At 43.5% G+C, this 72,089-nt stretch overlaps 1 long non-coding RNA gene across 1 annotated transcript; it reads right to left on the bottom strand.

The window, feature by feature from the left end:
- Positions 1 to 31,571: 31,571 nt before the first annotated feature.
- On the bottom strand, positions 31,572 to 44,076 carry LOC126427043 (uncharacterized). The gene is made up of 3 exons (XR_007576507.1): positions 43,993 to 44,076; positions 41,029 to 41,091; positions 31,572 to 31,653 (listed from the first exon to the last, which is right to left on the bottom strand). It is a non-coding gene; the product is annotated as an uncharacterized LOC126427043 (long non-coding RNA).
- Between the last annotated feature and the right edge of the window lie 28,013 nt (positions 44,077 to 72,089).

The raw sequence follows: 72,089 nt of genomic DNA, 5'->3' as shown, positions 1-72,089 counted from the left end.
GGCTCATACCCCTGTAATAGACATAGATGTAAGACCTGTCCTATGCATCCTCCCACCACCACCTACCTCCAGTCCAGTCACAAATATCACCTATCCCATTAAAGGCAGGGCTACCTGTGAAACAAGTCAAGCAGTCTACAAGCTAAGGTGCAACCACTGTCTTGTATTCTATGTGGGCATGACAACCAGCAAGCTGTCTGTCCACATGAATGACCACCGAATAAACTGTGGCCAACAAACAAATGGGCCACCCTGTTCCTGAGCGTGCTGCCAAACAGGACATACTTTATTTCAATGACTGCTTCACAGCCTGTGCCATATGGATCCTTCCCACCAATACCAGTTTTTCTGAATTGCACAGGTGGGAACTTTCCCTGTAATATCTCCTATGTTCCCATAACATCCTGGGCTCAACCTTAGTAAGTCATTGTCCTCTCCCATCCAGTCCATTCTCTGTTCCCATTCCAGCATTACACAGCCCTCATTTCTCCATCACACCATCATTGTACTTTTCCTCTTTTCTGCATTCCCCCTCCCGATCTCTCCACTGCCCTTCATCTAACCTCCCAACTGCACATGGCTGCCCTACCCTCTTTCCACCTCAATCCTGTGTGCTCCCCAACAGGATGTCACCCTCTACCTCCGCCATCCTTAGCCCACTATTCCTCCCCTTCCCCGCACCAACCTCCTCCTCACCCACACCCAGTCACCATTCCCATCATGCACTGGTGCTGCTACTCACAGTGTGACCTCAGTTGCCTGACACTGCAGTCATGTGTGTGTGAGTTGCATTTGCACAAGTATATATGTGTATGATTGTCATTTAATTCTGAGAAAGGCCTTACTGGACGAAAGCTATATTTGTGACAGTCTTTTTGTTGTTCCTATCTGTGACTCAGCATCTTGCTATATGATGAGTAGCAACTTTCACAATATTGTTAGAAGATTAAAAGAATCATCCACATAGGGGCTTGACCTAACAACCTTCAGACGACATGAATGTTGGTTGTCTACCATTTTTGACATGTCCGAAACAACAGACATGACACAGAATCTGCACCTCTTATAAATTATATGTAAATTAAAGGTGGAGAGGGTATAAAGGGAAGGAAAGGGAATTGATCACAGCTATCGGCTGCATTGGGACATTACGGAGTGAACATGTGTACCTGGATCTCATGCTTACTAGGCAGGTTCAATAACCACTGCAACATCCAGGACACAGTGTTATCACAACTGCATGGATTATCTTGGATTGCCTCACAGCTGATCCACACTCTCATCTAGCACCACCTACCCACAGCTCCTGTCCATGTCCAAAAGAGCAGACACCACACTTTCATATAATTTTATAGGCCTAGCTAGGCAATGAATCCAGCTACTTCAATGTGGATGCACAAGTATGTCCTACCTCCTGTGGGAATCTCAGATGAGTAAATATGGAGGAAATGGGACAGGGGCTGAGGGTAGGTGGCACTCGATGTGAGTGTGGATCGGCTGTGAGGCGAGCCAAGATAGTCCATGCAGTTGTGGTAACACTGTGCCCCCAGATGGTGCAGTGTTTATCGCACCTGCCCTGTGAGTAGGAAATCCCATGTTCGAATCACAGTCTGGTACATACTTTCACTTGTCACCACCGATTCTGCATAATGTCCCAATGTAGCTGACAGCAATTATCCCTCCCCTTTCCTTTCATTTCCACCCCCCTTGACCTTCAATTTACATAAAACCTTCAGATTACTGTTTTGTATTCTTTTCACTGTGCCAACCACTCCCTATAAACTATACTAATATAAATGGCCCATGCCTCACCCGACCTGCACCAAATTACTATTCCTTCTACATGCTTGGACATCTGGAGTTCCCACTTCTGTCATTCTCATTTCTGGCCAAGCCCTGCATGTATCATAAATTTGTGCAAAAGCAGAGATGAAGAAGTACATTTACTTCTCAGTCATGTTGTCCTATAATCTGCCAAGTAGGGGAGTTGAGACTTTCTTTCGTTTCAAAGACGTCTGAACATTTTCCAATACAAACAACAATGGCGAGTACATAAGTTCAGAAGTTGGGTTTATGGTTCCAAAAAGCAAGGAGTTCTATTTCCCCTGCAGAAATCATGTACAATAAAACTACCCATTCATCTGTAATCTATTTGACATTCCCATGCCTCACAACTAACAATGGATTAGCAGTATGAATTGTGTGTTTCCTCAAGTATCCACCTGCTGTATAAAAAATGCAGCACCTAAAGCTGAATGTGTTTCTCCTTGTGAATACTACACCCTCCTCCTCTGGAATTTGAGGCTCCACCAAGTGCACACAGAATTTAGACAAGAGATATATCCTGAGAAAAGAAAGACTTAACAGACCTTAAGACATAGCAGTAGCTTACCTCCTCCATCTTAACTCCCAGAGGATTCAATTCGGGATTGCTGAACATCTGTAACAAAGAAATAATGTAAGAGATTCATTACTATTGTTCAACATGCAGTACATGCACACGCTAAATTCACAACATTAGGAATCTCTCATATGAATTATTGTATAAAGTGCTTTTCTTTAAGAGGATGAGGAGAATACACTAATGGCATGCACCAAATTAAAACATGACTCAAGATCACACACTTCTCTTAAAGTATAAGCTCAGTGTTTTTATTTATTCATTCATGAGGAAAAAACTATTTAGCATGTAACATATATGAAAAAAAAAATATATTCTCAGAATTTAATAAGAACGTGATTATTCCAGGTCCAAAGAAAGCAGGAGCTGACGTGTGAATATCCTGAACCATCAGTTTAAGAAGTCGTTATTGCAAAATACTGTCATGAATGACTTACACACAAATGAAGTGACTGACAGAAGCCAACTTTGGCAACATTAATTTTGGTTTCTGGAGAAATGTAGGAACACATGAAGAAATACTGACCTCACAACTTAACTCAGCAGGTAAGAAAGGCTAGCCTCTGTTTATAGGGCATTTAGATGTAAGCTGAGCTTTTGACAATGCTGACTGGAACACACTCTTTGAAATTTTGAAGGTAGCACAGAAAAAACACAGGGAACAAAATTTATTTGCAACTTGTTCAGAAACCATTTTGGTGTTCTAAGCGTTAAAGGACATGAAAGGAAGACAGTAGCTGAGAAGTAAGTGTGATCAAGTTGTAGCCTATCCCCATGTTTTTATACCTGAACATTGAGCAAGCAGTAAAAGAAACCAAGGAAAAATTTAGTACGTGAATTAAAGTTCAGGGAGAAGAAATAAAAACTACAGTTTGTCGATTTTATTTATTTATTTACACATCAGGTTCCATAGGAGCAAATCTCCAAGGTCATGGAATATGTCATTACATGAAATTACAACATACAAGTAATAACAGAGGCATACCGACAATCCTTCTTTCCACGAACAATACAAGACTGGAATAGAAGGGAGAACCGATAGAGGTACTCAAGGTATCCTCCGCCACACACCGTCAGGTGCCTTGCGGAGTATGGATGTAGATGAAGATGTTAGGAACCCAAGAAAAAAAGTCAATCCATAAGTTTAAGTAAACGCAATCAACAATACAATAGGAATCAGCTTACTTTTTCAAGGAACTCCTCAACAGAATAGAAGGAGTGACCCATGAGGAAACTCCAGTTTTGATTTGAAAGTGCGTGGATCACTGCTAAGATTTTTGAACTTGAGTGGTAACTTCCTGAAAACGGATGCAGCAGTATACTGCACACCTTTCTCCACATGAGTGAAGGAAGTCTGATCCAAATGCAGATTTCATTTCTGCCGAGTATTAACTGAGTGAAAGTTGTTTATTCTTGCGAATAAGCTAATACTGCTAACAAGAAATGATAGTACGGCCAATGTCAAAATACCCTGACTCACGAACAGGGGTCGACAAGAGGTCTGTGAACTTAGACCACTTATTGCCTAAACTGCCTGTTTCTAAGCCAAAAATATGCTTATAGAATCTGAAGTGTTACCCCAAAATATAATACCATATGACATAAGCAAATGAAAATAAGCAAAGAACACTAATTTTCGTGTTGAACAATCACTTACTTCAGATACCTTTCGAATAGTAAAAATGGCAGCATTAAGTCTTTGAACAAGATCCTGAACGTGGGCTTTCCACAACAGTTTATTATCTGTCTGAACACCTATAAATGTGAACTGTTCAGTTTGACTAATCATAAGCCCATTCTGTGAAATTAAAACATCAGGTTTTGTTGAATTGTGTGTTAAAAACGCTAAAAACTGAGTTTTATTGCGATTTAGCATTTGTTTATTTTCTACAAGCCATGAGCTTATGTCATGAACTGCACTACTTGAAACCAAGCCAATGTTGAACACAACATCTTTTACTACCAAGCTAGTGTCATCAGCAAACAGAAATATTTCAGAGTTACCCATAACACTAGAGGGCTTATCATTTATATAAATAAGGAACAGGAGTGGCTCAACACTGATCTCAGGGGCACCCCCCACCTGACCTGTACCCCAGTCAGACCCTATGTCACAGCCATTCTCAACATTGTGAATAATGTCCTTTTGATGTCTGTTGCTCATGCAAGAGGTGAACCAATTGTGAGCTACTCCCTGTATTCCATAATGGTCCAACTTCTGGAGCAATATTTTGTGAACAACAGAATAAAATGCCTTCGTTAAATCAAAAAATATGCCCACCATTCAAAACCTTTTGTTTAACCCATCCAGTGCCTCAAAGAGAAAGGAGAATATAGCATTTTCAATTGTTAAACAACTTCTAAAGCTGAACTGTACATTTGATAGCAAATTGTGCAATATAAAATGATCAATTATCCTTACATACACAGCCTGTTTAATAACCTTAGCAAACACTAATGGCATATAAATAGATCTAATATTGTCTACATTATACCTTTCACCCTTTTTACAAAGAGGCTTTACTACTGACTATTTTAATCGTTCAGGAAACTGACCATTCCTAAAGGAAAAATTACAAATATGGCTAAATACAGGGCTAACATTTGCAGCACAGTACTTTAATATTCTGTTAGGCACTCCACCATGTCAATGAGAGTCCTTAGTCTTCAGTGATTTAATTATTGACTCAATCTCTCCCTTGTCTGTATCACAGAGGAGATTTTCAGACATTAATCTCAGAAAGGCATTCGCCAAGGAAGTTATGTGATTCCCCGTAGAAACTAAATTTTTATGTAATTCACCTGCAGTGCTTCAAAAATTATTGTTAAATGCTGTACATATATCTGATTTGTCAATAACAGAAATATTTTTAGAATGATCTGACTTTGTATCATCGACCTTGTGCTGCTGACCACACACTTCCTTCACAACTGACAATTTTATCTGTGAATCAGCTATTCTATTTGCATACCATATACTCTGTCTTCCTAATAACATTTTTAAGCACCTTAAAATATTGTTTGTAATGGGCTACTGTAGCTTGACTGTGAATACTTCTAACATTTTGATATAATCCCTTATCCCACTAGTCAACCACCCAGGCTGCCTATGACTGCTAGTACCTTGTTCAGAATGTTTTAATGGGAAGCAACTCTCAAAGAGCATGAGAAATGTGTTAAGAACAGCATTATATTTATCATCTATGTTATCGACACCATAAAGATACTGCCATTTGTTCCTTGATAAGGTTTAAAAAACTCTCTACTGCTATTGGATTAACTTTCCTACATAGTTTGTCATTATATGTGACATTCGTTTGAGTACAAAAGCCTTTTAGTGTTAAAATTTGTGCATCATGGTCTGAAAGGCCATTCACACTTTTGTTAACAGAATGCCCATCTAGTAATGAAGAATGAATAAAAATATTGTCTATGGCTGTGCTACTGTTCCCCTGAAGCCTAGCTGGAAAAAAGGCAGTCTGCACAATACCATATGAATTTAGGAGATCTACCAACATCCTTTTACTTGCACCATCATATACAAAATTTATATTGAAGTCACCACACATAACTAATTTCTGGTACTTCCTGCAAAGTGAATCAAGAACCCTCTCTGGCTTGAGCAGAAATGCTCTCAAATCAGAGTTAGGGGACCTATAAACAACAACAATTAGAAGTTTAATTTCACTCAATTCAACTGCCCCTGCGCAACATTCAAATATCTGGTCAGATCAGATTCCTTTACTTGGAAATATGTCCTCTGAAGGTGAGCCCTTAGTTAGTGGGATTTCCTTTAAGTAGGTATACCTATCAACTGACTTCAGTCTAAAAAAAGGTGAAGCTCTCACACCAACTACTACAGGAATTTTTCCACAAGTGATCCCACTGCCATCGGCTACACTGTCACACTGGATAACACTGTAATCCTATCAAAGACAGAAAAAGACTTGAAAGTAAAATTGAACGGAACTGACACTGTCTTGAAAGGAGCTTATACAATGAGTATCTACAAAATCGAAAGCAGGGCAATGAAATGAAGTCAAATTAAATAATGAGATGCAGACAGAATTAGAGATATACAGTCATTAATTGCAGAAGATGAGTTTTGATGTTTGTATAGAAAACTGACTGATGATGGGCAAAATAGGAAGGCTATAAAATACAGACCTGCAATAGCATGAAAATACAGTTCCAAAAAAGTAACTTTTGTTAAGAGTGAATAAGCACTTATCTGATAGGCAGTCTTTTCTGATGTGTAGCCTTCTACAGATGTGAAACATGGAAGATAAGTAATAAAATGGATGATAATAGTGATTGATGATGAGAGATGAGAAGCACTTGAAATATGCTACTACAGAAGAAAGCTGAAGATTGCAATTTTAGATCAGATTACTAGTGATGACTGAATTAAATTTGGCACAACCTGACTACAAGAAGAAGTCAGTTGACAGGACTCATCAAAAGCAATGCGAAATTGTCAGTTTGATAATGGCATAAGTGTGGGTGAGGGGCAAAATTTGTCAAGGGAGAAGACAACTTCACTAGAGTAATCCAATTAAAATGAATGTTAGTAGCAAATTATTGTTTACATCATGCACTATTGGTCAGCTGAAAGCTATGCTCGCCAAGAGAAGTGAATTAACAACCTTTGTCTGTCAATATGTGTTACAGCCTTTTGAGGAATTGTATCTTGTGCACCTGTTTCATTGATAGTGTTCTAAGTAACTACAAGTCTCTGCAGTTCATAAGAGATATGTAGCTGCACTTACTGGAAAGAGAGCCCACTGGCCACAATGCAATCCATTTAGTACCACCACAACAAATGTACTATCCATTCTACAAAGGTAATTACAGATACACTTAACAGAAAACTTTGAAATTGTTAGAGTGATCATTTGTGAAATATAAAATGGGCTACATCTTGCCAACCTTAACGCTTCTGGTCTTTTATCTGTGATGAAAATTAAATTACGAAGCCCACAAGGAAAACCAAAAATCCTGAAGACATGATGTGCTATGCAACACAGGCCATTGCTGCCATAAGGTCCCTTGAAATTCAGCATGCAATGCTGTCAGTCCAGCGGTCTGAGCACTTGTTAAACAACTGTATTAATGAAAATATGAACTGTGCCAGAGTTACATGTTTGCTTACATTTGGTACAGTAGGACAAATGTTCTACTGCTAATGGTGGGGAAATGGTTTGCAGTACTGTTATCTTGTGTACATTTGGATTAAGTTAAACATGTGTTGTCCCATTAAAAAACCCTTTGAACACACTTTCTAATGCAAGTGAATAATACATGTAATTCCATTTCTTAAAGTCAGTGTAATAATTCAGCAGCTATAAACATTAAAAATTACTTAAGTCAAAAAATTCGCCACATTCTCTGCTATATCTCAGCTAACACCACAGCTCGCTAAATTTGCCCATTCTGGGTAGACTTGGGGTTGGCTTCTCTTTGTCATCTCACCCTGCATACAAGCAAAGTTGAAATCTTATTTTTGAAGTACAATACATCCTTTATTTTGTCAGTATTCACTGTTTCTCAGTGTTATGTTGAAAATTAAAATATGCCCATGAATTACATTACATTTATTGATATTGCAGATCATATTTATTCACATTATTAAAAAAGATACCATTCACAGTAGTCCCATTAAATCTAGTTACATAAAGAAAAATGTAACTTGGCAAACACTTTAAATTTCTCTTCTGAGACATTATGCAGACAATTCTTAAGCACTTCACTATAGTGTGAAAAGAAGTCACTGGAGTCTAAATTAGACCATGGGAGATAAACTACCTTCAGTGCCACCACACCAGACATTTAACAATGTACACATATCCTGCAAGGAAGTAAAACTGTTTTTCACTAAATTGTGGATTTGTATTCCTTCAGAAGTCTTATAATATCAGCATTAACAAAGTTCATTATCCCATGGCTGAAACAAGAACCCAGAGAAATGAACACAGACTTAGTAAATGGATCTGTGGCCAAAGTAGTGGTTAGTCTAATCTGAAGATGCAATCCAGAGTGTTCCAGTGTTTACTTCTCCCCTGTCTGAAGTACCAAGTGATCAAAAAGTCAGTATAAATTTGAAAACTTAATAAACCACAGAATAATGTAGATAGAGAGGTAAAAATTGACACACATGCATGGAATGACATGGGGTTTTATTAGAACCAAGAAAAAAAAAAGTATTGCTAGACGTGTGAAAGATCTCTTGCGCGCGTCGTTTGGTGATGATTGTGTGCTCAGCCGCCACTTTCGTCATGCTTGGCCTCCCAGGTCCCCAGATCTCAGTCCATGCTATTATTGCCTTTGGGGTTACCTGAAGTCTCAAGTGCATCGTGATTGACTGACATCTCTAGGGATGCTGAAAGACAACATCCGATGCCAATGCCCCACCATAACTCCGGACATGTTGTTCACAACATTATTCCTAGACTACAGCTATTGTTGAGGAATGATGGTGGACATATTGACCATTTCCTGTAAAGATCATCATCTTTGCTTTGTCTTATTTTGTTATGCTAATTATTGCTATTCTGATCAGATGAAGTGCCATCTGTCGGTCTTTTTTTGAACGTTTGTATTTTTTTGGTTCTAATAAAACCCTATTTCATTCCAAGCATGGGTGTCAATTTGTACCTCTCTATCTACATTATTCCTTGATTTATTCAGTTCTCAAATTTATACTGAATTTTTGATCACCCGGTATATCATTCATCATGCTTCTCAAAATCTTACTGGTGGGATCAACATAAATTCTTCACCCCCTCCCCACAATAATGAAGCAATGTTCACTTTTAACTTGGAAAAGAGGTAATCATTTTATCTGCCAACATCATATGTCATAATATTTTTGCTCAACACATCACTGCAAAAAGAATGGTTTGGGGAGTTCATTAATGTGGTGCATCAATTAAACTACATTTTCTGAAGTATGTGCATAGAAATAATAAAATGACCAAATATGGCAGTCTAGGCTACCCCATTGGTTGAGCACTAAGAGTTAATGTTATATTTGTGGTCTAGAAGTTATCAACTTTATACTTTTATGTATTTAACTGTAGCCTTCAGTCCCTACAGTCAGAGGATAAATATGTTTATGTTGTGGGCACCTCTGAGTATGTTTAGTTGAATTATTGTGTAACTCATTGAAGAACATACATAGTGAGGTGATAAAAGTCATGGAACAGTGATATTCACTTGCAAAGATGGTGGTATTATCACATACACAACACGTAAACTGAAGGTGCTTGGCAGAGTTGTCATTTGTTATCGGGTGATTCATGTGAAGAGGTTTCCATAGTGATTATGACCCCACAATGAGAATTAACAGATTTTGAATGCGGAATGGTAGTTGGAGCTAGATGCTTAGGACATTCCATTTTGGAAATCATTAGGGAATTACATATTCCAAGACATATGGTGTAAAGGGTGTGATGAAAACACCAAATTTCTTACATTATCTCTCACTATGCCCATTGACCTTCACTTAACAAATGAGAGCAGCAACATTTGTGTACGGTTGGTGCTAGCAGTCAAACAACACTGCATGAAATAACCACATAAATCAATGCGAAATGTACAGCAGACATATCTGTTAGGACAGAGCAGCAAAATTTGGTATTAATGGACCATGGCAGCAGACAACCAATGTGAGTGCCTTTGCCAACAGCATGCAGTGGCTCCCTGGGCTTGTGAGCAAATTGGTTGGACCCTAGGTGACTAGAAAACCGTAGCCTGGTCACCAGACCACAATTGTTCACGAGTGGTTTGATGAACATTATGGACAATCTAAGAAATTTTTTTTTTTTTTTTTTTTTTTTTTTGTGGTTTTAGGGCGCACAACTTCAACGGTCATTAGCGCCCAGACTACGTGAGGAATGCACCGCGAGTCACACGTTTAAAACAGCAACGAAACGGAAAACACGATAAATGACAGACTGACAGGCATACGATTAAAAAAGGAAAACAGCAGAATCAAATGTCCTTTGAGAGGGTTGTCAAATTGATAAAATGAAGAACGCGAGCAGCTGCTCGTGGGTCATCCGCTAAAATGGCTTCTACAGTACATGGCAGGCCAAGATCAAGACGCAGGGTGTTAAAATCCGGACAGACCGTTAAAATATGGCAGACCGTCAGCAATTGCCCACAGGGGCAGAACGGCGCCGGCGCAGCCGTCAGCAGATGGCGATGGCTGAACCGGCAGTGGCCAATTCGTAACCGGGCCAAAACGACCTCCTCCCGCCGAGAAGGGCTTGAGGAGGACATCCAAGCCACGGGAAGAGGTTTCAGGGCCCGAAGTTTGTTGTCTGTGAGTGCAGCCCAATCGGCATGCCACTGCGATAAAAGGGGCCGACAAATTACCCTGCTACAATCGAACGAAGGGACACAACAAGATGCTGTCCGAGGCTGGAGGACCGCAGCCTTGGCCGCGGCATCTGCAGCTTCATTCCCAGGGATACCGACATGGCCAGGAACCCACATAAAGCTAACCGGAGAACCGACGTCCACCAGCTGCTGAAGAGAGCGTTGGATCCGGTGCACGAAAGGATGAACCGGGTACGGATCACTGAGGCTCTGGATAGCGCTCAGGGAATCGAAGCAGATGACATATGCAGAATGTCGGTGGCGGCAGATGTAAAGGACAGCCTGGTAGAGGGCAAAGAGCTCAGCTGTGAAGACCGAACAAAGGCCATGGAGCCGGTATTTGAAACTTTGTGCCCCGACAATAAAGGAACACCCAACCCCGTCATTGGTCTTAGAGCCATCTGTGTAAATGAAGGTCATATTAATGAACTTCGAACGAAGTTCGATAAAACGGGAGTGGTAGACTGAACCGAGGGTAACCTCCTTCGGGAGCAAGCAGAGGTCAAGGTGGACGCGAACCTGAGCCTGGAGCCAAGGTGGCGTGTGGCTCTCGCCCACTCGAAAGGTTGCAGGGAGTGAAAAATTAAGGTGTTGAAGGAGGCGATGAAAGCGAACTCCAGGGGGTAGTAGGGCAGAGACATACAACCCGTATTGACTGTAAGAGAGTCATCAAAAAAGGAACGATAAGACGGGTGGTCGGGCATTGCCAGTAGCCGACAGGCATACTGACAAAGCAGTATATCGCGCCGGTAGGTGAGTGGCAACTCACCAGCGTCAGCATGAAGACTCTCGACGGGACTAGTATCAAACGCTCCGATCGCAAGTCGTAAACCCCGATGTTGTATGGAGTTGAGGCGGCGTAAGATGGATGGCCGTGCAGAGGAGTATACGAAGCTCCCATAATCCAGCTTGGAGCGGACGATCGACTGATATAGACGAAGCAGGACGGTTCGATCCGCTCCCCACGACATACCACTGAGAACACGGAGGACATTTAGAGAACGGGTACAACAGGCAGCCAAATATGACACATGCGGAGACCAACTAAGTTTCCTGTCAAATGTAAGACCTAAAAATTTTGTTGTCTCCACGAATGGGAGAGCAACGGGACCGAGTCTTAAGGACGGTGGGAGAAACTCTTTGTAGCGCCAGAAGTTAATACAGACCGTCTTCTCGGCAGAAAACCGGAAGCCATTGGCGACACTCCAGGAGTAAAGACGGTCACGAGAACGCTGAAGATAGCGCTCCAGGAAACACGTACGCTGCGTGCTGCAATAGATGGTAAAATCGTCTATGAAAAGGGAGCCTGATACATCAGCTGGGAGGCAATCCATTATTGGATTGATCGCCATGGCGAAGAGAGCGACGCTCAAAACTGAGCCCTGTGGCACCCCATTCTCCTGGTGAAAGGTGTCTGACAGGACAGAACCCACACGTACCCTGAACTGTCGATCCATTAAAAAGGAACGAATAAAAAGAGGGAGGCGACCGCGAAGGCCCCATGTATGCATGGTGTGGAGAATGCCCGCCCTCCAACAGGTGTCGTAAGCCTTCGCCAAAGCAAAGAACACAGCCGCGGTCGGGCGCTTCCGCAAGAAGTTATTCATAATGAAGGTCGACAAGGTAACCAGATGGTCGACAGCAGAGCGGCGCCTACGAAATCCACATTGTACATTGGTAAGTAGGCGTCGAGACTCGAGCAGCCAAACCAGCCGAGAGTTAACCATTCGCTCCATCACTTTACAGACACAGCTGGTAAGCGATATGGGTCGATAACTGGAAGGCAAGTGCTTGTCCTTCCCCGGCTTAGGAAGCGGGACAACAATAGACTCGCGCCAGCATGCGGGAACATGTCCCTGAATCCAGATGCGATTGTAAGTACGAAGAAGAAAACCTTTACCCGCAGGAGAAAGGTTCTTCAGCATCTGAATATGAATAGAATCAGGCCCTGGAGCGGAGGACCGTGATCGGCCTAGTGCGTTGTCGAGTTCCCGCATGGTGAATGGGGCATTATATCTTTCACGATTCGAGGAGCGGAAGTTAGGTGGGCTAGGCTCCTCTGCCTGTTTGCGGGGGAGGAAGGCAGGGTGGTAATGAGCGGAGCTCGAAACCTCGGCAAAAAAGCGGCTGAAGGCATTGGAGACATCCTCAGGGGCCACAAGGACGTCATTCGCGACCGTCAAGCCAGAAACTGGTGAGTGGACCTTAGTGCCAGATAGCCGGCGCAGGCTAACCCAGACAACAGAAGAAGGAGTAAAACTGTTGAAGGTGCTTGTGAAAGCAGCCCAGCTGGCTTTCTTGCTGTCTTTAATAACACGACGACACTGAGCACGTAATCGTTTATAATTGATACAATTCGCCACTGTAGGGTGGCGTTTAAAGGTGCGTAAAGCACGTCGACGAGCACGTAAAGCACCTCTACATGCTGCGGTCCACCAGGGGCCCGGTACGCGACGTGGAGAAGAAGTAGGGTGAGGGATGGAATATTCAGCAGCAGCGAGAATGACTTCCGTGAGGTGTGCGACCTGACGATCGCAGCTTGTGAAGGTTTGATCCTGAAAGGTCGCCCTGGAAGAGAAGAGCCCCCAGTCTGCCTTGGAGATGGTCCAACTAGAGGAGCACAGAGAGGGGGTATGTTGCAGGAGATGGATAACACACGGGAAGTGGTCACTCGAATATGTATCAGAAAGTGCATACCACTCAAACCGGCGTGCAAGTTGGGGAGTACATATAGAGAGGTCTAAATGGGAGTAGGTGTGAGATGTGTCCGAAAGAAAGGTAGGGGCACCAGTATTGAGGCAGACAAGATTGAGCTGGTTGAAAAGGTCTGCTAACAGGGAGCCCCTCGGGCAGGATGCTGGAGAGCCCCAAAGGGGATGGTGGGCATTGAAGTCTCCAGTTAACAAAAATGGTGCAGGTAGCTGAGCAATAAGTTGCATCATGTCTGCCCTGGTAACGGCAGATGACGATGGAGTGTAAACGGTACAAATGGAAAATGTAAAATTGGGGAGAGTAATGCGGATGGCTACTGCCTGCAGGCCGGTGTGCAACGTGATGGGATCGTGGTAAATATCATCCCGGACCAGCAACATAACCCCTCCATGGGCCGGGATACCTACCACAGGGGGTAGGTCAAAACGCACAGAGGTGTAGTGTGCCAAGGCAATTTGATCGCATGGGCGTAGCTTCGTTTCCTGGAGGGCTACGACGAGCGGACAGTGCAAGCGGAGCAGCAACGTCAAGTCCTCTCGGTTGGAGCGAATGCTGCGAATATTCCAGTGAATAAGTGCCATCGTAAGAAGAAAAGGAAGACGAAAGAAGGGGTCACCTCGAAGGCCGCTGAGGGCCTGGCTTCGAGCAAGCACTGCCGCCGCTATCAGTAGGCGGACAGTCATCGTCCATTGGGTCTATAGGTTCATCGGCCATCTTGGGAAGATGGCTGGGAGGGGGAGCTTCCTCCGCCGGTGAACGGCCAGATGGTCGGCGACCAGCGGTGCGGCCAGGCGAAACGGATGACGGCCTGGGGCGGCAACCGCTGGGTGGCGCAGGAGAAGAAATGCGCCGTGGCGGAGAAGGAGAACTGTGCTTCCGATGCGCCTTCTTGGAAGGACGTTTGGTGGAAGTACCAGTCGAAGGCTGGGAGGTCGAGGTACATAGGAAGTCTGCACGGGACGGTTCCTTCTTGAAGGCCCGTGCATCTGACTTCTGGGTCTTCGTCTTGGCAGAAGCTGATGAAGGTGCTTGCGTCTGAGGGGTGACGGGAGGAAGAGGAGACGTCGACCGGGCGATCTTAGCACTGGGCGAACGGACGACCGTGGTGCTGAAGGTCAGATCGCATGTCTGGGTTGCCACCTCCCTGGTAGTCCGAGGAGAGGCGAGGACAGTACTGTATTTCCCCGCTGGGAGCAGCGTGGGCTTCCTACTAGCCAATAGCTTGCGAGCAGCCGAGGTGGACACTTTCTCTTTGACCCGAATTTCTTGGATACAGCGTTCTTCCTTATAGACAGGACAGTCGCGGGAGGATGCGGCATGGTTACCCTGACAGTTCACACAATGAGGAGACGGAGGTGGACAGTCACCCTCATGGGCATCCCTGCCACAAGTGACACATTTAGCCGCATTGGAACAAGACTGTCGAGTGTGATTGAAACGCTGACACTGGTAGCAGCGCGTAGGTGTCGGGACATAGGGGCGAACAGAAATAACCTCGTAGCCCGCCTTGATGCGCGATGGCAGCTTAACACTATCAAAGGTCAAGAAAAGTGTCTGGGTCGGTTCAAGGTCATTTTTGACCTTTTTCATGACCCTATGGACAGCCGTCACGCCCTGCTCAGCGAGGAATGATTGAATCTCCTCGTCAGTCAATCCGTCGAGGGAGCGAGTATAGACCACACCACGAGACGAATTCAAAGTTCGGTGAGCCTCCACCCGCACACCATCTGAGAAAATGACTCGTCCAAGGCATCGGGAGAGGCTTAAAAAAAGCCAAAGCTTATTCCCGTGAAGGGAGGACCATTGGCAATGCCAAAGGGACATCACCTGACAGACAGCAATGCAGAGATCATCAGAGGGAATAGAGATGCTCACGGGCTGAGGTAAGAAGACTGCAGCCTTGGCAGCAGCATCAGCGGCATCGTTTCCTGGCAGAACGACATGATCAGGGACCCACAGAAACATGACATTGGCTCCACGAAGAGTGAGCAAATGACAGATTTACTCGACCTGCTGCACTAAGGGATGACGGTGTACAGTGCACAGAGACTTTGGAGGGTGCTGAGTGAGTCTGAACAGAGGATACAATCGGGAAGGCTGTGTCACCGGATGTACTCCACAGCCTGATACAAGGTAAAAAGCTTGGCTGTAAATACTGAGGAGTGGGCTGGAAGCAGATATCAAAAGACATGGGTGCCAATAATGAATGCACACCTGACCCTACGGTCAGTCCATGAGCCATCACTATATACAAAGGTACTATCGCTAAGTTCCTTGCAAAGGTCTTGACAGAGGCGACAGAGTGAGGCTAGAATAGTGTCCTTAGGAAGTGAATTAAGGCCAAGGTTAACATGGGCCGCTTCACGAACCCAAGGTGGTGAAGGGTTCACACCCACGAGGAAAACTGAAGGTAGCATGAAGTTAAGCCACTGTAGCAAGTAGCAAAAGCAGATGCTAGGAGGTAACAGGGAAGAGGGACAAGCCCCATACTAATGATCTAAGGAGCCATCAAAGAAGGAGGCATGGGAAGGGTGGCCACGCATGGCAGACAAATGGCATGCATACCTGCTGAGGAGAAAGTCACAGCAGTAGGATAGTGGTAGTTCAGTATACAGACTATCAACTGGGCTGGTGTAAAATGCATCTGTGGCCAAATGGATGTCATGATGGTGGATACTGTTGAGATGGCGTAAAAGGGATTGGCGAGCAGATGCATAAACAAAGCACCCATAGTTGTGTTTCGAATGGACAAGGGACCAGTACAAATGCAGGAGGGTGGTTTGATCGGCACCGCAGGAAGTACCATTGAGGACATGGAGGACACTGAGGGACTGTGTACAGCGGGCTGCCAGGTAAGAGACATGGGAGGACCAAGAGTGTTTCCTATCAATCATGAGACCCAGGAATTTCATAGTGTCAACAAACAGAAGGGCAACAGGTCCAAGATGTAGAGATGGTGGGGAAAACCACTTGCACCACCAGAAATTCAAAAACAGACGGTTTCGTGATTAGGAAAGCGAAAGCCACTGTTGATGTTCCAGGAGTAAATACAATCAAGACCTTGCTGAACACGCCACTCAGTGAGACAGGTCCATGGAGAACTGCGATAGATGGTAAAATCATAGACAAAAAGGGAGCCGCAGACACCCAGTGGGAGATAGGCCACGATAGGGGTAATGACAATAGCAAAGAGGATGACGCTCAGGATGGAACCCTGAGGCATACCATTTTCCTCAATGGTATCTGACAAAGCACAACCCACACGCACCTTGAAAACTTGGTCTTGTAAAAATGCTCAAAGAGAACAGGGTAGGCATCCACGGAAGCCCCACGTGTAAAGAGTACGGAGGATAACAGTTCTCCAGCAGGTCTCGTAGGCCTTCTGTAAATCGAAGAACATTGCCACAGTCTGGGATTTCTGCAGAAAACCATTCATGACATGGGTGCACAAAGTAACGAGATGGTCAACTGCAAAATGCTGCACTCTAAATCCACACTGTGCATTTGTGAGTAAATGGTGAGTTTGAGCCCCTACACCAGCCGGGCACAAATCATACATTACATCACTTTCCAAACGCAGCTGGTAAGAGAGATGGGGTGGTAGCTGGAAGAAAGGTTTTTGTCCTTACTGGGCCTAGGTATGGGTACGACTGTGGCTTCACGCTACCATCCAGGAAATGTGCCCTCAGCCCAGATGCGGTTGTATGTGTTAAGCACGAAGTGCTTGCCGCAAGACAGCAGTGCTGCAACATCTGAATGTGGATAGCATCTGGCCTTGGGATGGATGATCTAGCTCCCTCATAGTGAAGGTGGCATTGTAGCACTCACTATTTGGAGAAGAGAAGGGTACCACCCGAAGCACCTCCACTCGTTTCCTATGGATAAAGGCAGGGTGATAGTGGAAAGAGCTTGAAACTTATGCAAAATGGCGGCCCAAGGTGTTGGAGATAGCAACAGGATCCACGATGACATCAGCACCCACTGTCAGGCCGGAAACGGGGAAATCGATCTTGGTTCCAGAGAGCCATCGAAGGTTTGCCCACACAACAGAGGAAGGTGTGGAACTGTTAAAAGAACTAGTGAACGAAATCCAACTAGCTCTTTTGCTATACCAAAGAACTCGACAACACTTCACACGCATGTGTTTATAATGAATGCAGTTTTCCAGCATAGGTCGGTGGTTAAAACACGGAGAGCACATCTCCATGCTTGAATTGCGTCACGGCATGCCTCTGTACACCAGAAGACTGGGACACGATGTGATGAAGATGAAGTGCAAGGAATGGAACATTCTGCAGAATTAAGGATAACGTTTGTGAGGTAGTCCACCTGGTCATCACAACTGAGGAAATCTTGTTCTGCGAAGGTCGCCAGGGAGGAGTTGGTTGGTTGGTTGGTTGGTTGGTTGGTTGGTTTGGGGGGGAGTAAAGGGACCAGACTGCTATGGTCATCGGTCCCTTTTTCCAAAGACAAAGAACACCCACAGAGAATAAAAACGAGGAACAGAAGAGATCACAGACGACACAGAACAAGAGAAACTGAGACAAGAACAAGACAAAACGAACTAAAACCACACAGAGTGTGACGGTGGTTGGCCGACCATAGAAATAAAAAAGGAAAAGCCAACCACTTAGAAACACATTAAAAAAAAAAAAAAAAAAAAAAAAAAAAAAAAAAAAAATCTGTTGAAAATCGTAGGCCAAAGGCCAGAATCAACACAAAACAATAAAATAAAACAGAAACACTCAGATTAAATGATAAAATCCCCCTGCCCGAATAAAACGTAAAACTAAGTCAGCCATAGTGGAGTCGTCTGTTAAAAGGGCAGGGAGCGTATCAGGCAGCGCAAATGTCTGCCTGACCACAGCTGAAAGGGGGCAGGCCAACAGAATGTGGGCCACTGTCAAAGCTGCCCCACAGCGACACAGAGGAGGGTCCTCCCGGCGCAGTAAATAACTGTGTGTTAGCCGGGAGTGGCCAATGCGGAGCCGACAAAGGACGACGGAGTCCCTGCGGTTGGCTCGCAGGGATGACCGCCACACAGTCGTCGTCTCCTTAATGGCACGGAGTTTATTGGGTGTAATCCGATCGCGCCATTCAGCGTCCCAAAGCGCTAAAACTTTTCGGCGGAGGACTGCCTGCAAATCAGTCTCTGGGAGGCCAACATCCAGAGATGGTTTACACGTGGCCTCTTTCGCCAGGCGGTCAACATGTTCATTGCCCGGGATACCGACATGACCGGGGGTCCACACAAAGACCACAGAGCGGCCGCAACGCGCAAGAGTATGCAGGGACTCATGGATAGCCATCACCAGACGAGAACGGGGAAAACACTGGTCGAGAGCTCGTAAACCGCTCAGGGAATCGCTACAGATCACGAAGGACTCACCTGAGCAGGAGCGGATATACTCTAGGGCTCGAAAGATGGCGACTAGCTCAGCAGTGTAAACGCTGCAGCCAGCCGCCAAGGACCGTTGTTCGGAATGGTCCCCTAGAGTTAGCGCATACCCGACACGACCAGCAACCATCGAACCGTCGGTGTAAACAATTCCAGAGCCCTGATACGTGGCAAGGATGGAATAAAAGCGGCGGCGGAAGGCCTCTGGAGGGACCGAGTCCTTCGAGCCCTGTGCCAAGTCGAGCCGAAGGCAAGGGCGAGGAACACACCACGGGGGTGTACGCAGAGGCGCCTGGAAAGGAGGAGGAACAGGGAAAAACCCAAGCCCGCAGAGAAGCTCCTTGACGCGTACGGCGATCAGACAACCCGACCGGGGCCGACGGTCCGGCAGATGGACGACCGACTGCGGGAACAGGACACGGTAATTTGGATGCCCGGGCAAACTAAAAACATGGGCAGCATAAGCAGCCAGTAATTGTTGGCGTCGTACCCGCAGTGGAGGTACACCTACCTCCACTTGTACGCTGTCCACAGGGCTGGTGCGGAAAGCACCAGTGGCAAGGCGTATCCCGCTGTGGAGAATTGGGTCCAGCACCCGTAACGCAGATGGGGATGCTGAGCCATAAGCCAGGCTCCCATAATCCAGACGGGACTGGATTAACGCCTGGTAGAGCAGCAACAGGGTAGAGCGGTCGGCGCCCCAGCGGGTGTGGCTCAAGCATCTCAGAGCATTTAGATGCCGCCAACACGTCTGTTTAAGCTGCCGGATATGAGGCAGCCAAGTCAACCAGGCATCAAAAACCACCCCCAAAAACCTGTGGGTCTCCACCACAGCAAGGAGTTCGTCGGCAAGATAAAGCCGCGGCTCAGGATGGACTGTTCGGCGCCGGCAGAAATGCATAACGCGGGTCTTGACTGCCGAAAACTGAAACCCATGCGCTACAGCCCAACACTGCGCCTTACGGATAGCGCCCTGTAGCTGACGTTCAACAGCTGCAATGCCAGTAGAGCTGTAGTAAAGGCAGAAGTCGTCAGCATACAGGGAAGCGGAGACAGGATTTCCCACGGCCGCAGCAAGCCCGTTAATGGCTATTAAAAACAGACAGACACTTAAAACAGAGCCCTGTGGCACACCGTTCTCCTGGACGTGGGAGGAACTATACGAGGCCGCGACTTGCACGTGGAAGGTACGACACGACAGATAATTGCGGATAAAAATCGGCAGAGGACCCCGAAGACCCCATCCATGAAGCGTAGAAAGAATGTGATGACGCCATGTCGTATCGTACGCCTTCCGCATGTCGAAAAAGACAGCGACCAGGTGCTGAAGGCGGGCAAAAGCAGTACGGATGGCCGACTCCAGGCTCACCAGATTGTCGGCGGCTGAGCGGCCTCTACGGAACCCACCCTGAGACGGAGCCAGAAGGCCCCGAGACTCCAGCACCCAATGCAAGCGCCGGCTCACCATCCGTTCAAGCAACTTGCAAAGAACGTTGGTGAGGCTAATGGGATGGTAGCTGTCCACCTCCAGAGGGGTCCTTCCAGGTTTCAAAACGGGGATGACAATGCCTTCCCGCCATTGCGACGGAAACTCCCCCTCGACCCAAAGACGGTTGTAAAGATCGAGAAGGCGCCGCTGGCAGTCCACTGAAAGGTGTTTCAGCATCTGACAGTGGATGCCATCTGGCCCAGGAGCGGTATCAGGGCAAGCAGCTAGGGCACTGCGAAATTCCCACTCACTGAATGGAGCATTGTAAGATTCCGGGTGGTTGGTGCGAAACGAAAGGCTCCGACGTTCCAGCCGCTCTTTAATGGAGCAGAAGGCCTGGGGGTAATTCGCAGAAGCGGAACTCATAGCAAAATGCTCTGCTAAGCGATTTGCAATGACGTCGGAGTCAGTACACACGGCTCCATTCAGTGAGAGCGCAGGGACGCTGGCAGGGGTCCGATAGCCATAGATGCGTCGAATCTTGGCCCAGACCTGCGAGGGAGTGACATGGAGGCCAATGGTGGACACATACCACTCCCAGCACTCCTTCTTGCCTTGGCGGATAAGGAGGCGGGCCCGCGCACGCAGCCGTTTGAAGGCAATAAGGTGCGCTAAGGAGGGATGTCACTTGTGACGCTGGAGCACCTGCCGGCGATCTTTAATCGCTTCAGCGATCTCAGGCGACCACCAAGGCACAGCCTTCCGTCGAGGAGACCCAGAAGAATGGGGAATGGCAGATTCGGCGGCAGTAACGATGCCGGTGGTGACCGATTGAACCACCGCATCAATGTCATCAGTAGAGAGAGGCTCAAAAGCGGCAGTGGAGGAGAACAAATCCCAGTCAGCCTTATTCATAGCCCATCTGCTAGGGCGCCCAGAAGAGTGACGCTGTGGTAGTGACAAAAAGAGCGGAAAGTGGTCACTACCACACAGGTCGTCATGCACACTCCATTGGACAGATGGTAAGAGGCTATGGCTACAGATGGAAAGGTCAATGGCAGAGTAGGTGCCATGCGCCTCACTGAAGTGTGTGAAGGCACCATCATTTAACAGCGAGAGATCGAGCTGCGACAATAAATGCTCAACGATGGCGCCCCGACCTGTGGCCACTGACCCACCCGACAGAGGGTTATGGGCGTTGAAGTCGCCCAATAGCAAGAAAGGTGGCGGCAATTGGGCGACCAGTGCAGCCAGGACAGGCAGCGAGACATCACCATCCGGTGGAATGTAAAGACTGCAGACGGTAACAGCCTGTGGCGTCCACACGCGTACAGCGACAGCCTCTAAAGGCGTCTGGAGAGGGACAGACTCGCTGTGCAGAGTGTGAAGGACATATATGCAGACGCCACCAGACACCCTTTCATAGGCTGCTCGGTTCTTATAATAACCCCGATAGCCACGGAGGGCGGGGGTTCGCATCGCTGGAAACCAAGTTTCCTGGAGAGCAATGCAGAAGAAAGGGCGAAGGCTGATAAGTTGGCGGAGCTCAGCTAAATGGTGGAAGAAACCGCTGCAGTTCCACTGGAGGATGGTAGTGTCCATGGCGGACAAAGGCGTGACGGGACTGGGAAGGCAGATTACGCCGCTGGGTCACCTGCTGCCTCCGATTGAGCACCCGTGCTAGCGCTATCCATGGCGGCTGAGGAACCGGCGAGATCGAGGTCCTCAGCGGACGCCAGGATCTCCACCTCGTCCTCAGACGCAGATCTGGAAGGTGGCGGTGGGGTGGCTGCCACCGCGAGTTCCTTGGGCTTAGAGCTCTTCTTCTTTGATTTCTCACGCTGCTCCTTGGGTTTAACTGGCTGGGAGGGCTTCACCGATTCAGTCTCCGGGACTGAGGAGGATCGTGAAGCCCGTCGACCAGCTGATTGCGGGCACTTACGCCACTGTCGGTCGTCAGCCTTCCCACTGGTGGAAACCTGGGAAGGGAGGGACCCGAGGGACCCCTTGCGAGCGTGAGAAGCCGAAGAAGTTGGACACTTCTCCGGCTTAGAAGCAGGGACGGACGTCCCTGATGGGGGGGATGGTGTTGCCCCTGAGGTAGGTGGCGCAGGAGCAACCCGGTGGGTAGAGCCCCCCACTGGCAAGGGGGCAGGAGGAGTCTTACTGCTTATCGAGCTGGCTGGAAGTCTCGAAACTGATGGGGCTAGCACAGGTGTTGTAGCAGCTGCATAAGAAGATGTCATTCTCACAGGATGGAGTCTGTCATATTTCCTCTTGGCCTCAGAATAAGTCAGCCGGTCCAGGGTCTTATATTCCATGATTTTGTGCTCTTTGTGAAAGACTTTGCAGTCTGGCGAGCAAGGTGAATGGTGCTCCCCACAGTTGACGCAGATGGGAGGCGGGGCACATGGAGTATCGGGATGAGATGGGCGTCCGCAATCTCGACATGTGAGGCTGGAAGTGCAGCGGGAAGACATATGGCCGAACTTCCAGCACTTGAAGCACCGCATCGGGGGAGGGATATAGGGTTTGACGTCACATCGGTAGACCATCACCTTGACCTTTTCCGGTAACGTATCACCCTCGAAGGCCAAGATGAAGGCACCGGTAGCAACCTGATTGTCCCTCGGACCCCGATGAACGCGCCGGACGAAATGAACACCTCTACGTTCTAAGTTGGCGCGCAGCTCGTCATCAGACTGCAAAAGGAGGTCCCTATGGAAAATAACACCCTGGACCATATTTAAACTCTTATGTGGTGTAATAGTAACGTTAACATCCCCCAACTTGTCACAAGCAAGCAACCTGCGTGACTGGGCGGAGGATGCCGTTTGTATCAGTACTGACCCAGAGCGCATTTTAGACAAGCCCTCCACCTCCCCAAACTTGTCCTCTAAATGCTCGACGAAGAACTGAGGCTTTGTGGAGAGGAAAGACTCCCCATCAGCTCTCGTACAAACTAAGAATCGGGGCGAATAACTGTTACCTCCATCCTGAGACTTACGCTCTTCCCACGGCGTGGCCAGGGAGGGGAACGTTTTCGGATCGTACTTCTGAGCATTAAATTGAGCCCGAGAACGCTTAGAGACTGCTGGCGGCTGGCCGCCAGCGAGAGATGATGTACCACGCTTCATTGCAGGTCATCCGCCCTGATGCCACCTACTCCGACCAAGGGCCCTCCCCACGGGCGCCACCCAGCCACAGCAAAGGCCACCTGGCAGGATGGCCGTTGCCGGGAGTCCTGATACCCCAGGAGGATAGGCATCTACTCCTTGGCATACGTGGGGAGTTAACGGCGCAGGCATCAGTAGAGCGATCCCTGTGTTGTCAGGGGGCTACAACCAAGAGGGTACATGGCGGCCCCACCACAACGGGCTGGCTACCGTGCTGGATCTTAGGTGCAAAAATGTCCAAGGTCGTCGTCGCAGTGAAAAGAAACACTGCAGAGGGCAGCGTGGTAATCGCACCCAGGGACGTATCCTCGCCCAAGAGATCGAAAACGAGCGGAACACCATTGCAACGACGAGAAATCCAGCTAAAGGTCTAATTGCACGACGGATACAGTGCACCATGTAAGGCGCCCTTCCCCAATTGGCTCGCTCTTCGGATAAATTTAGAAAGATGGAGGTCAAACCCGAGAGGGGACCATCACATAAGGCCAAAACATGTGAGACTCCTTTTAGTCGCCTCTTACGACATGCAGGAATACCGCGGGCCTATTCTAACCCCCGAACCCGCAGGGGGCGCCAGGGAGGAGTAAAGCAGCCAGTCAGCCTTAGTAAGCCGCCATTTAGGTATGCACGTGGATGGGGTAGGAGTCAGCAGACGGAGAGCACATGGGAAGTGGTCTCTCAAGTAGGCGTCAGAAAGAATGGACCACTCAAGATGAGGGGCACTCTAGGCAGTGCACAAGGATAGTTCCAAATGGGAATAGGGGTACAAGGAGTCAGAAAGGAAAGTGGGTGCACCAGTGTTAAGGCAGAAGAGGTAGAATTGGTTAGGAATGTCAGCCAAGAGGGCTCCTCTCTGGCAGACCTTGGGAGAACCCCAGAGGGGATGATATGCATTAAAGTCACCAGAAAGCAAAAGGGGTTGCTGTGATGCTAGAAGCAGACATAAATCCACTGTGGGACCGCAGGCCATGAATGTTCCATAGGAGGGCAGTCATGAGGAGGAAGAGAATGACTGCGGAGGGACAGCCGGTTGAGAGTCGCTACTAAAGGGCTCAGAAGCAGGAGGACCCTGCTCCAAGGGGTGTACACAAGCATTGGAGTGCTTGGGCGGTTGGTTGGTGGGGTCCAATGCCAAAAAACAAATGGTGGTGTGCACCGGCGAGACAAAGGCCAGCCGGGCTAAGCGACCACGTCAATTAGGATCTTCGAGTTGGTGAAGGGGCAGACCGTTTGTCTTTAGCGGACTTCTTTGAGCCCTTCTGCTTAAAGGAAGACTTGGGTGTTAGTTGGCTGGAGGGATTGACGAAGTCTTCCCGCGAGTACTCCTTCTGGCCTTCCTGCCTGCCAGTTGTGTAGTGGGTAGCTTCACCTCATGAGGCAAGAGTCTGATAGTTTGTTGCACAGCAGGACTGGGGTCAGTGATGCTGGGCAACTTCACAACCTCAGAGCCAAATTTGAGGTTGCATATCTGTGTAACCATGTCCTTCATGGAGGGAGGGGTAACAAGAACTGAACTATAAGTGCCTGACAGGTGAACACAGAGCTTGTGGCTAGCCAGCAAGCTACTGGGTAAGGCACTTTTTCCTTTACCTGAATCTCTTGAACAGCCTGCTCGTCGAGATACACAGAACAATCCTGGGAGGAGGCGGCATGGCCACCATTGCAGTTGATACAGCAGGGAGGAAGAGGTAGACATTCGCTCTTGTGTGCATCCCTGCCACAGGTTACACATATGGCTGGGTGTTGAAAAGATGTTCTAGTGTGATTGAACCAATGACACTGATAACAGCGCATCGGATTCAGAATGTATGGCTGGACTGTGATGATTTCAGCTGGCTTTAATCTTGGATGGCAGCACCACTCTATAATAGGTGAGGAAAAGAGTGCGGGTGGGCTCCAAAGAAGAATCGACCTTTTTCATGACATGATGAACGACAATGACGCCCTGATCAGAGAGGTAAGATTGTATTTCAGCCTTGGTCAGACCGTCAAGAAGCCCAGTGTAAACTACACCACAGGAGGAAATCAAAGTTCTATGTGCCGTGACACAAACAGGGTAGCCGTGGTGAAGTAAGGCAGCAAGAACTTGTTGTGCTTGAGCATCAGAAGCCGTCTCCAAAAGCAAAGTGCCATTCCGTAAATGAGAGCAGGATCAACACCTTCTTAAATAATAAACAGATTAACTGTGGTGAAGGACTGACTATCTTCAGTATGTGATACAACAAGGAACCGCTGTGCAGTGGGAAGGGTCTTCAAATCAGAACCCTAATAACGTTTTCGTTTTGTTGACATCGATGAAGAGGATGAGTGACTCATCACGAGGAAATCCCCCATGATTGCAGCATCTCCAATGGCGCGCTCCTACTGGGGGGCTGCTACACAAGGGGGCGCACCCGCCTCAGGTGATTGTTCACACCTCAGGTCACACCTCCCGAACACATGACAGAGGGACCAACGGGCAATCTGAGAAGGTTACAGCTCAGTCAGTCACTCCTCCCTGGGCCTGGCTTGTATCAGGGGGTACGTGTGAACCCTACCTGTCAACCCGGGCCTGGGAATTACGTGTTACCCAGTCACCTTTTACTTGTTAGACATGTGGTCTAGCCTTCAGGAGTGCACAGGGAAGAAGAAGAAGAAGAAGAAGAAGAAGAAAAGAGAGAATCCTCAAACACCGAAGCAGAGGAACTGGAGGTGAAAGGTAACAAAGAAAGGAAACAAAGAAAGGAAAAAGGAGCCACAAAGAAAGTTGAGACTGTTTGCAGGTCAGCAACAGAATGCAGAACATTCCCTATAATACCCCAGACATGTTCCCCAAGGGAGAGGAAAAAGAATAGCAAGAGGATAGACATGTAGTACAGAAGGTAAAAAGGGCTGCCAAAGGCTGGGGCTCCGTGGTAGCCAAGTATGAACCTGCCAAAGAGTGGCTAGGCCCCGGGAGGGGGGAACAGTTTGAGAGCCCCCACCAACAATTTTGTTTATTGAAGATAAAGTTACTGTAATTGCCCTTATCCATAAAAGTAGAAACAATATTACTTCTTAATGAGTGAAAAATCCTATTGCAAGTGACTTAATTATATTTGTACTATTTGGAAAGTAAATGTTGAAATAGGACTAAGTCCACGTCCATTTCTGGTTTAATTTTGACTTTCATAACTTTTGGTGATCACATAATTCGTACATAATGAAGTAATTACTATTGAGAAGAAATAAGCTGTTAACTGTTTCTATGAGAACTTGCATATACTATTTATAACTGCTAGCATCACTGTACCACTTGTCTGATTATAGTAGAGTTCATTGCACTTCATTGGGTAAGAAGTAATAGTAGCTTTCTTTTATCACAACTCTATACAGATTATATAAAAGTAATGTACAACATTAGTATGCCTAATTAGGCTGGTGACCATTTTTATTTCATTTAAGTAAACTTGGTTTCTTAAAAAATTTTCCAAATTTCAATCTTTAGCTTTCTGGTTTCTTCTGTAGCACTGAATTCAGGTTCGATAAGACAAACCCATTAGGTAATTCAAGGTCAGTTTTACTTAAATCCTCCCACAGGGTAACATGTCCTGCATCATAATAACATATTTGGTAATACAGATTGTATGTTAATATAATACGTGATGCAGTATAGTGTTGTACGTTTTCAGATGTTCTGCTGTGAAATGTTCATCTGAATTTGATAATAATAATAATGGACAATGTGCCATACCACTCTGCTGTGGTGGATCACGCTCTAACAACGAGGAGGCGAAAATTGAATATTTTGCTCTATGTACAAAGAAACATTCTATCAGATAAAGTTGGACTTGGCATGAATAAATCATAGTTAATGGATCTTGTACTGTAGAAGCCAAAACCTCCACAATACAAAGTCAACAAACCAGTTAACACTAAAGAGCATAATGCAATCAAGGCTTCTTCCATATCATGCTCATTTGAATCCAGCTGAGCATATATGGGCCCAGGTGAGAGGTACTGTGGCAGGAGACACCAAGAAGCTTGGGCTCATTGAGGTTGAAATGCAGAAAAAAAGAGCCACTGCAAACTTTACCCCACAGGAATGATACTGAGTTGCCAGCCATTCAAAGAAGGTAATTGAAGAGACATGGATTTATGAAGGACCAGATGGAACAGAGAGTCAGTTCAGTCAGCTCCAGTGCCAGTTTCAGTTCTGAGGGAGAAAGCGATGATTCTTCCTTTGGCATCACTTAACTTACACTGTAAATGTGAGTACATATGAAAAATTCATTGATGTAACTGCTTCATTTAGCATTGTATTTCTTTACGGCCAAAGAATGTTTGCTTGGCAGCTGACTATAGGTCATAACCTAAGATGGGCATTGTGTTGTTGCTACCCCTTGGAATCTATGCTTCCCTGCACTCTTTCTTCCCCAAATTTCCAAAAGTTGCAACTTCTTTTAAACACAATATAGTAGTTTACTGCCTCTGTATTTCTGTTTTGCACAGTTCATCTGATTAATGATACCATGTGTGTGACATGAGGCTAAACTATATAATTCAAAATTTATATGACAATCACTATTTCCCAGTTCACTGTGACTAGTCTGTGTACATATTACCACATTTAATAATTTTCCCTCCGTGGAAATCTTTTACCACAAACTCACAAATACAGAGACTCACTGACAAGGTAAGAGCCCAATGAATTTGCTTACAACACATTAATCGAAGATACTGAAATGCATAGTCTTCTTCAAACAATGTGAAACTTCTGATAGGAATATCAAAACTCTAGAAAAAGATAGATTGATACTAATGTAAAGATAACATTTTAAGTTGCCAACAGGCAAAATTAAAAGAGATTTACATTTAAGCTTTTGGCCTCAGCCTTTATCAGAAAAAGAACTACTTTCCAATACATATAAAATTGAATTAAAAGTCAAATAGTACATTGCTCTAACACAACAGTTTAAGGCTCAAAGTTTTAGAGAAGTTCGATATACTGTGCATAAATAAAGTTTTGTATGCTAGTTACAAAATACAATAAGGACCACTGATTTGAGGATATCAAGAAGAAGCTAATTAATAAAGATTATAGTCAATAATGTGGTGCAGTTTAGTTGTAATCACTGTCATAGACACAGTACAGATATCTGACAGCCTCACAGGCATGGAATATGCCAGACTGGTGTCTACCACTGATGGTTTAGCTGAAATTATCTTCCGAGCACCCTGAACATTACAAAAATTCCAAATTGTTTCTTGGATTGAGCGCTTTTTTGACAACAATTATTTTGCTTGATGTTCAGATTCACAACTTTAGAGGCATCATATTATTGTCTTCAATTAGTGAATCTCACTAAAGTGTCTAAGGCTTCCATAGTGTCAATCCCAGAGATGTTAGCTGCAGACATTTTGCCATAATCACTGTTAACTTCTGGTGCCTCCTGTGACTTCAAAACACTTTTATAATATCACATCATCCACTCTCCTTCGGTAACTGAATTTCTATCTATGTCAATCCATTTTAATTTCACCTGAAAAAGCACTCAATTCATTGGTAGACACAGAATATATCATTTGTACAACTTCAGAGCGATCAGCTGTAAACTACTCGTCATTTAAATTGCTTTCCATCTCTGTTTCTTCAATCATTTTAGACCATAGTTCACTCATAATACTGTTTTGGTTCTCACTTTTTTGCAGTCTGCTTATGATGACCAGTTTTTTTGTGGCTTGTCAACATCACGTTTCTGTTTTGCGGCTTTAGATGCACTTTTGCTCTGTTTGGAAATTTTTCACTGTACATACAAACATTTTACTGTGATGTAGTCTAACTGACAGTCATACAAGTAGCTGAATATTAACACAGCACAATGACTTCATTAAATAATTAAAATACCACAGCACTGATGCAAACATAAGTACTGTAAACTTAGGTTTAGTGAATGAAGAATCACTGATACTGACAAAGCCAGTAATGCAACTCACTTATCTTGGCAAGACTATAATCACACAGTTAGGCAAACAATTGTTGCTGAAAAGGTGTCACACCATGGCAAAATACCTTACGCATGTTGGACTATTGGGTCCGCTGGATTATAGAGTGCTGAATTATCATGATCTTACTGTAACTGATATCAACCTGCGACAGTGAAAATATGATTACATATATTGTTACAGCTCTGCTGAAATTCTACTCATAACAGTCAGCAAATAACTGACAATAACTGAAGTGGAATAATACGTACTGCAAAACTTCTAAGGGGTATAAACGATGCTAATTTCACTGTAATGCATTCTTTGTATTCCACAGTTACCAAATGACATATTTTTATTTCATATGCAATCCATCTGTAAAATGTGAATACTTACAAAAGTCTCAATTTCTTCTGCTCCTAAATTTAGTACTGAATCCTCCTTAATATGATCAGTGGACCCCGAGGCTATAAATGGGTCTTCCAGATACTGACAAAAGAAAACAAAACCTCTCATTATGTATATACAACATAGCTCTCAATATTTCATTATGAAGATCTTCATACTTTTCAGTGACTCATCTCTTATTCAAAGAGTAATTTAATAAAGCTAATTTTCTGATCAGATATTTTAGTATCATACGCTGTTGAGCAAACTCATCAAACCGTCTGTTTTGTAGTGTGTTGATCCATATCTGCAACACACTACAGCAGCATTTCTGGATAGCAGAGGTTTGACAATTTCTTGGTAGGTTTCGGCAGGTATATGGCACTAGATGTGCTAGAATTTAGCTCATGCAAATCCCTTGAATTACTGGCTGTTGGTTTGTGGGTTCAGATTGGCATGTGTTCCACAGATGCACATCAGTTGGATTTGATGGGCAAGTCATGAATGTGCATTCACTGTAATACTCTTCAAATCACTGCGGCATGATTCTGGCCTGGTGAAATCGACAATTATCCAGCTGGAAATATGTGATTACCATTAGGAAAAACAAAGCATCAAGGGAACCATGCTCACACAATTCACAGTAATCATAATGTATTTGGTTACTACTAGAGGTTCAATGGTACCCAAGGCAAATGTTTCCTTTAGTATAATCATACCCCAACAGCCCTGCGTACACAGCACTGTGCATTCACTCTCATGGTGAGCAGTAGCTATAATGTTTGCCTTATCCGTGTATATCCAAATGATGCTGTGCTGTACTGGTCAAAGGTTAGGAGGAGTTAGATTAGGAAACGATATACTTAAAGTAGTAGATGAGTTTTGCTATTTTGGTAGCAAAATAACTGACTGTGGCAAGAAAAGCGTTGCTGAAGAAGTACTACATAAAATAGTAGATGAGTTTTGCTATTTTTGTAGCAAAATAACTGAGAATGGCAAGAAAAGCGTTTCTCAAGAAGAAATATTTGTTAACATTGAACACACACTCAAGTGTTAGAAAGTCTTTTCTGAAGGTATTTATCTGGAGCGTAGCCATGTATGGAAGTGAAAGAGGGATGATAAACTGTTTAGACAAGAAGAGAATATGAGCTTTTGAAATGTGGTACAACAGAAGAATGAAGATCAGATTAGTAGATCACAGAACTAATGAAGATGTACTGACTCATATTGGGGAGAAAATAAATTTAAGGTACAACTTGACTAAAAAAGGGATTGGTTGATAGGATGCATTCTGAGACATCAAGGGATTACCAATTTAGTACTGGAAGGAAGTGTAGGCAGGGGATGGAGGGGAGGAGGTGGGCTAAAAATTGTAAAGGGAGACCCAGAGATAAATACAGTAAAAAGGATTCAGGATTCAGATGGATGTAGGTTGCATCAGTTGTTCTATAATGAACAGGGTTACACAGGATAGAGTAGCTTGGAGAGCTGGGTTCAAAGCAGTCTTTTGACATACCACCACCACCACCACCACCACCACCACCACCACGGATAACATGTAACACACAAGGGTAATGAGAGTCATGGTAACTCTACAAAAATACTAAAAATTACTGATATTGTAGGATAGAATGGCTCTCCATCTATGATTTTTTAACTATATGCAGCCATTACATTCCATGATTGTCTTTCTGTACCTCAAGCATAAAACAACACTGATTTGAAAACTTACACTATGTTCAGAGAGACTCGCATTCAATTTCAGTCCTGGATCTTCCTTTGTGTTGTAAAATGGAGCCTCAATTTTTAATGGATCTTGAAGTAACTGGAAAAGGAGAATTATTACCCATTTAAAGCTTGCACATAAAACTCTGTAACAACTGTATGACTATTAAGAGAGATGGACAGGTTTGTCTTCAACCACACCTCACATAGAAAATTACATTGCTAAAAAAACAGTAATCATCCAAATAGAATAAATTTTCATTCTGCAGCAGAGTGTGCATTGATTTTAAACTCCCTGGCAGATTAACACTGTGTGCAGGACTCTTACTCAAAAGTAAGACCTTTCCCTTTCACAGGCAGGTGCACTATCAGTAGAGCACTTGCCTGTCGAAGGCAGGCAAAGGTTCTAGGTTTCTTAACTTGCATGCATTACACTTCATGATTTGGATTGCTCCCTGGACTGTTTATATATGCTTACGACAACTTTTGCTATGGTCTAGACTTTGGCTCCTGTTAGCAGTTTACTTTGTCAAGAAGACGAAAACATGCTCTTTAATTTCAGTGAACAGCTGAAAGTAGCCAACAGTGCGGAATGAAACATTTAGTTTCAAATAAATTGTCTGCCTCTGTGGAAAGCATCAATAAAAGCCAAAATTTCTTTAGCAAACCTACAAAAACAGCTTCACTGTTCTGCAAGGTGATTAATGTTCGACTGCCAAAATGCTGAAATAAAATAAAATGAGAAAACTAAAATCAATATGATATTTTAGACTTCCATAATTATGTGAATGCATTGCAATTCATTTCATAGCTCCTGGCCAAAGAAATTCATTTTTTTCCATTTAATGTGAGAGCTGTAAATGAAGAAGAAACAGCAAAATCACCCTGGCAGCTTCGGTGTGCCAGAAAAACTTTTCAAGTAGCTAGAAGCAGGAAAAGGTACTGCTCCTACATGAATAAACTGAGCATGTGCATGAGCCCACTCGCAACCACTCACTCGAACCTAACAGTCACACTGATTGGAAGCTGTTTGTTATTATGTTGCATAGTCTTCATCCCGAAGCTTTTGACGCATTTTGCTGTTGGCAGACACTTGTGTGTACACTGTGTTTGTGTTGTTGTTGTTGTTGTTGTTGTAAATGGCACATTTCCTTTGCAATGTTTTATTTTGGTTTTATCCTCTTGTTTATGTTTTATTGCTACAGTATTATTCTGCTGCAGCAGGATGCTGTAAAATCCTTTGTTAGAGCATCAGTTCTTACCAGTCTCAATTACAAAAATTTAACTGAGAACTAAAACAATGAAATATTTCCATAGTCCTAAAAAATTCCTAGGTTCCCCCAGATGAAAAAATTCCAGGATTTCCCAGTTTTCCCAGAGTGTATACATCCTGTATAATATAACTGGCAGAATTTCAAGCCTTGCATGGAACACTTACTGTGTGAAAATGTTCTGATCACATCACAAGTGCCATGCAGTTTGAGTCTGATGGTGTAGCTGTCAGCTTATGGGCTTCAGACCTGCCAGTTCTCTGTCAGGGTTGGTTCCTTAGCCATTACCAAGGTGAGAACAAAAGTAAAGTATGATTTTTATAGGATGGGACCTCTTTAAATCTAAAAACAGTGCTGAGCAATACAGTAGTACAACAGGTCAGCTATTTTAACTATCTGAAATGTGATATCACATACTAACATGACAAAGATACAGGTAAGAAAGTAACAAAATTTGGAAACTACATGTAAAAGCAAACAGGTACTTTAGAAAAAAGATAGAGAAAATAACACGAAGGAAGTTTTAGAAAATGATGACCATCTCCACATTACCCTGTGGAGGCGAATCATTAGTCATTTACAAATGACAAGGCAGTAAGATCCAGGCAGTGCAATGGGATTCTTTACACCCACAAATGGCTGTATGAGAGAAGACATTATGACAGAATTTAAAATGTTTAACACGCAAAACAAAATTGATGACAAAGAGGAAAACTGAATCAATATCTTGACACAATGAACAGTGGCAGACAATATTACAACATCAGAGATTATAGCCCAGTAGGTTGACGAAGCTGGGGAAGGCCAAGGAAGAGTGAAGGCCTAATACTCAATGCACAAAAGAAGAAGTTGTTTATAGTGCATTTAAAATTAGTTGTGACTTTTGACAATTCGGTATGGAGTGAGTGGAGGGGCGCATAGTTGCTAGCATGGATGATATCAGCAGGCAAAGGTAATGTCAGGCCCGCTTAGCACATAACCTGTCAGCTGCACGTCTGATTGATCTGTAATCTTTCTCACACATCTTATAGCTTCATTCGTCAACCTTCTGATTAATTCCCTATCATTTCAAGAAAGGTCATAGTTATTGTGATATTTCAGTATAAGCTAAATTACTGCAAGAAATTCTTAAAGTTTGCAAACAGACATAGGGGTACTATGAATTTGCATTTGATTTGTGTTAGGTCATATTATGCTGCATATGAAATTTAGATAACATATTGAATTATTCTTTAAACCTCTGAGAAATTGCTATTTATCTCCAATGTCAAGTAAATGGAATGTTAGTAAAGGTCTCCATCACCAACGCACATGCCAGTAAAAAAGCCAGAATGAAATATTCATAAATCCCTCATATCTCATAAATGGTCTCCCCCTCAGGAGACACCACCTTAATGAAACACCATCCATGTGGGTGAGGGGGTTTGTGTGATCCAATGAAGTGGAGGGCTATACCAGCAGTAGTGTAACTACAAGCAGGGCCTCCCAAGCTGGACAGATCTCCATAGAGGATCCAGATGAAGTGTGTCTCACAATGTCCCGCCTAGTGTCCTGCTCTATTCTATCGTGGCCCATCCTATACTCTCGCTTCCTTTCCTTTTCCTCCCTGTGATTGTGTGGCAGCAGGCACAGCCCCCTAATGTGGACAGCAAAAGATCCTTGGATACCATGACAACATTGATGCACATAGGCCTTACTGCAAACGGATGGACAGCATTCTTTAGTTGTGCTGAAGACAAGCTATCTAGGGGGTAATGTCCTGAAATAAAACCTTGGCAGGTGTCCAGGCCATGAGGTGGCAGCCCCACCTGGACACTCAGGTGCTGTGGGCTGATAACCCACACCACCAAAAAACACGCATCACAGAAACTAACAGGAGAAACAGCCGGATGGATCTTAAGGATATGACCTTTGGCTGAAAAGGAAAACCCGTATTGGTTTTTGGAATGTAAGGATGTTGAGAGAGGCAAGGAGGCTGAGAGAGGTTGAAAACCAGATGGAGAACTACCGACTAGATATATTGAGACTAAGTGAAATAAGGTGGCCAGAATCTGGGGAATTACAAACACAAATTGGTGGACTGCTGCTGTACGCGGGTCAGACAGGTGAGGACGTGATGTGTAGGAATGGTGTAGGGCTCTTACTGTCTAAAAGCAGCAAGAAGAGCTTACTGGAGTTGAAACCAGTCTCAGAACGGATAATAACCGCATGCTTTAAAACAAATGTGTGATACGTCACTGTAATTCAATGCTAGACACCTATTAAAATAGTTAAAGGAGAATTAAAAGATGCATTTTATACAGAGCTTAATGGAGTCCTTAGACAAACAAATTCTAGGGGCCTAAAAATTTTAATGGGTGACTTGAACACAAAAGCTGGTTCAGAAAATGAAGGGCTTGAACATATCATGGGTGTGTACGGTGCTGGGATAAGGAATTTAAATGGTGAACTGCTGATAGACACATGCACTGAACATGACCTAGTCATTGGAGGCACAGTGTTTCCACATCGTAACTGCCATAAGAAAACGTGAGCTTCTTCAGACCATGTTACCGAAAATCAAATAGACCACATAGTCATAAGCTGCAAGTTCCAACACTCTCCGTTAGATGTCAGAAACAGAAGAGGAGCGGACGTTGGAAGTGACCACCACCTAGTTTTGGCAGAATTCAGACTGAGAAAAGAGGCAAACAGAACCAAGCTCAGTCACAGGAGCAAGAAAACAGATCTAGCAAGGCTAAAAGACCAACAGATCAAAGAAACATTTGCCCTTGAACTACAAAACAGATTCCAGATCCTCTCTGAAGAAAACTTTATGGAAGAGGGAATTGAAACATGTTGGGGAAAAAAAATGAAAGACAGTTATTTAGATGTGATGGAAAAATCATAGGATGTAAGGCACATCAATGGAAGGAATGGACCTCCAATGCTACATCAGATGAGATCAGCCACCGGAAAGAACTAAAACTTAAGTTCAATCTTTGTCTGACAAGAGTGCAAAAGAGCGAAGCGCATAAAGAATACACAGAGAGATAAAAGGAAATGGAAAGATGAGCAACCAAAATTAGTAGAAGAGGCAGCAAAACAAGGAAATATTAAAGGGTTCTACAATACAACCAAATGGTTGTCAATGAAGAACTTCAGACATGAAGGACCAGTTAAGAACAAGGATGGGGTGATGCCTACCACTCAACAGGCACAGCTACAGAGATGGGAGGAGCACTTCAAGGAACTGTTAAATTTTGAAGACAACCATGACGAACAGGTAAGAGATGTTCCAGAGCAAGTCGAAGAAGATCAAGATATAAATTTGCAGTGTCCCAAAATGGACAAAATTAGGGTTGCTTTGAAAACTATAAAGAATACAAAGGCTCCAGGCCTAGACAACATAGCACCACAGCTCTTAAAAGCTGATATTGAATGTACTGTTAAGATGCTCTGTCCCTTGATGAAGCATATTTGGCTTGAAGAGAAATCTCCAAAGGAGTGGAAAAATGGTTTTGTCATAAAGCTCCGAAGAAAGGGAAATTTGTCAGACTGTAGCAACTGGCATGGTATTACATTGTTGTCAGTGCCAGTAACATCATCACCAGAATTATTTTAAACAGAATTAAAGAGTTTCTTGAAAAGTGACTGCGTAAAGAACAGGCCAGTTTTAGGGCACAACACAGTTGTATTGATCTTATTAACACTCTTAGGATAATTTTAAAGCAAAGTGAAGAATTCCAAGCAACCATGTACCTGGCATTCCTTGATTTTCAAAAGGCCTTCGATTCCATGAAACACAAAGTGCTCTGACAGGTGTTGCAGAAGTATGGGATACCACAGAAGATCTTAAACATCATAAAAGATCTGTATGATGGTTACAAACATTGCATACTCCACAAGGGAAATGTGACAGAGCCCATGAAAGTAATAACTGGAGTCCGGCAGGGTTGCATTTTATCACCAACACTTTTTCTACTTGTTCTAGAATAAGTTATGTGAAGAGTCACAGCAGGCAGGAGACGAGAAATCCAGTGGGAGATCCATGAATGTCTAGAGAATTTGGATTTTGCAGACAACATAGTTTCACTAGCCTAGCTGACTGATATGCAAGCTACATTAAACTTGCTGAAAGAAGAAGCAGAGACTGCTGGCCTCAAGATAAATACAGGCAAAACAAAGGAAATGAGAGTAAATTCAGGGAACATCAGAGGTGCCACTGTTAATAGAGGAGCAGTGCATGGAGACTGTCAACTCATTCCTGTATCTTGATTGTATAGTGATGGAATATGGTGGAGCTGGAGATGACATGAAAAACCGCATTAAAAAGACAAATACATACAATTGTATCCAATACAGAAAAACAGAAATATCACGTACAAAACAAAAATCCGTATTTTTAATACAAATGAGAAGGCTGTCCTTGTGTATGCCAGCGAAAGCAGGAAAATGGATAAGCTTAATAAATAGATGTCTCTGACACATCATGAATATCTGGTGGCCAGAAAAAATATGTATTGAGGAGCTCTGGCGAATAACAAACCGAATACTTATAGAAGACCAGATGCGAGAAAGTGGTGTTGGTTGGGGCACACCTTGAGATGGAACCATCGAGAAAAAAGCATTGGAATGGAATCCCCAGGGAACAAGGAAGAGAGGAAGACCTAAGGGCACATGGAAGAGGACAATGGAAGGGGAAGCAAAAAGAGTTGGCAAAACCTGGGCAAAATTGAGGCAAATGGCCAAATACAGAGACAGATGGCGAGTTCTCCTGGATGCCCTATGCCCCCATAGGGGCCAAAAGAATTAAATCAAGTCAGTCATAAATGGTCTGAGATATTAAAACAAGCTTGGGAAATGATAGCATGCAAAGAGGAGAGTATTTTACCATATGGTTAATATCTGAAATTGCCATATATACTGACATAAGTGAAGAAGCTGCACATTTACTTTTATACTGAGAACTGGCTTTCTTGTAACTACTGATATGTCTCGCCCTCAGTTGCTTGGTTAATAACACACCGTTTTAGGATTCTGTTACCATTTCAATTGCCTTACAATGTTAGTGAGATGTGTATCTGTAAACTATACTGTGTTTAGGCAAAAGAAGCAGATGTTAACACAGCAACAAGAGAAGTACCATATTTCTCAAAACTCGTCACGGTCCATGAATCCAGCTCTCCTCAACTACATTCTTGATATGCCTGATAACGTGAGACCAGTCCGATATAACATTTGCAGTGACTTCTCTTGTCAACATTTCAACATCACCGAGTATAAATTTCTTGTTGTTTTTTGGCCACATTACTTTTCACCTACGACCATATATTCCCAGCCAGATTTAAATGAGCATAATATGGAGAAAGCCTGATTAAACAATACCCAAACATTAGCCAGTTCACTGACCTGTTAGCGTGGAGTTTCTGGCTAGTACAGTACTGAAAGTTCCATTAAGTCTACCTTACACAAGATGGGTTCAACTTTATCCACTCAAATATTTCTTTGTACCCTGAGAAAAATAGCTGCTTTCCTCTGCTGTATTGCTGGGACTTTACCCATCCCAACCGAATGGTATTGTGCATTGTCCATTACTACTGTCGAATTTGGATGAAAATTTTCTGGTGAACGAGTTCTTGGGTGATCACTTTTACTGTGAATCTTGATGTGTTGGCAGATGTGCCAACACCTTGTAGTTAGAGGAGGCCGAAATGCACGCTATAATCTAACGCAGACTGGAGTGAGGTCTGGAACAGGATACGTAATGAATGCTATAAAGAAAAGTACGTAGCTGCTGGAATATTTAACTTTAATCCATCATTTGTATACAGCATTCTTGATTATACAAGTGAGACTCTCTCTAGAAATGGTTAATGGCGCCTTGCTAGGTCGTAGCCATGGACTTAGCTGAAGGCTATTCTAACTGTCTCTTGGCAAATGAGAGAAAGGCATCGTCAGTGTAGTCGCTAGCAAGTCGTCCGTACAACTGGGGCGAGTGCTAGTACGTCTCTCTAGACCTGCCGTGTGGTGGCGCTCGGTCTGCAATTACTGACAGTGGCGACACACGGGTCCGACATGTACTAATGGACCGCGGCCGATTTAAAGCTACCAGCTAGCAAGTGTGGTGTCTGGTGGTGACACCACAAATCTCATGTTCAGACATGCTGCAATGTTATTATTAATGCAATGGCAGCACGGAACACTTGTTTACAATACCTGACAGCTGTAAAACACTTCACTGCCAGAAAGTATCAATTTACAATGAGAGGAAATAAATGTAGGTGCCTCTGATGTGTGACACCACATGGTACTGTTTACCCATGGTGTGGCACCATGGGCGCTTTACCAGCCAAACAGCTAACCATTGGTGCTACCTAGGCAATGGCACACAGTGAGCCAAACATCAAAAGTTGCAACTGTTTTTAAATGCACTATAGAGTAAACTATGTATGATCCAAATAACATTGGCTTTAGGGACCAACTGAATGAGGCACTGCAGTTGTTAAGAACTCATATTCTGGAGGATGGAGTTTGCTCCATCTGTCCATCTTTCTTTAGGTTTTCCTAATGGAGGAAATGATAAATGTAGAAATGAAAAAAAAGAGTAAAAATATTTAATGAAGGAAAACACAGAAATGAAAAAAGAGTAAAGTAAATTTAATGAAGGCAAACAGAATTGCTCCACAATTTAAGTAAATACCTTGATAACAAGGATAATGAAACAAATTGAAGTACATGACACTGCAAGGGTTTATTAAAATGTAGAAGAGGGGACAAAGAAAAGAAGCCTACAATGGCGCTGTAATTTTAATGGTAGATAATACTTAGGTGTAAAATATGAAAACTGCCACATTGTTGTAAAAGTGGGTATTATATAGCATCATGTTCATTCAGATGGTGATGTGAATGATAAGAGTGTTGAGAAGGGTCAAGATTCACTTTGGGTTTCCGAACATAATGGAGTATTTTCAGGCAAAAGCATTCATATCTTGAATCGTACTTTGCCATCATTTTCACAGTATATGATGAATTCTCATTCTTGCTCTGCCCACTAATCAAACCTCCCATGAGAATGACAACTGATTCAGTCAAAGAAGTATCTGTGGATAGTTTACTCATCAAGGCAACTGGTCAAATACGTAGGAAATCACTGTTCAGGTCCAGGGCATTGCAGCAACTATCATGCATCATTTTATTTAGACATCAACACAATGACGCGTAGTTCTCATTTTTGTTTGTATATATAAGAGTGTGCTAAAAAGTAATGCCTCCAACCCTTTAATTCTGTTTGCAGTATCGGTTGAGATACTACATGTCACATATATTACTCGACTGAGTAATGTGCACAGGTTTTTTCACTCTGCTGACCCAAATTGGAACCATCTGCTGCTAGAGGGCTCTGGATTGTAGCATGTAACATGAACATGTGTAGCTTAACTAAGTTGGTGCGTGAGGAGCAGCGTACTGTGATCAAGTTTCAAATTCAAAGAGTCTGCCCATACATGCACCACCCTGTCCTTCAGCATGACAATGCCAGACAAGACATGAGGGTTGCAATGTCTGCAACAATCCGACAGCTTGGGTTCACTGTCATCAATTATCCTCCATATACTCCTGACTTGACCGCCTCCAATTTTCATCTGTTTCCAAATCTAAAGAATACCTTCGAGGACTTCCATTAGATAGTGACTGAAGCAGTGAAAGCAGAGGTGAGGTTGTGGCTCTGTCAACAAAGTCAGTGTCAGTATCAATGAACTGGTCTCTCAGCAAGAGAAATGTGTTTATTGTGTGTGTGACTACGTTGAGAAATAAATACGTCAACATGAGGAATAAAGACATAAAAAATTAACAAAGCTTGTTTTATTTGAAAAACTTTAACAGTTTCTGCATAAAAAATGTGGAGGCATTACTTTTTACCATGTCCTTGTACAAGACAATAATTCTACTAATGTAGATATTAAAACTATTGTTCCTGTACAAAGACAATACTTCAACCTATATAGAGCAATGCCTAAAAAATACTATATTTAGGCTTTTGTGCCATATTTGACAATAGTGGGCAAATTATGATATTGTGAGTCAGTCATAATTACTAGCATATCTGAACAAACCTTGACAATAATGCTCAGCTATATTGCTTACCTCTTCATTTACATTCCCCACAACTGTGAAATAACAAATCAGTGATTAATTCCATTCCGTCAAAAAAATTCTAGAATTACCTCTTGATTCCCAGTCTCCTGTGGTTCTTCCTTTATTTTCACACTACAGGGGTATACCTGGACCTGTGGTGAGAGTAACACAAAGCAAAATGAGTATATTTAAAAAGTCATGATCTCCACACACTGTTAGCAACTTTCACAACTTCTATGCCACAATTAAAGTACTTTTCGTGAATAATTAACACCACATAATTTAGCAACAACTATCATTTTATTGCCAGTTCTCAGTGTATGTTCTTTCGTGCGACAGTAATTCTGGTTGATGCAAAACTGATTTGTTTTATTTCAATTAGAGAGAAAATAAAATTATGTGAATGACAACATTATTTTCTAGATATTACTCACTACAGAACTATTCTAAAAATAAATTCTTACTGAGTGATGAAATACCCACAGCTTTTTCATACAGCACTGAGTTATTGAAAAACACTCTTATACAATGGAAGTAGTGTAAAAGATAAATGTCATGTGTATATTGGTTTCTGTAGTTACTCCAAACAGGAGTGGCAAAAGATCATCATCACAGAAATTGTAGGTTTTATTGCATCACAAATTATTCAACTTGCTCATGATTCACTACCTACAGCAGACACAATACCATTTAAAGAATAAAAATGTGCAAGATAATCCTCGAGTTTTCACATCAATGAAGAGAGGTTAAATATAATGAAGAGAAGTGAAATATAATCAAGGTGAAAAGGTTGAAAGCTGGACAACACACATCTCTGTACTGTTGTTCTTAAGCCAGGCTTACAATAAATGTGAAGTCTAGCTTCACTCAATGCAGACTGTCTGCTATGCTGTCAACAAATACACATAATCTGCCAACACAATTTTTGCAAATCCAATCTATGGAGCATGTTCTTGCATTTGTATCATTACCAATTCTGCAGAAACATTCAAGATGAGGGGGGCAAAGGAAGCAACAAATATTTTACAGTGCAACAAAAAGTTTGGGTCAAACTTTAAGTTACATTAGTTACAACAAAAATTCCTTAATATTTCTGTAACATCCTTGCAATTTAATAAATATCATTTATCATGAAGTGATGTATATAGAAGAGGTAGTTAAAAAAAACACACATCAGTACTGAATGTACAACCTCTTAGTTTTGCCACAACTTTGCTCCCATCACAAATATACACACTGGAATATATCAGGGTGCATGTACACTGTGTTCTAAAAATTAATTAATGTGAATTAAAGACACAAATCACAATTTTCTGCCATGAGTCTTATTGACACTTGGTTTACATATTCAGAGACAAGTGCTAATGCAAAAAAAATATTATATGAAACTAACTTCTTAAACCAGTGTTCACAGTAAATGTCTCTTCAAACTTCTTTCAAGGTAACTATGAGAACTCGACTGAGCACTGGTAGACCGATTATCTCATTAACACAGCAGAAATACAACCCTTAAGAAATTATCAACAGATAACTTCACTAACCACTTGCAAATATCAGAAAAATTAAAACTGAATAACTATCAGGAGTTTGAGTGTGATTAACACCTTCAGATGTATTGAAAACCTGAAAATACTGGACTACGGTAGGAAAGCAAGGGTTTTCATCAATGGCATAAATGTAGCTATGGAAAAAGATTGTTATAAAAACTTCATTGGGTTTCCCAACCCACAATTAGACTTTCACCTCCCTACTTAACCTAGGCCTTAGGCTATGCTGCAACTCTATAACCACAACAGGTATAGTATAGCACTCAATGCAAATTCATTGCTTTCCTCAAGTGATCATCATCTCCACTAGCCCTATACACGTATAGCAAAAAGACAATCTATGACACCACTCAAGTAGTGACATAAACAAGGAAATACGGAAGCGTCCGATCCCGCCCGTCTGCTTTGACCCATTACATCACAAATATGGCGGAAACAAAAACAAACACACACACTTTCCACAAGAAGCCTAATGACACTAACGGGACAAGCGCTGCAAATGGGGTGTTTTGGGTGGGGGGCAAACTAAATATAAACAAATTTAGACGCCCTGCGTAGCTACAACGTGTAAATGAAGACAGCCATGCATGAATACCCACCCACCTTCCCAGGGGTCATAACCCCTGCAACCCATAGAAGATAAAGATGCTTCAGTAGCTGATTAGTGATTTTTGTCTTTTTTTTTTTTTTTAAATCTCACGGGGTAGAACAAACAGATCAGAAAGATAAATATAATAAACTAAAACAGAAATTGGAGGAAACACATAATTAAAATAAGTAATAAGTGTTTTTAAATTAAAAAAAAAAAAACTCACGAGATAGAACGAACAGATCAGAAAAGTAAATAAAATAAGATAAAACAGAACTGGAGACAGCCACACTCAAACCAAACTCCGCGCCGTCATGACGCCACACACGACAACACCCTTACGTCATGGGTCAAAGCCGATGCGTGGGATCGGACGCTTCTGTCGACCCCATAAACAAAACAGACAACCACAGTCTACAACAGGAACATACAAACACAAGATCCAAGGTGCCATCTATGTAACCTATGATACACTTTTAAAAAATTACACTTATAGCTCATACTGATCACTAGTAAGTGCACAGTAAGTTAGTGCACCGGGTGATGGCAATGTGGTCACTTGCTGAAATATTGTGCTCATTGGAAATGACATCCAGCCAATGACTATTTTTATCATAATAGTTCAATTTTATATAAATATATTATAACTGCCAATAAGCAGTGCATTACAAATTTGTCTAAATTTACAAAAATTAAATTCAAACCCTCCCCTGCATCATTTGTGGATTTTAACACACATTATAATCTATGCCTAGTGCTGTAAATGTTGAGTGTAAACTTAAAAACTCACTGGAGATTTTATTGCACTTAATTCCTCATACTTTCAGCAAAATGGCATGAATTCTGTTTATTCACACAACATACTGCACACTGAAATTAATGAAACAATAGTAAAAAAATACTAAGAAACTACTTACAATGGAACCTGGTGAACCTGATATCTCACTTGTTTCCTCTTTTATCCAAATAGTTTTTTCGTGGTCCATTACTGCAGTCAGGCTGTAGGAAAGACGAGGAACCAGATAATAAAAGTCACATTCAATTTCCATTGTTAATGTGAGATACAGCTGAAAGGCAGTATTTTCAGTCCATTACTGGGTGCAGCAGATGAACCACTAAACTATAAATAAATTAAAACTAGGTGAAGAAAAGAGTCTAATGTCAAGAACTGATTTACAATTCTCTCATAATGAAGTCATAACATATAACCTCAAAATGATAGAAAGTCATGTTTTGCAAAATCCATCCCACAGAAAAAAATGCTAGGCTGACTGATACTGTTTGTGTCTGTCATTGGTTTAAGGTATACTCTACTACTGTGAGCATTATTTGAGTGGTGTCTTGCTTTTTCCCAGACGAACTCTAACTAGGCGTACAGCATTATGAGCAATCAAAGCAACTAATGAATGGAAAGGATATTTTCTACAGAAAATAAGTAACTTACATCAACCACAATTTAAATTTGAAGAAAGATAAGTTGAAATAAAGCCTTCCATCTTTGGGATCTAGTTTGGGAATACCCTAATGCAAATGATTATCCAAATGTGTTATAATCCTGTTCTCATCAATGTAAAATGGAATTTGCGGGTCTTAATCATGTATGTGGCACTTTCAGTACTTAATCTCTAAACTCGGACATTAGTCTGCAGTTTGTCTTCAGTTACTCAGTATCATCTTGATGTGTACAAAATTAAAACCTAACTATAAGAGGTGTTCAGCAGCCTACAAACCATCATTTTGTCATTTGTTTAATGTGTGTTTTTGACACAGTTGCTCCTTTAAGGCTTTCCTTGTACAAGGCATTACTGAACATCCACAGTACAGCAAATATTGCCATGCTGATTTTTTTTTTTTTATCTATCCACTAAAGAAAATCACACACACTGTATTTTATACGAACTGTCGAAAATTTTTTTAAATGTCGTCTATTTTTAATATTGGTTAACTTTCTATTGCTAAACATATTTACTGGCTCTTCACCCTCTTAGCTGCAGACCCATGGTGAATGTTCTGTTACAGTCTGATGATGTGTGATGTTCTTTGTCAGTGAAAATTGCACTTACATAGTAGCTTTTTCCACACCAGCTAATTTCTTTCTACATCTATTTGCAACACAGCAGCATTACCCTTATACTAAACCACATTCATATACGCATGTTAACACAAACTGTTGTTGATGTAAGATTTCCAGGTCTATGCAGCAGATCAAATAATAGGATACTAAAATGATTCTAAATAGCCACAACAAATTAATACATCCAACATCATCTTTTATCTGCAGATACCGGTACCCAATTCCTGAAAAGAGGTAGTAACTATGTGCACTAAGGTACTCACGAATACTATAAAGTTACTCACGCTATTATCGGGAGGAGCATCGCATTACATCATAGCAAACGCTATTGTTATTCCTAGTCGTTCCTTCACAACAAATATTACATAACGACAGTGACACTGATTAAGATAACGAAATAGCACTTCGCTGTCTTCGGTCGTCCTTCCCTCAAAAATTATAAATGACTAGCACCACAGCAATTATAAATGACTAGCACTTTCACTGGAGATCACAATATGTAGAAACTATTGAAAAAACGTCGAAAATACAAATCGTCTCTTTTGCAAAGTTACAGAGTATACATGTAGAGATTTTATCGGATGGAACAAAAAAACATGTACTTCACAAGACGCTACAGGCTACAAACGGCACATGAACTTTTCGTAATTGATGAACAGTATACGTAGAGTACTTAGCGCGCTCCAAAATACTGGTGGAAAAATTATTGATCTCTGACTATTGAGAAAAATTACAAGCTCAAGGAAAACAAGCTGTTTGTTTTGAAAAACATAACCTAAACCAAGTACACACTAAATTCGCACGCAAGCCCAGACCATAAACAAATCCAGCAACGATAATTTAATCATGGCCGTTTGTATACACAACAAAGTAAATTTCAAATATGCCGCAAAAGCCATTAAATTAATGCAATATTGAAACTATTGCCACAGCATCGTAACAAAAAACATGTAAAATGCTTCATGTTATCCATGCAGTTACAAGAATAATAAAAATGTGATCGAAAGAAACAACAATTTTACTGTTACCTCTGCTTATCTATCTCCACGGTGTACATTTGTTAGTATGACACACAGTCTAACATTAACAGTCGCGACACTCACTTCTGTTAAAGTTGTTACCGTTTGACAGCTGGAGCGACACTAGCGCTCCAAGCGGCGAAAAAGATCCGTCGGCAGCACGTTTGTTATGCATCCCTTTCCTACGTGATTGACGAAATATTTGATTTTTTTTTCTTTTTGCCTACCAGAGTTTGTATAATATCGGAAGACAACGATGTTTCTAAAAATGATTCTAACATAAGCGCAAGTAGGGATAAAAATCATGAACCAGGGGCAAGTTACGATACATTTGTGAAGAAACACTTGTAACTGTGGATAGAGCTGCAGCTTATCACATGGATATCAACCGAATATAAACACATAGATTCAGAACTCGTCCAACATCTCCGGCGGTACACCAAAAGGTTGCCGCCCTTCGATAGTGCAATTCCAGCGCTTATCGAAGTGCTAGGTGTTCCAGGTGCCAGCCAGCCAGCCAGCCAGCCCAGCAGAGCCGCCGCGGTCCAGCAGCAGCAGCAGCCGCCGCCGTCCCGTTCCCGGTCCCGGCCTGCAGCAGCGGTCCCACCGGCAGCCAGCCAGCCAGCCAGCCAGCCAACCAGCCAGTCCTCCTCCTGTGGCAGCAGCAGCAGCAGCAGCGGTCCAGCCAGCAGCAGCAGCAGCAGCAGCCCCGGCCCCGTCCGCGGCAGCAGCAGCTGCGGCGTTACTGCCGCCCGCCGTCGCCGTCGCCGTCGCCGTCCGACCCTGGTCGTCCGATCCTGGTCTTCGTTCGTCTGCGTCTTCGTCTTCGTCTGCTCCCAGTTTGTGTCCTTTCCTTTTCGTGCTGTGCGTTTTTTCTCCCTGTCGTCATGTCCGCTCCCACCACCACCGCCACCGCTACCACCACCACCATCGTCTATACCTCACCTTCCGCCGCCTCCACTACTATAACTTGGTGTGCCCAGCCCCCTCTTTCCATCCCACCTCTCCTCACTCTCCCTTCGCCCTCGCTGTTTGTCGCCCCCTCTCCCCCTTCTTCCTCTCGCTCCTCTCGTTCTGACACTTTCCCCACACTCCCTCAGCCTGTCACTGCAGCTCCGGCTAGGGTGGTGGCCCGTCGGGCCACTGTCCATGCCCAGCTCTCGCCGTTGCCTTCGGCATCACCGCCACCACCGTCATCATCGTCGCCGTCACCATCGCCTTCGCCTTCGCCTTCACCGTCACCATCTCCGGCGCCGACTGCTGCGTCCACGCCGCGACCTGTCCCTTCCCACCACCTCCCCATCGCTCCCGTCCCTCATGTCACCACCTGCCCTTCTGCCGCCGTCAAACGCCCTAGTGGCACCCCCACCTCCTCCGCTCCCAAAAAGGCCCCGCCCCGACCTCCATCTCCCCCCCAGGGTGCCATGGGTGTCTCCCCGCCTGGACCTGCTCCCACCTCCTCCTCCTCCTCCTCATCCCCCCCTGTTTATACAACTATCTCCTGTCCCATCCCGATCCTTCCTTTCTCGAGGCCCGGAACCTCTCCCTCCTCCTCCGCCAACATTTCCCTGGTGCCCCCATCTCTCTCCTTACTCCCAGACGGGATTCTGTTCTCATCTCCTCCCCCAGCCCAACCCTCCATACTGACATCCTCTCCCGTCTCCCCGTCACCCGTTTTGGTCCCAACGCCTCCCTTACCCCTGCTCCTTCTCCCTCTCCTACCCGCCAACCCCAACCCCCGCGTCGCCCGCCGACCCTCACCGCCGTGATCACGCGGCTCAGTCCGTCGATCACGGAGGAGGAGGTGTCGGCGGAGCTCAAGGCCCATCCCACGCTGGAGGTGCGGGCGGTCCGCCGCATTTTCAACTCGGCCGGCCCCACCCGCCTTATGCAGGTTTTCTCTGAGGACGCCCCCTCCATTGACCGTCTCCTGAAGGAGGGTGCCCTCCTCTTCCACCAGCGGTACAAGGTCGACCCCTCCCATTCCCCTCCTCAATCCCTGCGCTGCCAGAGGTGTCTGCGCTATAATGCGCACCCCACTGCTGAGTGCCGCAAGGCCCCCACCTGCCCGCATTGCCGGCAAGCGCACTTCCTCCAGCAGTGCCCTAACCTCCAATCCCCTCCTTCCTGTAATACCTGCAATCTCCCTCATCCCACCTACTCCCAAAAGTGTAAAGCCTGACCCCCTCCAACCACTCCTGAACTCACCGTACCTGTCCGTCCTCTGGACGCCCCCACCCCTCCTGGCAATTCCCTTCGTCCCCCACCCACCGCTGAGGACATCATCAGGTTCCTCACCATCGTCCTCCAGAATGTTCATCCCTTTCAGCGCCCCCACACCCTCCAACAGATCTCCCTCGCCGCCCGTTCCATTTTTCACCTTAAAATGTACGCCACCTATTCCAACAACCAGGCCCATTTCACCTTCTCCCGGTTTGACACCCTCGTCTAAATCCCTGTCATGGCGCGACAGCACCGTATCCTTTTCAACAACATCCGCTCCCTTCCCGCCAACAAGAACCTCTTCCTACACACCCTTGCTACCCACCGTGTGGATGCCTTCCTCCTCAATGAAACCTTCCTCCAACCCCACCACTCCATCCACACCTCCCCCTATCTCCTCCACCGCTCCGATAATCCCCTCCCAGTTGCGCGTGGCGGAGTGGCCATTGGTCACCACCACCAGATCCCCATTCGGCTCCAACCTCTCCTTCCCGACCCCACCGAACACCTGATCCTTAGTCTCTTCTTCCCCGGCCTTACCATTACCTGTGCCACAATCTATGTCCGCCCCAACGCCCCTCTTCCTTTCGACTTCCTCTCCCACATCGACCGTACCTTCTCCTCCTACGTGATCGCCGCCGACCTCAACATCCATAGTCGCTCCGCTGCCCAGTTACGGCAGTGGCATCGGTTCCTCTCCTCCCTTCACAGCGACCTCATCCCCATCCCCCAGCACACCCGTCCCGAATCCAACTCCACTCCCGATGTTCTTCTCTCCTCCCCCAACCTCCTTGGTCGCATTACGGTGGATGTCCTGGAGCCTATTGGTAGCGACCATCTCCCTGTCCTCCTCACCGTTTCAGACGGTCGTCGCCCCCGCCCTGACCCTCGTAATGACCCTCCCCCTAAGTATGTCCATGACTATTCCCGTGCCAACTGGACTGCCTACCGGGATACCCTTTCCACCCAGGTAGATAGCCACCCTCTCACCTATCGCCTTCCCAATGATGTCACCCGTGCCGCCTCCTTTCTCCAGCAGACCTTGTCTGCGGCCGTGGAGGCCCACGTCCCTACTGTTGCCATCCACCCCCACTGTCCTACCTTACCCCCACAGGCCGTCCTCCTCCTCCGTGAATCCCGCGATCTCTACCGTGCCTTCCTCCGCACGCGTGACCCGGACACACTACAACGCCACCGGCAACTCCAGCGACACATTCGTAATTTGCTCGCGGCTAAGAAATGCCGGGACTGGCGACAGACATGCACCCATTTAAATGCTACCCTCCCTATAAACTCGTCCAAGTTTTGGTCAGCCTTCCGTCGCCTTACCGGAACTAAGCCCTCCCCCTACTATCCTCTTCTCCATGATGATCACCCCTTCCCTGACGCCCTTAGTAAGGCTAACCACTTTGCCTCCTACCTGTCCGATGTGTTTTCCATCCCCGATGATCCCCAGTTCGACTACTCCCTCTTCCCGGATATCCGCGATCGAACTGACACCTCTGTCCCTCCCCTCGCTCCTGGTTTCCAGTACTTGGACAACATTGCACACACGGACCTCAATACTCCTATCACTCCACAGGATCTCATTGCTACACTCCGCACAAAACACAACACCGCTCCTGGTCACGATCGTGTCACCTACCGTCACCTTCGTGAAGCTCCTGTCTCTTTTCTATCCACCCTGGCCAGGCTCTACAATGTAGTCCTGTCCACCGGTTATTACCCCGACCTGTGGAAAACTTCTCGTATCCTCATGTTCCTTAAACCTGGCAAACCGCCGTCCGCCGTCTCCTCCTACCGTCCCATCAGCCTTACCTCGGTCTTCAGCAAGGTCCAGGAATCTATCCTCACCCAACGCATCCACCAGCATCTCCGCCAGCACCGCCTCCTTCCTGTTACCCAGTGTGGCTTTCGGCCGTCCTTCTCTTCTGACGATCTTCTCCTTCACCTCACTCATCTCCTTTCCGAACAGCTCAATTCCCGTCGCTCCACAATCTTCCTCTCTCTTGACCTCGAACGCGCTTATGACCGCGTATGGCATTCTGGTCTCCTCTTCAAGCTCCAAACCTTCGCCCTTCCCATTAACTACGTCCGTCTGATCGGTTCCTTTCTCTCCCGCCGTCCTTCCTATGTCACCATCCATAACACCGATTCCTACACCTTTTTCCCCTCCGCCGGTGTGCCCCAAGGCTCCGTCCTCTCCCCCCTTCTGTACCTGTTGTACACGGCGGACATGCCACCGCCGACACCCCCCATCCACCTTCTCCAGTTTACCGATGACACCGCCTTCCTTGCCCTTGCCCCCACCCTGCAACGCTCTCAACGCCTTCTCCAATCCCATCTTGACCGGTTCACCGCTTGGTGCAACCAGTGGTTGCTCAAGGTCAATCCTTCCAAAACCCAGGCGATCATTGTAGGCAAAACCACCCCTTCCTTCCGCCTCCTTGATTTCTATCTCACCGTCTATGGCCGTCCCATCGCCCTCACTCCCACCCTTAAGTACCTTGGCGTCACCCTCGACCGTCGCCTCTCCTGGACTCCCCATCTCCAGACAATCCAAGCCAAGGCACGTTCCCGCCTCCGTCTCCTCAAGCTCCTTTCCGGCCGCACGTGGGGTCTGGACCCCTCCACCATCCTCCACACCTATAAATCCCTCATCCGCCCTATCCTTTGTTATGCCCATCCAGCATGGATCTCCGCTCCCCCTACCTTTTATAAATCCCTCCAAATCCTGGAACGCCATGCTCTCTGCCTCGCCTATCACATCCGTCTCACCTCCCCCACACGGATCCTGTATGATCTCATCCCCTTCCCCCACCTCCTCCTTTTCCTTGAAAGGATACGGATCCTGTACATCTCCCGTAAACTTGATCCTCCTCACCCGCTCGTCTCCCCACTCCTCTCCCACCCTCGCCCACTGCCGTGCCTGTATTCCCACGTCCTGCCCGGTCTCCATCTCTCCACCCTCCTTACCCTCTCCCAAGGTGGCTTCCGCCAGCTCCCTCTCCCTGATGATGCCCTCCTCCCCGCCATCTACCCCTCCTACTAACTTTGATCCTCCCACCCTCCTCCTGTACTTACTCCTCTGGGCACCCTCCCCCCCTTCTCTCCCTTTTCCCTCCCTCCTCCTTTTCTCCCCCCTCGTCCCCCGGGCCTCCCCTCCCCTGTCCCTCTCCTCCTGTCCCTGTCTCCTAAGCCGTGGCATCCTCTTTTCCTCCCCTCTCCCCCTCCTCACCCCTGTTCACCTCTTGGCAGGTCCCCGGACTCGCACACGCTCAGTGGACATTCGCGCGCCGGAGATCACCGCCATCAGTGTATCGTGTGTGCCGTCATGTTTAGTGTTCAGTTTCGCCGTCACGCTCCGTTGTTCACCAGTGCCATCGTCTTCTTCAGTGTTTGTGCGTCGGGTCTCCAGTTCGTAGTGTGGATTGTCACCAAGTGTGAATGGCTTCTTGTGCTTTTCTGTTCTTGTGTCTCCTGTTTATTCCCGCCGGTTTTCTAAGTGATGTCTCTTCTTTGTTTATCTCCATGTACTCTCATCGGCTGAAGAGCGGCGTATTGTGCCGCTGCCGGCCTACCTGTTTGTTCAGGTGTCAAAATAACAATAAAGTAAAAAAAAAAAACTCGTCCAAGTTGTTGTCAGCCTTCTGTCGCCTTATTGGAACTAAACCCTCCCCCTACTATCCTCTTCTCCATGATGATCACCCCTTCCCTGACACCCTTAGTAAGGCCAATCACTTTGCATCCTACCTCTCCGATGTCTTTTCCATCCCCGATGATCCCTAGTTCGATTACTCCCTCTTCCCGGATGTCTGCGATGGAACTGACACCTCAATCCCTCCCCTCGCACCTGGTTTCCAGTACTTGGACAACATTGCACACAAGAAACTAAATGCCCCTATCACTACACAGGATCTCATTGCTACACTCCGCACAAAACGTAACACCGCTCCTGGTCACGATCGTGTCACCTACCATCACCTTTGTGAGGCTCCTGTCTCTTTCCTCTCCACCCTGGCCAGGTTCTACAATGTAGTCCTGTCCACTGGTTACTACCCCGACCTGTGGAAAAACCTCCCGTATCCTGATGTTCCTTAAACCTGGTAAACCGCCGTCCGCCGTCTCCTCCTACCGTCCCATCAGCCTTACCTCGGTCTTCAGCAAGGTCCAGGAATCTATCCTCACCTGATGCATACGCCAGCATCTCCACCAGCACCGCCTCCTTCCCATTACCCAGTGTGGCTTTCGGCCGTCCTTCTCTTCCGACGACCTTCTCCTTCACCTTACACATCTCCTTTCCGAACAGCTTAATTCCCGTCGCTCCGCAATCTTACTCTCCCTGGACCACGAACGTGCTTATGTCCGTGTATGGCATTCCGGTCTCCTCTTCAAGCTCCAAACCTTTGCCCTTCCCATTGACTACATCCGTCTGATTGGCTCCTTTCTCTCCCACCGTCCTTCCTACGTCCCATCCATAACACGGATTCCTACACCTTTTTCCCCTCTGCCGGTGTGCCCCAAGGCTCCGTCCTCTCCCCCCTTCTGTACCTTTTGTATATGGAGGACATGCCGCCGCTGTCACCCCCCTCCACCTTCTCCAGTTTGCCGATGACACCGCCTTCCTTGCCCTTGCCCCCACCCTGCAGTGCTCCCAACACCTTCTCCAGTCCCATCTTGACCGGTTCACTGCTTGGTGCAACCAGTGGTTGCTCAAGGTCAATCCCTCCAAAACCCATTATTGTAAGCAAAACCACACCCTCCTTCCGCCTCCTTGATTTCTATCTCGCCATCTATGGCGCTCACCCCCACCCTTCAGTACCTTGGCGTCACCCTCGACCGTCGCCTCTCCTGGACCCCCCATTTCCAGACAATCCAAGCCAAGGCACGCTCCGTCTCCTCAAGCTCCTTTCAGGCCATATGTGGGATCTGGGCCCCTCCACCACACTCCACACCTATAAATACCTCATCCGTCCTATACATTGTTATGCCCATCTGGCCTGGATCTCCGCCCCCCCCCCACCTATCTTTTATAAATCCCTTCAAATCCTTGAACGCCTTGCTCTCTGCCTCGCGTATCACATTCGTCTTCTCCCCTCCCCCACACGGATCCTGTATGATCTCATTCCGTTCCCCCACCTCCTCTTTTTCCTTGAAAGGATACGGATCCTGTACACTTTCCGTAAACTCGATCCTCCTCATCCGCTTGTCTTGCCCATCCTCTCCCACCCCTGCCTGCTGCCACGCCTATATTCCCTTGTCCCACCCGGTCTCCATCTCTCCACCCTCCTTACCCTCTCCCAAGGTGGCTTCCGCCAGCTCACCCTCACTGATGATGTCCTCCTCCCCTCCATCTACCCCTTCTATCAACTTTGATCCTCCCCCGCCCCACTTCCTGTGTCTTTTCCTTTAGGCACCCTCCCTCCCTTCTCTCTGCTTTTCCCTCCATCCCCCTTCCTCCACCCCTCTTCCTCCGGGCTTCCCCTCCCCCTTCCTCCCTTCCCCCTATCTCCCCTGCCCGTGGCATATCTGCTCTCCCCTCTCCCTCTCCCATCTCCCCCTCCTTCTCTCTTGGCAGGTCCCCGGACTCATGCACGCATAGTGAACATTCGCGTGCTGGAGATCAACGCCTCGTGTTTCTGTGTGTGCCGTCGTATTGTGCTTAAGTGGTTCAATGTTATTCGTTTTGTGCACCTACGTTCGTGTGTGACAATTTTCATCTATGTATGTGTCGAAGTGTCTGAACAATTTTTATCTTGGACTCTACGCCCGTGAATGGCTCCATGTATTTTAAAACGTGTTTGTCTCCGTTTATATGTCCACCGTGTTTTTTCTCTAATTGTCTTCATTTGCATCTTTTGTGTTTCTCTGAGGCCAAAGAGCGGCATAGTATGCTGCTGCTGGCCTGCCTGTAAACAGGTTTAAAAATAACAATAAAGAGAAAAAAACATAGATTCACACATAAGAAGCACATACATATACCTCTACATGCAAAAGGGATTGACACCCCATTTCTCATTCCGTAGGCATACTGTGTTTTAGTCATTGTCACCTGTTGCCACAAATATGACCTTCTTCTTCATATTATTTTAAGTGGGACAAGCAACTGCCAAGTAGTGGGAGAAATATACTGTGAGTGTAAACCCCAAGTCATCAAAGCCAATAACATTGTCAGAAGTGCTGTCATATGTTAAATTTGCCATTAGAGACTTTTCATCCAGTGACACATGCGCTAGTTTATCAGTATTGGAGAAATGCTGTACCTTCTGCATTAAAAGGTGGAACATACTGTCACTTATCCCACACGTAATTTGTATCCCTTCCACATATCTCTAATGTATGCACTGATGGAAACACGAAACAACAAACAGCGTATTTTTCTCTTTCCATCTTGCAGATGGCATGCTAATTTAGCTTAATAAAAAGTCAAGGACATCTTTTTTTTTTAATATTGGGCCCCTATAGTCTTCAAAATTTGTTGGTCCTTCTTCACGTGATCCTTCCAATACAGTTCCACTATTCAATTGTCCAATGTTTACACTCCTTACATCAAGCGAGACATTGTTTACCATTTATCGGCATGATGTGTAGTTTATGAGCAACCTCTCAACCAAGATATCCAAGTTTTCTCACCTTCTGCCTAACTGTCACAGTACTTGCAATGGATCCTGATGCAGTTTCGAAATCCTGTGCAATGGTGTGGATAGATGTCTGCCTATTATACATTACGACCCACTTCAACTGTTGGCGGTCTCTGTCATTCAACAGACAAGGTCAGTCTGTATGCTTTGTGCTGTGTGTGTCACCTTGCATTTCCACTTCACTATCACATTGGACCTAGGGATGTTTAGGAGTGTGGAAATCTTTCATACAGACATATGACAGGTGACACCCAATCACCTGACCACGTTCAAAGTTCATGAGTTCCACAGAGCGCCCTATTCTGCTTTCAAATGATGTCTAATGACTACTAAGGTCGCTGATATGGAGTACCTGGCAGTAGGTGGAAGCACAATGCACCTTAAATAAAAAACCTATGTGTTTCGGGGTGTCTGGATACTTTTGATCACATAGTGTGCATCATAACAACATTACAGAATAAGTTTTAGAGGATGTGGAGGTTATTGTTTTGAGGCATTGTATACATGCTTTGGAATAAATATTTTAGGTGGTATATAAATCTGATCCTGACAAGTTTATACAGCATAAATTTCATTCTCGTCTATATAATCAGTTGACTTTTGGCAAACTTTTAAGTACAATAATTATGTTGGTGACACTGGTAAAATTATACATACTGTTTGTCCACAATAAGGTGACGTTTAGCGCAGTGTCGGTCGGAAACGGACATGCCCATGCAATATGGCTGCCGAGACAATCTTTAGCGACAGCGAAGCACAGGAAGTAACGTAGTTAACAGAATTTAACACATCCAGTAGAAGGCATTATGAACCCGCCAGGGTAGCCAAGAGTGCTAACGTGCTGCTTCCTGGGCTCGGGTAGTAGTAGTAGTTTATTCATCCAGAGACAATTTACAGTGCATGGATTTCGTCAAAAAATACATAGTATATATATACACACATATAGGGTGAACAATACTATACAAAATACAGATGTGCATAGTGGACTACATAACATCAGACCACATTGAAATAGCATGTACAACTTTGATTATTTACATTGATGTATGAGAAAGACTTTTTACATGGAATACACAGTTGACATTTAGATATAACACATACAATTCTAGCACTTTTGTACATATTATTTATTTAGATCATAGCAACAGTCAGATAAAAATTACTATTGGCACAGAGTACATCAATATAATTGTTTAGTATGAAGCTATTCCAGGTATTCTTTTACACTATAATAGCAGTTGGTCATTAAAAATATGAATACTGCTTCTTTAAATGAAGACAATTTTTTTATTTCTTTTATCTTTACCGGTAGTTTGTTATACAATCTGCTTCCTTGTATGTTTGTTTGTTTCTGCGCCAAAGCCTTCTTAACTCTTTTTATATGAATGTCATTGCACTTTCTTGTGTTGTAAGTATGTAGATCCGAGTTGGATTGGAAATTGTTAATATTTCGTTTTACATTAATTATGCTTTTTTGTATATAGAGGCACGGTAGGGGTAGAATATTCAGCTGTTTAAATAATTGCTTTGAAGGAGTTAGCCTTGAACTGTTGGTAATTATTCTAACAGCTCGTTTTTGTAGAGTGAAGATGGTTTTGAGATTTTTCTTACTATGACCCCAGAAGATGAGGCCATAGGTAATAGCAGAATGTATATAAGCAAAGTAAACAGCTCTGCTACATTCCCTACTACATACAAAGCTAATAACGCGTAAAGCAAAGCAAGCAGAGCTTAACTTATGCGAGAGATACAGGATATGGGATTTCCAGTCTAAATTTTCATCTATATGTACACCTAAGAATTTTGTGGTAGCAACTCTCACAATTTCTTTATTTTGTATTCTAAGATCTAGATCAGAGTGAGACTTTGCTTTCCTGTAATGGATATAATTAGTTTTAGAGATATTTATGGTTAATTTGTTCACTTCAAACCAATTTTGCAAATATTCTATAACTCTGGTTGCAGATGTTGGCAATACCCGGTTTATGTCAGTTACTACAATGTTTGTGTCATCCGCAAACAGGGTTATATGAGTACCATTTACTGGAATCTTGATATCATTTATGTAAAGAAGAAATAGGAGAGGTCCTAGAACACTCCCCTGTGGTACCCCTATTGGCACAGTCTGAATATCCGATCTGTAAACAATACTTTGGTTTTTACTGTTTGTTGTTGCAATTTCTACTACCTGTTTCCTATTATGGAGATATGACTGAAACCACTTTTTAGCTACTCCTCGTATACCGACATATTCTAATTTGTCTAGCAGGATATGATGTTGGACAGTATCGAATGCCTTTGAGAGGTCCAAATTTATTCCTATTGTACTGTTGTTCTTATCTACCCCCGTTATAATATTTTCAATGAATTGGGTGATGGCTGACTCTGTACTCATTCCTCTGCGAAAGCCGTGTTGGTTTACAGACAATAGATTGAATTTCTCGAGGTAATTTGTAATTCTGTTTTTCATGACTGTCTCTATTACTTTTGAAAATACCAATAATAAAGCTATTGGTCTATAGTTTCCCACTTCATGTATATTGCCCTTTTTATACAATGGTTTTACTTTTGCAATTTTTAATCGTGGAAAGACACCTTCTGAAAATGATATGTTTATGATGTGTGAGAGTGGGTCTGATATGACACTAGCACATCTCATCATGACTGAGCAAGGTATCTCGTCAATCCCTGAGGACATTTTATTCTTCATTGTTTTTATTATTCGATTAACTTCCAATTTGTTCTTCTGGGATTGATGTTCTACTAATCTTAGAACAATTTTTATGCAGATTGAGTGGACTATTTATGAAGTAGTCATTAATGTCATTTGCTAAAGTACGATTTCTGACTAGCACACCTTGATCATCTTTTAAAACAAAGTCCTCTGGATTTCTAATATTTTTGCTTGTGCCTATTTCTTTTTTTACTACATTCCATATAGCTTTTGATTTGTTTGCTGACCCAGCAATTACACTGTCATTGTGCATTGTCTTGGCTTTTTTGATCACCTTCCTGTAAATTTTCTTGTATGTCTTAACATAATCTGTGAAGTGTTCATCTTTGTTATCTTTTTTGAGTTGACTGATATGTTTTAGTGTTTGACTAGATACTCTAATAGCAGGTGTTATCCACTGGCTTGTGTTCCTAGGCATGACATTGATCTTTGTGAGCTTTTTTGGGAAACATCTCAAATAGGATCATGAATGTACTAGAAAAAGCATTGAAAGATTCCTCGGTTGTTGTTTGTGCAAAGACATCTCCCCAGGTTTCATTAGCTAACAACTGGATGAAACTATTTACTTTTTCTGTATAGAAGTGCCTTTTGTATCCCCACTTATAATTTACTGCCTTGGGGATAGAGTAATTTATGTATGTTAATAGTGTATTGTGATCAGAAAGACCTAAGTTTACGTTTAGTGGCTCAGTGATACCATTCTCCATATTTGAGAAAATATTGTCTAAAAGAGAAGATGACAGTTCTGTTATTCTGGTGGCATCTGTAAAGAGTGGTTTCATGTGGAAGCTGCTGAGTATACTCAAAAGCTGTCTTTTTTCATCACTTTCAATTAACAGGTTAATATTAAAATCTCCACATAAAAATAATTTCACTTCATTACTATAAAAAGTGTTTAATGCTGCTTCTATTTTTTTGAAGAATATGTTTTTGTCACCCAGTGGAGATCTATATACTGTAATGACAACTAGTTTTTCACTCTTCTCCTCAGTTTTTAACTCTATGGCACATGATTCAAAATGTTTTTCTATATTTAGATGGTCCAATTCTGTTTTCACTTTGAACTGCAGTCCTACTCTAGAGTAAATGCATACCCCACCATTTTTAAAAACACTTCGGCAATAATGTGTTGCTAAATTAAACTTGCTTATATTTATGAGACTTAATTCACTAGCCTTGCACCAGTGTTCAGATAAACAAATACAAGAGACATCAGCAAGATTGTTTAAAGCTACTTCTAGATCTAGTACTTTGTTTCTGAGGCATTGAATATTCTGACTCATTATCCTGACTGTTTTGCAAGTATTTTTTCTTTTGTCATTACCTGGTAAAGTGCTGCTTTTTCCATAGTATTTGTGACTTATCTGCAAATTTTCTTGCTGCTTTGTCACAATCTTTTCCATTTCTTTGTCTGAAGCCATAAAAAATCCTTATTTAATGATGTAGATGTACCTTGTCTTTGACTCCTCCTTAGGCAGTGTTGTGTTGCTGCAACTGTTGTTGATGGTTTTGTTGCTGCTGCTACTGTTGTTGTTGGTTCAGTTGCTGCTGCTGTTGTTGCTGCTGGTGCTTCTGTGGCCGGAGGTGGTGGTGGTGGTGGTGGTGGTGGTGGTGGTGGTAGTGGTAGTGGATGTGGTGGTGGTGCTGACAGGATTCTTCGTGCTGTTGCTGCCTTTGATTCTTTTATTGGCACTGTTTCTGTTGGTGGTGGATCTGTTGTTGTAGTATCTGTTGGTTTTGCCCTGTAATTACTGATGCCTGTGGTTTCCTTCCTTTTTTCTGCCAGTGACTGTAGTGGAACTGCTACAGTTGTTGACACCATTTCTGCTTCTGTTGCTTGTGCTGCTGCTGTTATTGGTCTTGTTGCTTGAGCTGGTTCAGATGTTGCTGGTTTTGCTGGTGCTGCAGTTGTTACTGAATTTGATCGTGCTGCTGTAGCAATTTGTGGTTCTGCAGCTGCTTTAGTTGTTGTCTCCAAGACAGATTCACTTCCTCCATGGTTGCTTCCAGTAATGTATTGGTAGTTCATTACAATGGCTGGTACTGACTCATAGATACTTTGTTTTTTGGTTGGTAGGCACGCCGGCCCCGTATCGAATCCACCTGGTGGATCGACGACGATGGTCGATGTGCTGGCCATCCTGGATGTGTTTTTTAGGCAGTTTTTCACATCCTACTAGGTGAATACTGGGCTGGTTCTCACGTCTCGCCTCAGTTACATGACTCGCAGACATCTGAAACACATTCACACTATTTCACAATTTACACTAGATGCAGACAGCTGGGGGTACACTACTTCCGTTCCGGGGGGGTGTGGGGTGGTGGCAGGAAGGGCATCCGGCCACCCCTTAAATTTAACCATGCCAATTTTGTACTTAACCCTGCCAACCCTGTGCACAATGCGGGATAAAGGCAGTAGCAAAAGAAAGAAGAAGGAAAGTGGAAGGCGTTATGAGAATAAACTTCGAACACGAAATTTTTGGCGGGCCCAAAGACCTATGTCGTTCTTGTTTTCCCCAAGATAGTAGATGCTGTACTCAAATGTAATAATAACTCAGCAGTAGGCTTTGGGCTATTCTGATTTCTAAGATATGGTAATCGAAACACAAAACTGTTGGAGAGAGAATAGGAATCATAATATACATTCACATTTTGGAAGGCAAGTAAGTTGATTGGTTAAAATGATGTTGTTAGAATATTTTATTTTCCCATAGAATATAAATGAATAGGATTTATTTAATAGTGTAATGTATGTATTCAACTTGCAAGTGTAGTGTTGTAATGATAACTTTTATAAACAGCAGATTTAGTTTCATAGCTACGTGCGAATGAAAGGGTATAGAGATATGCTGTGTGCAGCTACATACTGTTGTAGTGGCTGTTGGAAAGCTTCTTCAGAGTTAACTCTCATTTAAACATTTTGAGTAGTTAAGTAATGGAGTTCCTGGAACTATCTCAACAGAAGCGTCAGATTCCACCCATCTGCTTTGACATGTGATGTAAGGGTGCTGTGTGTGACGTCATTACGGCGCAGAACTTTTGGGTTGGTTGTGTTTGTATATGTTGCTTTGTTGTATTTGATGGTCCTTCTGGTGGTCTGTGTGTATGTGCTGAGTGTAATGTGTTGTATGGGTTCATTTGAGATTTGGTTTAGGATGTAAGTATAAGAATTTCAGTGTTAGAATTGAAAATTTATAGATCTTAGCTGCGCTGCTTAAAAAGAAAATGCTCTAGGACAGACTGAATAGAAGTATGCTGTCAGTCCGGTTTGTGGGCCAGTACAGTGAGAAAGATTTGTAAGTGCAAAGCAGCCAGTACTGACATTTTTGAGTTGTACCAAGAAGGTGCACACTTTGAACAAATGTTCCAATAGTAACTGAACTTCATTCTAGATAATTTAGCCCTCTGCTATTTGGCAATCATTGTCACATCACTATTTACTACCTGAGGCTAATGTAAGGTTATTTGCATAAGATCGGGTTCTGGTACTACATTCATCTGCAGAGACCCATGTTGCAACTGTAATGTGGTGTGTAATGAATTTTATAGTTTGAGAGTAGTTTTTTTGTATTGTGGGCTTTGTATTCTGCTGCTGTGTAGGTCAAGTGAAATTTGTGTCATTGTGTTTTTGAGTTTTGTGTGGTTTCACAGTATCTAGGCCTTTGTTTGATCTAGAAGGGTGGATTGTAATATTCAACACAATGTTTTAGAGTTGTATGTTTTGTCCTGGTATCAAATGCTTTGTTTGAGACATGTAGGTCAAGTGAAAACTGTAGTGTTGAGTTTTTGAGTTGTGTATGGGTTACTGATATTGTGGTCTTTTTTTGAGATATATCGGTCACTCAAAATTTACAACACCAATAGTTTTCGTTTTCGCAATGTTTTTGTATTAAATTTTGAGGATTTTGTGCACTTGATTTTTGGGAGAATATTTGTTTTGCATTGATATCATTATTCTTACAGTCATGTATTTAGTTTGTCCCTGCCAAAAACCCCCCATCTTCATTTGGTTGTACTTTTAGTTTCATTCTTTCCGTTGCTGGAGTAAATACTGTACATATTATTTATGTTTAATCGCAGGTGTAATGGGTGACACCATGGTTACCATATTGTATTTTCTTGAAGTAGATGTTTGCACCACATTGATGACATTACTAGTTAAAACATATGGGTGGAGTCACAATTTTCAGTTATGCCAATCTACCTTCTATTATACAGGGTGGCACACAAAATGTGTTACCATTTTGTTTTTGAATATAAACTTTACTGCCAATACAATCTGAAAGAAACATATACTACAATGAAGAGCCATCCATGGAGATTTGTTCTAACTCAGCACATGCTCAATATGTCCACCATTTCATTTCCTAACTTCCTTCAAACGAACACTGAAGTTAGTGATTACCCTACGGCACATGTCTTCCATAATTTCACTGCAAGCTTGAAGAATAAGTCTTCTGAGCTCAATTAAATTCCACAGCTTCTTGCTACTGCCTTGCTGCCTTGCCCTTCAACACGCAGTGGTTCATGCAAGATGGAGAAAGGCCACATACTGCAAACACTGTGTTGGAGTCCTTACATGAGCATTTCGACATGCAGATCATTTCACTCAGGTTTCCAGGTCGCTTCAATGATGGACAAAATTGGCCCCGCAATAGTCCAGACCTCAATTCATGTGACTTTTTTCCTTGGGGGTTCCTACAGGAAAAAATTTTCCCAAAATGTCCACGTGATTTAATGGAGCTCGGAAGACTTATTCTTCAAGCTTGCAGTGAAATTATGGAAGACATGTGCCGTAGGGTAATCACTAACTTCAGTGTTCATTTGAAGGAAGTTAGGAAAAGAAATGGTGGACATATTGAGCATGTGCTGAGTTAGAACAAATCTCCATGGATGACTCTTCATTGTAATATATGTTCCTTTCAGATTGTATTGACAATAAAGTTTATATTCAAAAACAAAATGGTAATACATTTCATGCTCCACCCTGTAGTTAGAGCAGTAGATAGATACCTTTGTATAGACTGATTTTGTTTTTCAGATATAGTTTGTGTGTGTTTTGATTAATTAAAAATAATGCTATGTTCCAAGGATCATTGGCCTGTTTCTATCAAAATGGTGTAGATTACATTGGTTTTACACTCTGTGCCTTCCTTGTGTTTATGGCTACATACTAACCATTTACATATACCAGCTGGCTCAATGGCTGAAAAATAATGATAATGAACCAATTGATTTCTTCAGTGCTCATGTTACAGTTTAGGAATATTTACATCTACTTCTTAACAGCACAGGCAATCATTGTAGTCTTTTATGTCACAAGGTTTTTGTTAAATATCTATCTTCCGAGTAGGAGTGGCCAGGTCAGATTTAAAAATTGTGTAAGGGTTTACAGCAGCCAGTCAGCTTTACTTTTAGTCTTCAGTTTTTATTTACCATGACTGGTTTTTAAATTACAAGTGATTTATCATCAGATGGTACATATTTATTGCATATTTGCAGGATTGTGGTGGATCATGTAGCTGTGTCAAGACGTGAGAACGAAACCTGTATGCACTGAATGTGATGAGAAGTATGTACAGTTCATGCCTGGCCACAGGTGCCCAACTGCAACAATGCTGCAAACATGCAATAAGTATGTACTGTCTGATGATGGTGATGCAAAACTGGTCATGGTAAATAAAGACCAAAAAATAATACGGAAGGTGGCGAATTGCAGTAATTTCTAAAAACCTTAATTCATCACTCCCACAGTGTCCCACATATGTAATGGATATACCTTAAAGTATTAAAATTGTGTTGGTACCCGTCAGAACTTATTAGTGGGAAAATAACAAAAAACTGTTGTGGCTATTGTTGAATGCTTTTGAGAGCCTTTGGCATATTTAGTGATAAACAATTATTACATTTTCTTCTAAATTTGGATTCAAATAAACTTAGTGGCTTACAAACAATTATGGAAGCACAAGGTTGTTGGTTGTATACAGCATTCCATGTGCTTTGAATGAGCAACAGCTGCACATGCAATGCATATGGAGCAAAACATACATTTGGATTATTTTTATTGTTGTCTTTGTCAGCATCAGTGGGGGTGGTGGATAGAGAAACAGTTGGCTCTCCCTTTCCTGTATCCTACTGTACCATAGAAAGTTGTGTGATGCCTAAAAATCAGTCATTATAGTGAGCACACAGGTGTCATGAAAGAACTACAGGTGGCTGACTCCTTTCCTCTTCCACAATTGCAGATTTATTTTAGTCAAGGTTTGGTGTGGTCTTAAAAATCAGTTCAAGCTGAACTGTGATTTTCACTATCAATACAAGACAGAAATATAACTCTTGTGTAAACTTTGCATCATTACCTAGGATTTAAAAAAGTTCTGTGCTACATAATGATGTGAAAACATTCTAGAAGTTCCTATCTAACATACACCAAGTAATTGGTTATCTCAGCCAATTCAAAAGAAAATTTAAAACATACGTCATGAGCAACTCCTTCCACTGATTATCTTAGTGCAAGGATGTGACTCCTTTAGCTAGATGGCAAGCAGTGTGTTGTTAATTATCCTGTGTAATTAAATATTTAGATCTCTGTTTTCTTTGAAACACACCTGAATAACCAAGTAAATATTAAGTTTCTGATAAGAAAATTAGCAGATACCTAATATAACTACAGTAACTGCAGCTTTCTTTCTAATTCACTAATACACATTTAACTAGCATAAACAGAATTAGTATTAAGCAGTATTTATTTTTAATATAGTGTACAGCATATGCTATGTTTGGTTGTCTTTTGTTAATGTGTACCTTTACCTGTTCCATGGCCCTGTAGGTTCACCTTGTTGGTGGGTTGTACAGAATATGATAATGAGTGGAAAAAATAACTATACTTTTGAAATTGTGATGGTTTAGTTACATCAAACCTCAGTAGTAAATGTATATGTTGTGAAGGTGCTGTTAGAATCCTTAATGCCTTGAAGATACACCTTCAAAACGATTATCAGTAAACACTAGCATCTCCAGCTGTCCATGAACAATGTGAATGGAATACCTGTTCAGATTAACTGATTATTTGCTTCACCATTTGTCAACTTGATATTTGCTCAAATGCAGGAGTTTTTACTCCTAGCTACTTCATTTGAGATTGATTAGTGTCTCATTGGTGATGGAGTGGTGTACTTTACATACAAAATTCATGTTAGTAATCAGTATGTACTTAACTCTTTTCTAATTTGACATATAGTGATGTTATTCTACTTGTGTTCATTCTTTCCATTATTGCCAGGTTCAATCAAAAAATATTCAACAGTTCATTCAGTATACCTTAGATTTATTTTCAGAAACAGATTCCAAATCCAGTACCACACCAGAATGACTACGGAATTGGACAGCCAAACATTCTCTACCACCACACTATATTTTCTGGGATGGTTACTAAGGATAGGCCATGGCCAATACCCAAGAACATTATTTTATATTTTACCATCTGTGCCAAATTAATATGCCTGGTAATACATTAATGTTATGGAACTGTCAACAATAGTATCATAGATCCATTTCAAGAAAATGAAATGGTTTACATTCCACTGTGAAAAGCCACTGTCGTAAAATGTTTATTGAAGTGGATGATAGTGTGGGAGTTACTGTTGTAATGAATATGATTTTTTTAGTATGATATGTTAAAAGCTGCAGTAAAATAAATTTGTTTATTGAAAAAAGAGTTATGTATCTTAAACAGCCATATTGTCCCATCTTATATGTGTGTTGTGCTCAACCACTACTCCCACATCCCCTCCCAGAGAAAGTAATACAGAACCATTGCATAATGTAATGTGTGTATGTTGTAAAAGGGGGGTGGGGGTTTATGCACTTTTGAGAAGAGAGTTTATTGGTCCATCTACTAATGATTATAAGTCTAAGGATAATATTTCTTGACTGAGTTGCTTACATTTCTTTAAAACTAAAGTTGTGAAAAATATGAAATTATAATATTTTGTGACTGGCTGAACATTCTTAATATAGACTTGATCCCCCGGTTTTCCCTGATAAGGATGCCTATTGCAGTTGTACTGCATGGCTTGATGACTGTAGGCAGCCACTATATTGCGACAAGCCTGATTCCAGTTCTCTCTAATTAACCCTGGGGTACCCGTTCAGGGAGTAAGTCTTGGATGCGCCATAAGTTAGACAAAGGCGAATTGATAGGATAGGCCAATAAGAGAGAGGCCAGAGTAGTGTTCAATGCCTCATGAACCACAGTGTTAAACACAAAATTAGTCCAGGGCAAGTTAGTATCCCACTTACTCGGTTTAACTTGATGGTAAATTAATAAAGCTGATTTTAGGTTGCAATTCACACGTTCAGCAAAGGACCCCTGAGGGTAATACTGTGTCGTGTTTATGTGCTTGACACCATTCCTAAAACAAAAGGCCTTAAACTTATTTGACGCAAAAGCAGGGGCATTATCACTAACCAAGCTCTTAGGAGGCCCAAAGATCAAAAAGATGTTTGTAAGGTGAGAAATAGTTACGTTGGTAGTACTACTTCTACTGGGAATAAGACAAGTAAAGCGATAAAAGGCATCAAATACCACCAAAATATACATATTCCCTCTACTGGAACGTGGCAGCGGACCCACATAATCAGTATAAAGATGATCCATTGGGTAATTTTCACGTTCCGAAGACAATAGACCTTGCTGTAGCGCATTGCTAGGTTTTGCGGCCCGGCACAAATGACAACCGGCTACTAATTTCTTAGTCACGCTCAAGATGAGGCCAGGTCACATACTGCTTAATTTTCTGAATCATTTTATATGTGCCTAAGTAACCTCCCACCAAAGAGCAATGATGATACTGGAATATCGGCTGGATTAATATTTATGGCAGACAAATTCGGATGTGGTGCTCTCAACCCAGTGCCATACACAGAATATCTTTCCTCAAGCTGTAACCATTGACTACCTCACCCAACCTAATCTGCTGTTTGATGGAACCCAATTCAACATCCTGTTCCTGGTTTTCTTTGAGATTACTAAACAGCTGGGGTACTTACCCTAAAACCAAAAGCTGACCCTGAAGTGGACCCTGGTGGTACTCCTCCGAACAATCGGATGGTGGGTCAAATATCCGGCTAAGGGCATCAGCAACTACATTCTTGGAACCTTTGATATGCCTAACCTCAAATTTAAATGCTAAAATTCTCACGGCCCAACATGTGATCCGATTGGTCTTATGTGGCCTAGCTAAGACCCAACTCAAGCCTTGATTATCAGTCTCCAGCAAAAAAGGTTTGTGCTCAATGTAAAACCAGAATTTTTCTAATGCAAATAGGACCACCAGGGCCTCACATTTGTAGACTGAGTACTTTGCCTCAGCATCATTCAAATGGCGTGAGGCATAGGTCAAAGGCTGCCGCTGACCTTTCCATTCTTGTAATAAGATGGCTGACACACCCGAATGCGACACATCCGTCTGAAATATAAAAGGCTTATCAAAATCAGGCACCCCAAGCACCAGTGGATTAGCAATGGCAGTTTTGATCTGTTCTAAGACCGCCTGCTAGGTGGAACCCCAACTAAATTTAACTCTCTTTTTATGAAGCTGATTCGAAGGGGTAGCTAAGGCTCAAAATTTGGAACAAACCTCCTGAAATAATTTGCCATACCAATAAACTTAGTGACTCCCTGCTTATCAGTCGGAGGTGGGAGCACGCGCAAGGCTTTAGTCCGATCTTGATTGATCCAAACCACATCGCCTGAAACAATATGACCTAAGAAGGAAATCTGGGGCCTCACAAGTGTGACCTTGGAGAGTTTAACAGTTAAACCACCCTGCTGAAGTTTAGTAAATACTTGGTGCAAATGACTCAAATACTCTTCAAACGATTTACTGTATACCACAAGGTCATCCATGTAATTACAGACAAAGCATAGTTTAAATTCACCCAGTATACTATCTAATAAACGAGTCAAAACAGCAGCTCTGGGGGCCAGGCCAAAGGGCACCCGGTTGAATTCAAATAGATTCCAATCGGTGCAAAATGCTGTGACATGTTTACACTCCTCTGTGAATGGGATCTGGTAATAAGCATGATTTAAGTCAAGAACCATGAACCAAGATGAGCCTGAAAACCAAGTAAAGGGGTTGTGTAGATCAAGTGATGGGACTGATTCCAAAAGCACCTTTTCATTTAAACGACGGTTATCTACCACCGCCCTGATATCACTACCCTGATCCTTTGGTACCAAGAATATCGGAGAGGCATATGGAGAAGTCGAGGGATGGATAACCCCTTGATCTAATATCTTCTGTACCTTTTCCCGCAATATTTTCATCTTAGGAGGTGAGAGACGATATGGGGACTGTCTAACCGGAATATTGTCAGTCAAACGAATATCATATTCTAATTTATTTGTTACCCCAAGTTTATCACTAAATAAGCCAGGAAATGCATCCAACAACTCAGGGACCTGTTGGCCCTGCCCTGGAGGAAGATGACAGAGATAAATATCATTAATAGGAGTGACTGATAAGGAAGGAGGTGTGGATGTTAATGCCACTCAACATTCACAAAATCCAAACTTATGATTTGGCATGAAACTTAAAAGAAAACTTACCCCCAGAATAATCCAAAACTAGTTGAGTTTTAGAAATCAAATCACAACCCAGCACCATATTTACCGGCAAGCTAGCAACGAGAGCAAAGGTCATTGGCAACGAAATCTGTCCTAAAGTAACAATACCCTTAACCCACCCTACCAGAGGCAACACCCGACCATTGGTCACACAACATCTCCAAAGTGGGAGTTTTTTAGGTCTCAGTTTGGTAAGATTGCCAAATTCCAGAAACCAAGTCTCATTAAGCAAGGAATACGCGCTACCCGTATCTAATACAGCACACAGAGGTTCCTAATTCGAATTAAGACAAATATAAGATAGGCGTGATTGGGAATCGGCAACTATGGCACATCCCTCACTACACAATAAGTTACTACCAGAAATGTGTCATCTGCCCTTATGTCATTTAGTATTTCTTGCCCCACGTGAAACCGGACAACTCCTAACCAAATGCATACTAGCCCCACATCGAAAACATTTCCTGTGTACACCTTGATAATTACTACTTGGATGATCTCTCTCCACTCCAAAATTTTCCTTCACTTGTCCCGACACACTAACACTCCTAGAGTCCTCGCTTAACCATAGTGCAGATGCAGAAGTAACAACAACAGAGAGTTCTTGCCAGGTCTTCGGGGGTGACTTGAAAATAAAATTTGTTTTGTCAGCAGCTGCCATCCCTTCCAAAACTACTGCAATTAATTGTTCTTCTGATAAATCACTTAGCAAGGCCTGCGAAGCTACCCTTACCCTTTCCACATACATTGACAAATCTTCACTAGCGGCCTGCACCTTCCAAATATACTGACATTCTGGATGTTTCCTAGAGCCGTCTGTGAGTCTCTCAGCAACTATTAGTCACCTAAGTTGTTGTAACAAGAACCCTTCTGAAAGAGCTCTAGAAATTAATTCATTACACTTCCCCCTTGCTAATGGGTACAGTAGAGCTAGCAGGGTGGAGCACGATATTCAAAAAGCAAAGGAATGCTGCTCAAAATAAACCAGTAAGCACAGAATTTCACCAATGATTCTACACTTAATTCTCCTACATCCTTTAACAGAAGTGCAGTAGGGTTAGGTAGCTTTGCGAAAAACTCCGAGCTAAGTTCAATTCCGCTGTTTGGGTTATTTAGCTCGCTTCCTGTCCCTGCCAGAATGACTTGGACCCGCCCACTAGATTCTTTGGAGATACACTCTAACCCAGTTAACCTAATCTGTAACACAGCCATCTTTCACTGCAACTCAGCCACTTCCTTATGATCAGCCTCATTTACAGCAAGTTGTTCTAAATCAGAGACCTGGTTAAACATGTGAACCAAATGCGCGCATAGTCTAGCTAATTGCTTACGACTTGGTTGATCAACACGAAACCAGTCTAAATGTTGTTGGAACTCACCAACCTCTACTGCCGCTGCTGCCATTGCTGTCAGAAAGGAACCAATAACCTCTGGTGAAATTTGGACTGGATTGAGCAAGGTATCTTTTAAATCCCCAAGCAACTCAAGAACAGTGCCTTGTTTGTTTATATTACAAATGTGCAACTCATATGATATTTGATTTTTGCGTAATAGGCCGAATCCTGGACATTCTCTGGCCGCCATGACAACCTGAAACATGCAGCTAAACAGTCACTCAGCCAAAGCGAAATATTACTAAATTATAAAATAAGTACAACTATAATTTCATCAGTTACTCAAAGAGTAGTAGCAAGAAAGTAACCATGCTCTGCTACCAGTAACGAACCATGTATTTACTTTCAAAACATTTTCTTAAGAATTTACTTTATTTATTAGGAATTCATTAAGAACATTAACACATTTAATCACACTATGTGAGTGCGGAAGTAGTTGCCAATGGGTAACTGATGAATGAGTTAAAAATTTTTTTTTTTTAATAGTATGAGCTTTCGGGCTGAACACCTTGCCACTCCCTTTTAACATGGCTGTAGTCACGACTGCTCACAACAACCTCTTAAAGACTACACTGGTGCAAATCTGCAACACACCAGATTACTTTAAACTAAAAATTTTAACAACTCACACAAACACATAAACTACACACTCTGTAAGACGGATGGATATGGTACAAAACACTCACATTAAAAATTATTTGCGATCAAAAGCGCAACTTGTTTTTAAAAGAACTCTTACAGTGGAAGGGTGGCATCTTTATATACGAAAATGACCATTTAAATAAAACCCATGAAATGCAGTTTTACATAAAATGTACCAACAAGCTCTACATTACACATATACCACCTTGCAAGATGATAGGCAAGAGAAAAACATATTTCAGGAATTTGGCCTTTACACCTTAAGCAATAAATTCAGTAACATTGATCCAACAAACATGACAGAGGCAGCTACTAATGTATGGCAGATTGACAGGGGGATTACTGAACAACCTGAACTGCAGATTGCTCTAACCCGCCCCAACTCCACAAGGGAAAACAGACAGCCCAATTCATAAATAACGATCTTCCTGCAGGTGGGCAAATGGAGAAGATTGGTGGGATGACACCAAAACAAAGCGGCTGGTGACCTCACCAAGAAAACAAGTAGATTTTTTTGACTAAAGTTCAGTCTTGATCACACCATTTATGTTTCAATGATATAGGTAACCGGTTTCAGTTATTTTTACATAACCATCATCAGACCCATGGCTCCCTTAGGATGGTAGGTGGAGCTTTCCCCAGCTGCTTCGAAGTTAGCTGAGGAGAGCTCCGCCTACCATCCTAAGGGAGCCAAGGGTCTGATGATGGTTACGTAAAAATAACCGAATCTGGTTACCTATATCATCGAAACATAAATGGTGTGATCAAGACTGAACTTTAGTCAAAATATAATAATCTATTGATCACTGTATTCCAAAATTTTTTACCAAAACAAGTAAAATTTAAGAAGTAAATGAAACAAGATGTCTCCAATCTCTTAAACTGTGATTTCTGGCAAAGACCTGGTGCAGCACCTCCAATGCTCTCCTGAACCATCCGCTGCCAGCTGCTTCAATGGACACAGGAAGGCAAACTGAATTCCCAGCTCATGGCGTCGCAGCTCGCCCCAGCCAACCCGATGTCACGCTTTGACTCCTGTTGCTCTCGTGTCGATCGCGAAGCCACTTCCCCTTTCTATATGGTGCAGCCCACTGGACTCTTGTGGGGACCTCACATACGCCGACGCTCAAGGCGGACAAGTTGTCTCGTGTCTCAGTGCGTGACCGACCAACTGACCGATCCAACCGCCAATGACCATTGCCTAAGCAACTCGAGCAGACTGGCAGCCTAATGCGCAGGCTCAGATGCAGGAACACAGCCCCGACCGGGCGACCACTAGCTGAGTTCTGTTACTGGCTGAGTGACAAGACTCTCATTTTCTGGCTTTAAAGCTTGATCCAAATGACAGCCATACTAGCACTCCAATGACAGACAGACACTCACTGCTGCACAAATGCGAACGAGAGACAGACCAGCAACTGGTGTTGTGAGACTGACCCAGCCTCACTTGGACTAACCAACTGACCAGACTCACCTGATTGACCTCCTGCTGAGCTCATAACGCCCTTTAAATGCACTTGAACAGGCAACCTTTCCCCTTTTACACCAGAGGGAGACACCAAAGCTGCGATTGCCACAGCAGCGCCACCACCAGAAACGGAGGGCGACTGCTTCACACATCATGCTGCGGCACACTCTTCAAAACAGCAATTTT

The sequence above is a fragment of the Schistocerca serialis genome, chromosome 11 (assembly GCF_023864345.2).
Source record: "Schistocerca serialis cubense isolate TAMUIC-IGC-003099 chromosome 11, iqSchSeri2.2, whole genome shotgun sequence".
Taxonomy (NCBI): domain Eukaryota; kingdom Metazoa; phylum Arthropoda; class Insecta; order Orthoptera; family Acrididae; genus Schistocerca; species Schistocerca serialis.
This window is presented reverse-complemented; position numbering and strand designations above follow the sequence as displayed.